At 37.4% G+C, this 69,904-nt stretch overlaps 8 protein-coding genes and 1 pseudogene across 11 annotated transcripts; 6 read left to right on the top strand and 3 right to left on the bottom strand.

The window, feature by feature from the left end:
• Positions 1–9,295: 9,295 nt before the first annotated feature.
• LOC137744083 (non-specific lipid-transfer protein 1-like) lies at positions 9,296–10,033 on the top strand. Its single transcript, XM_068483945.1, has 2 exons — positions 9,296–9,707; positions 9,833–10,033. Exons 1-2 carry the CDS (start codon positions 9,358–9,360, stop codon positions 9,840–9,842), a joined length of 360 nt encoding a protein of 119 aa, XP_068340046.1. The 5' UTR covers positions 9,296–9,357; the 3' UTR covers positions 9,843–10,033.
• A 3,962-nt stretch (positions 10,034–13,995) lies between these two features.
• Positions 13,996–14,934, top strand: LOC137745729 (non-specific lipid-transfer protein 3-like). The gene is made up of 2 exons (XM_068485731.1): positions 13,996–14,440; positions 14,669–14,934. Exons 1-2 carry the CDS (start codon positions 14,079–14,081, stop codon positions 14,676–14,678), a joined length of 372 nt encoding a protein of 123 aa, XP_068341832.1. The 5' UTR covers positions 13,996–14,078; the 3' UTR covers positions 14,679–14,934.
• Positions 14,935–27,511: 12,577 nt separating this feature from the next.
• On the bottom strand, positions 27,512–30,005 carry LOC137744031 (pumilio homolog 2-like). Of its 2 annotated transcripts, none has more exons than XR_011069575.1 (5): positions 29,592–30,005; positions 28,833–29,045; positions 28,241–28,730; positions 27,943–28,071; positions 27,512–27,751 (listed from the first exon to the last, which is right to left on the bottom strand). XR_011069575.1 is itself a non-coding variant. In XM_068483892.1 (5 exons), exons 2-5 carry the CDS (start codon positions 29,007–29,009, stop codon positions 27,662–27,664), a joined length of 507 nt encoding a protein of 168 aa, XP_068339993.1. In that variant the 5' UTR covers positions 29,010–29,045; positions 29,592–30,005; the 3' UTR covers positions 27,512–27,661. The 2 variants fall into 2 exon arrangements, 1 of the variants encoding a protein (XP_068339993.1); XM_068483892.1 differs by having other exon boundaries at positions 28,620–28,730.
• An 830-nt stretch (positions 30,006–30,835) lies between these two features.
• Positions 30,836–32,664, top strand: LOC137745092 (RING-H2 finger protein ATL74-like). Its single transcript, XM_068484966.1, has one exon. The coding sequence runs from the start codon at positions 31,680–31,682 to the stop codon at positions 32,292–32,294; it is 615 nt and encodes a 204-aa protein (XP_068341067.1). The 5' UTR covers positions 30,836–31,679; the 3' UTR covers positions 32,295–32,664.
• Positions 32,665–41,966: 9,302 nt separating this feature from the next.
• Positions 41,967–45,793, top strand: LOC137745115 (probable serine/threonine-protein kinase PBL1). Its single transcript, XM_068484997.1, has 5 exons — positions 41,967–42,159; positions 42,990–43,699; positions 44,182–44,439; positions 44,690–44,809; positions 44,965–45,793. The coding sequence occupies exons 2-5, from the start codon at positions 43,034–43,036 to the stop codon at positions 45,592–45,594; spliced, it is 1,674 nt and encodes a 557-aa protein (XP_068341098.1). The 5' UTR covers positions 41,967–42,159; positions 42,990–43,033; the 3' UTR covers positions 45,595–45,793.
• A 205-nt stretch (positions 45,794–45,998) lies between these two features.
• On the bottom strand, positions 45,999–51,482 carry LOC137745113 (B3 domain-containing transcription repressor VAL2). 3 transcript variants are annotated; one of them, XM_068484995.1, is made up of 14 exons: positions 51,151–51,482; positions 50,868–50,995; positions 50,221–50,302; positions 50,008–50,109; positions 49,044–49,696; positions 48,818–48,914; positions 48,514–48,688; positions 48,164–48,240; positions 47,665–48,087; positions 47,475–47,524; positions 47,267–47,380; positions 47,118–47,185; positions 46,399–46,934; positions 45,999–46,305 (listed from the first exon to the last, which is right to left on the bottom strand). In XM_068484995.1, the coding sequence occupies exons 2-14, from the start codon at positions 50,978–50,980 to the stop codon at positions 46,174–46,176; spliced, it is 2,622 nt and encodes an 873-aa protein (XP_068341096.1). In that variant the 5' UTR covers positions 50,981–50,995; positions 51,151–51,482; the 3' UTR covers positions 45,999–46,173. The 3 variants fall into 3 exon arrangements, with proteins under 3 accessions (XP_068341096.1, XP_068341095.1, XP_068341097.1); XM_068484994.1 differs by having other exon boundaries at positions 45,999–46,934; positions 51,151–51,477; XM_068484996.1 differs by having other exon boundaries at positions 45,999–46,934; positions 47,665–47,979; positions 51,151–51,477.
• Positions 51,483–53,987: 2,505 nt separating this feature from the next.
• On the top strand, positions 53,988–57,008 carry LOC137745859 (uncharacterized). The gene is made up of 7 exons (XM_068485890.1): positions 53,988–54,196; positions 54,306–54,383; positions 54,944–55,050; positions 55,420–55,497; positions 55,798–55,899; positions 56,193–56,274; positions 56,662–57,008. The coding sequence occupies exons 1-7, from the start codon at positions 54,046–54,048 to the stop codon at positions 56,790–56,792; spliced, it is 729 nt and encodes a 242-aa protein (XP_068341991.1). The 5' UTR covers positions 53,988–54,045; the 3' UTR covers positions 56,793–57,008.
• Positions 57,006–58,803, bottom strand: LOC137744234 (pentatricopeptide repeat-containing protein At1g09900-like; annotated as a pseudogene).
• Positions 58,804–64,372: 5,569 nt separating this feature from the next.
• On the top strand, positions 64,373–68,561 carry LOC137745669 (uncharacterized). The gene is made up of 4 exons (XM_068485665.1): positions 64,373–64,698; positions 64,783–65,806; positions 66,932–67,047; positions 67,917–68,561. The coding sequence occupies exons 1-4, from the start codon at positions 64,576–64,578 to the stop codon at positions 68,340–68,342; spliced, it is 1,689 nt and encodes a 562-aa protein (XP_068341766.1). The 5' UTR covers positions 64,373–64,575; the 3' UTR covers positions 68,343–68,561.
• The last annotated feature ends 1,343 nt before the right edge of the window (positions 68,562–69,904 follow it).

Genomic DNA, 69,904 nt, shown 5'->3' with positions numbered 1-69,904 from the left:
CAATCAATAAGATTTGTCCCTTCGTGACAAAGGTGCGCATGCTTTGTGGACATACAAATTATTCTTCTTTTTTCCTCAAAAGGAAGGATAGTTGGTGACTTCATCAAAGCAGTCCATTCCTTCAGGGCTTGTGAAAACTTACAGAGGGATTGCAACTTTTCCTAACCATCATCGTGCGATTCACCAAAGTAAGGAATCGAACCTAGGAAGATAAATTATTCTTATATATATATGCCAATTACTTGCTAGGTGATAAGTGAACTAAAAAGGCTCTCAGTAGTAAAATTTCTTAACCGTATAGTTAATTAATAGGAGACTAGAAGATTCACCAACTCAAATTCTCTATTAATAGTCACCTTGTAATACGGTCTAGTGGTATTATTCTTCACTTGTAAGTAAGAGGTTTTAGGTTCGATTCTCGTCAAAAGCGAATTGAACCACATTATCGCTAACCTATTGTGAGGCTAAGTCCACCTCCTCCCCCTAAGTATATATAATATGTTTGGTCAAAAAAAAAAAAAATCTCTACTAATATTCTAGTCAAAAGACTCAGAATATCTCAAAGATATCTCTTCACTTGAAAGTTTTGGACTAAAAGATGTCATGATAGAAAATGCAAGGCGCTAGTCGGGCGGCGGGTTAGCGCCTAGGCGGATTTAGGTAAATTTCTTATATATCTTGTAAATAAATGCAAATTGGCACTTAAAATAATTATACTTGTATGAAATCCATGGATAAGATAATAAAAGAATGATAAAATGCAAAAAGAGTACAAGTCCAAATTTTAAAAACACATTAAGTATATATGTCATATAACCATAGTGAGGAGTATTGTAGGATGACACATGTACAACAAATTCACAATTTAAAACAACATAAAATGGAAAATAGGAGGAAAATAAGGAAATTTGGTAATGTAAGATACTTATTTTTATTATCCTAGAATTTAAGTTGATACACAAAACACCTATTCTATAAAATTAACAAAATTTCAAGGTATAATTAGAACAAATTTCACAAAATATATATATATATATATAATTAAAAAAAATTAAAAAAAATTAAAAACCACCCAACCACCTAGCCCGCCAAGCCCGCCTAGAGCCACCCTGATTTTTCTAGCCGTTTTGCCCAAAATCACCTCGGTTCCAAGGCGCCTAACGCCTAGGCAGCCGCCTAGGGCGTTTTTTAGAACACTGATAGAAAATAGCTCGTCATAATTTTCTTGTATGATTGGTTCATATGGTCAATGGAAATGGTCCTCGTGAACAAGACTAACTAGTCCACATGGTAAATTTGTCAAAAATTAAGAAACACAAATGTGACAGAAGTTGCATACAATTTCTCAGAAAACTTCAGTAACTTGTAAGATGTATATACTCCAATGCAATAACTCAAATTTCAATATTTGGGTCTAAATAGGTGTGGGCTTATATATATATATATAATGGGGCGGAACTAACAACAGCAGGTGGCAAAGCCGTCCATAGAATTTAGAGTGCGGAAGTAAAGCATATAAAAACAGAGTAGCATATCAATATATTGAATTAAAAAGAACTCAGGTTGATTGAAAAGAAACATCCATGGATGACTGATAATAACATGGAAGGAAAGAATTAAATTAATTATAGAAGATAATTCCATGAAAATAATGAATTAAATGTAATGATGCAAATATATTTTGAAAATAAGTTTTATTGAAAACTTACTGCAATGCAGATTACAAACAGGTGTTGCCTAATGGCAGATGAAACAAGTAAACAAGGTGGAGCTCGCAAGCATCCTGAATAATATGTATTACAAGGGTTTGGAAAATAATCTTTGTCCTTTGTGGATAAGCATATAGATGTATTCTTGAAAAAAAAACTTGTTTTTCTTCTGAATATGAGTCCTTCTTATATAGAGCCAGAAGAATGATTGAGGCTTGCAAAATAGATCCGGGAATCCCGCTGTCCTCTGAAGAAAGCTGGTAAAGCTGGCTAAATGATGAAAGGTGACTGTGTAATCACGTTGTTTCTTTTTCAAAAGTTGAATGAATAGTGAAGATGCTTTGATTCTTTTACAAAAGTTAAATGAATAGTGAAGATGCTTTGCTTTTCACTGTTGCATAATAATTTTTCTTGAGGAAATGATGGTAGCTACTGCTGAAGATGCTATTGGCTGGTACAATCACATGGGCAAATAATGCAGTTCAATAATCAAACGGATCTTGAGCATCTTGAAGCTCCACTTGATCTGCCCAATTGGCTGGAAGCTGAGAAGAGGCATCAGAATTATCAGAGTCTGAGTCTGAACCCTTCCTCTTTTGTAGCATTGCTGCTTTAGCCATGAGCTGTTGAGCCAAGTCCAGAAGTTGGGTAGTCTTAGAAGATTTTTCTTTCTTTGAGCTGGAGGATTTAGCTGACTTGGTCTTTCCTTTGACGGAGGAAGATGGACTAATGTCAGAAAGGGATTGAACTGGTTCCTGAGCTTTTGGGAGTTCAGGAAATTGTTGCGTATTTGGCAAGGCCTGTGAAGAGGATGTAGGAATTGCTGGAGTAGAACTCTGAGGAAATTCTGCATGGGCTAGATCAATAATTTTTTGGTGGTTGAATTTGTCCCACCATTTTACCTATCGGGCCCTGTAAATTCCTCTATTGTCTAACTGGAAATTCCATTTTAAGATCCATGAAACTTTATACTTGGCCATGAATAAAGAGAATAGGGAAATCCTGTTGTCAAAACGGCTGCGGTCAAAACCAGTCTTGAAATTATTGTTTAATGCTTGACGAAGGTCATCCGGAACAAGAGAAATATTTGGGCCATGAGTAGCCCACCAATCTGGAAACCATGCTGGAAAACGAAGTCTGAAACTTTTATCAAAGGTCACGAACCAAGAATGACTAAAATCTTCCGTCTGATGAAGAAAAATATTAGTCCAAGCTTGAATGTAATCATAATAATTATAATTGTTGTTTGGTATGAGAACATGCTGGGTGTGAAGGGGTTAGGTATGATAAAGGGGAATGCCCCAATCTTGCTCAGCTAGGAATTTTCCAATATGAAGTGAATGGTATAGAATTTTGTTTTGATGAGTGGTGTTGTAGATTGGCTTAATAGCAATGCTTTCAGTCTCAGAAAGAATGGCCTGGTAATATTTGAGGCTTTTATATGGGGTTGCTGGGAGATAATGATGATTCGGGGGCAAAAGCAGTCTAGCAATGCGTTCTGGAGGTTGATTTTTATCAATGTCAAGAGGTATGCACAAAAGCTTTTCAGTAATGGAGTTCTAAGAATATGGTGATGTTTTAGCAAAGTTAGATGGTTTTGGATTGGACGGTGAAGGTGATCGGACTGAAGAGTAAGGATCATAAGGAGTAGCTAATGCTGTTTGGTAATTTGGTCGGATATTTCCTACCGTGGATCCTAATGGAGTGAATCTGTTTGTAATGGTGAGGGCCGATGAAGAGTCGGGAATAGACTCTTGTTTTACTGGTGCTGGGGTTTGGGAAAGGGTGGCTGGGAGCCTTCGTTGCTGAGTAGGATTAGTAGTCATTTTTCCCCTGCAAAAATTCTCTGGTCAGAAAATCTGGTATGCAATTCTAGCTGCCTTTAATATATTCAATTTCAAAATCAAAAATACTTAATATAGCTTGCCAGCATGCGAAAATTTGTTTTGATGCAATGTTTTGAACATCTTTTTGTAAAACATGTTTTGCAGATTTGCAATCAACACGAACTAAAAATTTTTGATTTAATAAATCATCTTGGAATTTGCTAATGCATAATACAATTGATAAAATCTTTTTTTTAATAGTACTATAGTTACGTTGAGCCGGATTCCAAATTCCTAAATGGAAACGAACAATTTGTTCAGGAGATTCGGAAGAAGTTTTCTGTTTGAGGATACCTCCATAACCGATATCGGATGCGTCAGTCTCGACTATTTTGAGAGAGTCGGGAGTTGGAATGTCAAGGCAAGGCAAAGTCTTGACATCATTTTTTATCTGTTTGACAATGGAAGTATGATTTTGAGACCATGATGGAAGATTCTCCTTGAGACGATCAAACAAAGGTTTACATTGTTGACGAAGATGAGGATAAAACTCTGAAACATAATTGAGAGATCCAAGGAATCTTTGAAGCTGGGTTTTATCAATAATTTGATCTGAAAATTTATCAGCAAATTGAGTGACTCAATCAATTGGTTAAATGGTAGACCTGTAAATATGGTAACCAAAAAATCTAACTTTGGTTTGAAATAACTTAATCTTAGATGCCGAGACGACTAACCCATTAGACCTAATGATCCTAACAAATGCATGCAAATGCTTCCAATGCTCTTCTATTGATTTTGAGAAAATTAATACATCATCAATATAAACAATCGAAAAATGGCTGTATTGATTAAAAATCTCATTCATGATATTTTGAAATTCACTTGGTGCGTTTTTCAAGCCGAAGGGCATTACATTCCACTCACAGTGTCCGAAAGGAGTTACAAAAACAGTTTTTTACTTATCAGATTCATGAATTTGGATTTTCCAAAAGCCTGATTTCATATTAAATTTGGAAAAAAACAGTTGCTTGAGAAAGTATTTTTATCAAATCTCTTTTGTTAGGAATTGGATATCGGATCCATTCTAAAACATCATTCCAGGGTTTGTAGTTAATAACTAATCGTGGAACACCGCGTTCTAATTCTGCATTTTTCTGGACGTAAAAAGCAGGGCAAGACCAAGGAGATTTGCTTTTACGGATAATTCCTTTTTCTAAAAGTTGATTAATTTCGGTTTTACAAAACTCTAAAACTTCTTGATTCATTTGAATCGGTCGTGCTTTTGTGGGGATTTTTGACTCAATAAAATATTTAATATATGGTAGTTTAACAATATGCTGTTTTCTGTGCCAAAAAGCATTTGGAAGATCGAAACAAATTTCTTTAGTAAGCTTATCAGAAAACTGGCGAATAGAATCTAATAAAGATTTGTTTGTTAACTGTTCTTCAATTCTTTTGTGAAGAATTTCTTCCTGTAAAAAAGCAATTTGTTGGGATTTTGCAGTAATCTGATTGAGAGTTTTTGAGACACTATCCTTTTGAAGTTGTTTTAACTTTTTAAGATCTGTTTCTATGCAAAATTCAAAAGTAATTTTTTGGCCAAAAACCTTAGTTGTAATACAGTTATGATGAACTTTGAAAGGATAAATTAATGCGATGAAAGGGAGTCCCAAAATGACTGGATCAGAAATATTTTTAATTAAAACGAATGGAGTTTTAAAACAAATATTTTGTTGACAAACATGGGCTTTGGGAATTTCATATTTTAACTTCATTGGAGACTGGTTTGCCGCGCTAAGTACTTCGGTAGACTTGTGATAATACTTAGTAGGTATTAACCCTTCTTCAATACAATTCAAATCTGCGCCGGAATCAATTAAAGCTATGGTTTCTAAAGAAAAATCTTCGATTATTATCTTGATTTTAGAATACCATTTTCTGATTCTGATTTTGTCTAAAAGACTTAAAACAAATTCTTTTAAAGAAGAAGTTTTGCTTGATTGGGCATCGGAATCGGAATGTGAAGAAGAATTGCCCTGTTCTTCTACAAGTGCTTGTGTGCGTACTCTACTGAGTTGTGAACGAATTTCGGTATTTTCGGATTTTAAAAACTTAATTTCTGATTTAATTTGATTAATTTCTTTTTGTAAATCCTTGATGGTTAAATCCTTTTTTGGTTTATTAAACCGTTCCAAAGTGGTGTTGAGAGAAATCTTTTGAGAAGAAGTTTGACTAGTGCCAGGTTCATGAGGAGAAATCAAATTTTTGAGTTTTTTCAAATAAAAAGATTTTAAATCAGGGTCATCGACTTTACTAATTAATTCCATTAAAAATTCTTCTTGTTCTTCTTGCTTATTAAGCACTGAAATTTTATTACAACAAGTGTCCGTGCACTCAAACTTAATGTTTGGCGAGGAGACGTCGCTAGAACTGCTAGAGTCGGAGACGGAAAAATCGGGATTTTTATCAAATTGACTAGAGTCGGTATTTCTAATTTCTAAAGTCTGAATAAGTTGAACCTTTTCTTCTTCAGAGATTTTTAGTTGGTTAATAACCTTTTTAACTCTACATTCATTTGCATAATGACCAAATTTGCTACATTTGTAACATTTTCCCTTTATATTTTGAAAATCCTTTTTAGGCTTTCGAAAAGGTTTTTTGTTTGGAGATGGTTTTTCATAAAATTTATTTGTTTGAAAAGGTTTGTTAGAAGATCTTTTGTTTTTATAAAATCTGGATTGATATTTAGAAAATTTGCTGGTTTATTGGGCTTTTTTCTTTTTACTCGAAGGAGCAATCGGAGGTAAACCATATTGTTCACAAAATATTCCAAATTCGTATTTAGCAATAGATTTATCTTTATTAATTTGTTTTGAAATCTTCATGTCAATACACATTTTCAATCCTTCATTTTGTATAACATTAACTATGTTACCATAAGTAAGGGTATCATAAGGTATGACACCTTCTTCATTTACTAAAACATTTCAGATTTTGTGAGCAAAAAGATTTGTTAAACCATTGATAAATTTTTCTTTCCAAAAGGGTTGATTACTATCTTCCCGAAGCATAACTCTGGATATGAAAATATCTTTATACCATCTGAAATCACTTAAGGTTGGACACCTTAAATTACTCAGTTGGTCGTGAATACTAGTAGTAACGTTGTTGGGTGTTCCTATAAAGTGTTCTATAATCGTATAAAGTAAAGTATTTACTCCGTCGGGTATTCCTTTTCCTATCGTTTCGTCAAAAATGGGAAGTCTTTCCTCATCTTTTTTGACCGCAAAGCGTATTTCATCTCTCGACTGAGAAGTTAAGTGCTTCTCCCACCAAGAAAGAAGCATTCCACTGAAACCAGTGACGAGAAGATCAACGATTTGTGTTTGTGTAAAATTGTGATTTGAAATGTAGCTATTAGCAACCATGGACATGTGTTGAAGTTTGTTCAAAAGTTCTTGTTCTGACAATCCATCTATATTCCATTCATAGAGTTTGTCAGCAGAGACTGAAAATTGATTTTGAATATTTCGTTCTTCAAATTGAAGGTCAGGAGGAGTTGGCCTGGGATACCAGCTTTTTGTAAGAGAAGTGGGGTTGACCGGATGAGTACGAATACGTTTTAAATCAAGAGTTGGTTAAAGATCAATGTTTTGAAAAGCATTTTCAATATTTTGAATAGCAGAACTAGTTTCCGTGTCCTGAGAAGAATCTGGATCAGAAGTGTTTCCTTCTTCGACAAAAACATCATTGTTTTGCAAAACACTAACAACTTTCTCTTTTTTGAGCTCAGTGAGTATATGATCAATTTTTTGTAAAGTAGTCATGGATTTCAATGCATTAGAGCTTGAAGAAACATCAGTAAAATTTACTAAAGGTTTTTCTTTTTGGGAAGATTTTGGTTGAGACAATTTGTCGATTTTGGTTTCAATTTTCTCTAACTGTTTTCCAATAGTATGAAGACTTTAGTTTGTAAAATTGTTTTGTTCAATGATAGGTTTAAAACCAGAATCCTTTTATGGAATTTTGAAAGGAGTTGCGGGAATGTTGGTATTAAACCTATCATTGAACAAAACAATTTTACAAACCAAAGTCTTCATACTATTGGAAAACAGTTAGACAAAATTGAAACCAAAATCGACAAATTGTCTCAACCAAAATCTTCCCAAAAAGAAAAACCTTTAGTAAATTTTACTGATGTTTCTTCAAGCTCTAATGCTTTGAAATCCATGACTACTTTACAAAAAATTGATCATATGCTCACTGAGCTCAAAAAAGAGAAAGTTGTTAGTGTTTTGCAAAACAATGATGTTTCTGTCGAAGAAGGAAACACTTCTGATCCAGATTCTTCTCAGGACACGGAAACTAGTTCTGCTATTCAAAATATTGAAAATGCTTTTCAAAACATTGATCTTTAACCAACTCTTGATTTAAAACGTATTCGTACTCATCCGGTCAACCCCACTTCTCTTACAAAAAACTGGTATCCTAGGCCAACTCCTCCTGACCTTCAATTTGAAGAACGAAATATTCAAAATCAATTTTCAGTCTCTGCTGACAAACTCTATGAATGGAATATAGATGGATTGTCAGAACAAGAACTTTTGAACAAACTTCAACACATGTCCATGGTTGCTAATAGCTACATTTCAAATCACAATTTTACACAAACACAAATCGTTGATCTTCTCGTCACTGGTTTCACTGGAATGCTTCATTCTTGGTGGGAGAAGCACTTAACTTCTCAGTCGAGAGATGAAATACGCTTTGCGGTAAAAAAAGATGAGGATAGAGAAACCCTGCTGTCAAAACGGCTGCGGTCAAAACCAGTCTTGAAATTATTGTTTAATGCTTGACGAAGGTCATCCGGAACAAGAGAAATATTTGGGCCATGAGTAGCCCACCAATCTGGAAACCATGCTGGAAAACGAAGTCTGAAACTTTTATCAAAGGTCACGAACCAAGAATGACTAAAATCTTCCGTCTGATGAAGAAAAATATTAGTCCAAGCTTGAATGTAATCATAATAATCATAATTGTTGTTTGGTATGAGAACATGCTGGGTGTGAAGGGGTTTGGTATGATAAAGGGGAATGCCCCAATCTTGCTCAGCTAGGAATTTTCCAATATGAAGTGAATGGTATAGAATTTTGTTTTGATGAGTGGTGCTGTAGATTGGCTTAATAGCAATGCTTTCGGTCTCAGAGAGAATGGCCTAGTAATATTTGAGGCTTTTATATGGGGCTGCTGGGAGATAATGATGATTCGGGGGCAAAAGCAGTCTATCAATGCGTTCTGGAGGTTGATTAAAAAGTTAGAGCAGTAATGTCGCTTATAATAATTAAAAATAAATAAATTTTCGTTGTTGGTGCATTGGAGAAACCATAAACTGTAAATTTAGATCCAAATCTCCTATAAATGGAGATGGCCTAATGAAACTACCGATTCCGAAGCAGTCTCTGTGCCATCCTCCTTGGAAGATTACCGTACTATTAGACACCTGCAACACTAGCCTCAGCTCAAGGCAGATTACAAGTTCAAATTTTCATGGCTTTCTACATGAAGCTTCAAGAGCATTCAAATTAATGACGTCGCATAAAAACAAGTACAAATAAAAAGCTTTGAATACAGAGCTGCCAACTAATACCATGCATCCATATTCGTAGCACAGTACGTACGTGTCTTTGTTCCGCACTCCCACATTTTCTTATATAAACCCACCGAAAGCCTACTTCCCATACCACACAATCAATCAAACTATCACAAATCAACGCAGAAGCATTCATCAAGCTCTTTAGTTTCCTTGAATTCCATTATCAATGGCGAACTCTGTGGCATTCAAGCTTGCCTTCGTTGCCCTCGTGTGCATGGTGGTGGGTGCACCACTCGCCCAAGCTACCATATCATCATGCGGCCAGGTGTCAAACTACGCGGCACCCTGCATTCCTTACCTGAAGACTGGTGGGAAAGTTCCACCAGCATGTTGCCAAGGGATCAGGAAACTGAACGGCGCCGCTCAGACCGCACCTGATCGCCGAACCGCTTGCACCTGCTTGGTCAACACTGCTACAAAAGTCCAAGGAATAAAACCTAACCTCATCTCTGGACTCCCTGGGGCCTGTGGCATCCGCCTTCCTTACCCAATTGGACCGAACACTAAATGCAACAGGTAAGTTTTTTCGCTATAGAAATTTTTTTAGTTTTATTATGCATCAATATAAGTTTGTATTATGTGACGGAGATTTTATGCCTCTAACCTTAATTACTCGTTCGTTGCAATTTATTGTGATGCAGTATTCAGTGAAGCTGATGGAGTAGGAGCCCGTATTAAGTTGAATATTAAAATAAAGTGGGTGCTGAAGAATTATCTATCAGCTCTCTTGTAGTACATGGTCGTTGTTTGTGAAATTCTCTTAACAAGATCTGTATTACCTTTATCTTCATGAATAAAAATGCAATGAGAAGTAATATATGTTCTAGTTTTTTATCCGCAAACTTTTTTCTTTCTTTTACAGTCCTTTGCTTCTATTTGTTATTTGATTGTTTTTAAAGTTCTGTTATTTGATTCTCTTTTAATTTGAAACTGCACCATTTGTGTTTGTTTTTGTCATTTGATTTGATTTTAATTATTTGATTAAAATACTAAATAAATCAAAAGATAAATAGAATAAAATTTCAAGGGAAAAAAATGGGTTGAATTCACTTCCCTAAAAATATCAAAATTTTTAGGTATTTTTCTGTGAAAGAATGAGAATAAAAATATTATTACCAGCATGTACAATGAATTTACATAATGATGTAAGGAAAACAAGTTGGTATCAAACTCGTCACTCATAAGATTCAAACCTAAAATATTTCAATTAAGAATTTAAACCTAAAACATCTCATTTAGAAATGAAGACGAATATTAGTAATCGTAATACCAAAGTGGGATCATCATGATTCCTTTAAGAATACATAATTTATAAAAGAAAAAAAATGAAACTCGTTTCAACTCAAATAATTAATGTACTATATATCCCATCAGTTCTTCAATCATCATGATTCCTTTAAGACTCAAATTCACAACCAAACTTGAGGCAATAGTGCAACAGTACTATAATAACATCATTACGCGAAGGTCTCATTTATGCATGCATGGATGGATGTACATCTATGTAGCCATTACTTGGACGAAATTCGATTCCTTTTTTTTTTTTTTTTTTATTTGTCTTGACTACAAAAGAAAAGCTTTTGACAAAGAATTCTGACAAAAATAGATAAAGTTGAGCGTTTCTGGAAAATCTTTCCTCTCTATAAATAGTGTCCAGTTTAACAAATACTAGAAACATGTTCCAGTCCAAGTTCTAGATCTGACATGGTTTTTACGGTGTGTATAATTTGCTTTGTTTTGTTTCTTTTAGGTTTGCTGGCCCTTTCTGCCGCTTGGTTTTTATGAAGTCATATATATATTAAGAACCAACCGGAAAATATCTTTCAAAACCGAAGAATAATTCTTGGATAAGTAACTCATTCTTGGTCAGTCCTTAATTAACATCAAAAACGAAATAAGATCAGATGAAAGTATTCGAATTATACAATATATAGTAAATAATATAGCATGCACCAACAACAACAGCCACCTGTCCAGGTCTGTTTTAGAAAACATGAGTTTTCCCCAGTAACTAAGCGACCACCTAGCTAGGTGTCCATAAGGTCTCATTGACTTGCAGCGTTGGATTTCAGCTACCTTGTACAAAAGAAAGCAAACAAAAGACTAGATATTTTTTATTATGCGAGATATTCTACACTAAGCTACATGAAAAAAATAATAATTAAATTGAATTTAGAACACGGTGTATTTGAAATGAATATCTTAAACACTAAGACTATCCACCACTTACAAACAACTATAAATAGACTGTAAGACAAAGACCACTCAAGACCTGTACTCCCAAATTTTCTTGCACTCCTTTTGAATTTGCCACTTGAGATCATGAGTAGTCTTGACCTTAATTTGTAGAGGATGAAAATTTCTTAGACAATTGACGGACTAATTACTCCCAGCAAAGTCCTGTAGAAGTAGGCCCGATAAATCCATAGGCAAACAATCGTGAAAATGCACTGATGATATATGGTCCGGCATTGATGAGACGGTTTGAACATATACATGAGGGCTTTTGTATTTGGTCTTTGTAATAAAAAAAATCTCTCTCACTCGATTATTACGGTTGATTTCTTGTTTGTTCAAAACTAGGTCTTTACAAATACTAGTGACTCAACAAAAGAAAATCAAGTCCGGCAAAATACTATAGTGGCGCAACGGTAACATTTTCAAATTTTTTTACCGTCGGATTTCCAATTGTCCTGATTATTTGGCCGTTAGAAATCCAACGTTAAAAGCACCATGTGTCCTTGCCATTGCAAAAGCACTGAGTGTTCTGCTGCAGCAGACCCACCGCTGTAGTTCTGTTGGCCAATTGCCTTTTGCCGCACGTGTGTTACACGTGCTTGACAGAAAAAATAATAAATAGTGGCTGATGTCAGCCTTTTGCTGGTTACATGCATGAGCTTGAGAAGCATGGGCTTTTGGCGGGGCAAGTGTTGGCCCATCACTTGCCCTGGTTTAATGGATTGCTTGAGGTGTTTTTTGGGCTATAGGGCAACATTGTTGCCTTCAGCTGTACTTTCTACCAACTGGTGCAACTGCTCTTATAGATTGTGTAATTAAGGATAGCGTTTAATTTGGACTAGCTGCTTATCAGTTTATGGTTTTGTTTTTGAGAAATGCTAAGGAGACTCTCTCAAAAGTAGGACTCTTTATGGATTCTTTGTCACCTCATTTTTGTTTACAATATTTTATAATGTTGTTCCAGGAATTGATATTAAACTGTGAGGTATCAAAAAGTCCATCAAAAGTCACTTTAAGAAAGTACCATTAACATTTCTCTTTGTTTTTTGGTATTAGCATTGAAAGATGGCTTTGGCATTGATATAGGAATTTTGTAATGGCAGGCTGTTCGGACTAGCATTGGCATTGGAATATATACTAACGTGCATTAACATTAGCATTGGGACTGGAATCATTATTGGTATTCGCATTGAATTTTGCATCAACAATTAGCATTAATTTTGCTCTTAGCAAACTCTTATAAGTTACTGTTATAAGTTTGACGGGAGGGGTTGATGAGAAATTTAGCGAGTTAGAAATTTAGTTTTTTAATTATTTTATGTTAGGGTATATTTTGGTATTTTGGGTATTAAGGTTTTCCAATAAGTATGATTTCTTTCCAATTTTCTACTAGGGTTCAAGATTGCTTTTATGTTTGTTTATGATTTCATATTTGTTTTAAATTAGTTTTTATAAATACTTTGTAATTCAGTAGAAAAACTAGCTCTTGACAAAGTGTAGTATTTTCGCTTTGTAGCCATCTAATTTGTAGTGTATTTTACAATTGGTTATTCTTTTATTATCATCCCAATATGGTACTTAATATCAAGACGAAATAAAATCACAGTGTACATAAATCTCTTCAGAAAATTAAAGATTGAATTATACAATATATATGCTTAGCAAATAGTATGGCATAAACCAACAGATCCTGTTCTAGAAAAGATAATGAGCTTTTCTCCTATACTAGCTAGCTAGGTGACCATAAGGTTTCTTTACTTGCAGCTTTGGATTTCAGCTACCACGTACAAAAGAAGAAGACAAAGACCAAAGATTAAGATATTTCTGTGAAATTACGAAGACTGTAAGATAGATCAGACCATTCCTCCTGCATCCTAAGTTTAAGAACGTAAAACTTCCCTGTTGGCTCACATGTCTTTTTCATTAGAATATGACGGTGAAGTTACACTCGTTAACACATTTTACAATGTGGATATGTTGTCAATATTTTCAATATGCATTGGAACATGAATGTTTAAACAAACATATGATAAATTGTTGGACTAATTCCTCTATGCTAATGGGAGTAGAACCCTAATCTCTTCCTCCGGAAAGCCACTTGAGAATTGTGAACAGTCTTGACCTAGATTGTAGAGGGATGAAACAAACTGTTGGACATTTTTCCCTGCAAAACGTTTTGGAAGTAGGGTAACTCCACGGATCATGTAGTTTGTTTGGTCGGTTGAGCGATTGAAGTGAGTTATGGTTCGTCACTTCATACGTACGTACGTGCTCACAGAGAGCAATTTAATTTATAGACGCATGACGTCTATAATCTTCTTCTGGATATCCAAGTTCTAGCATTTAACCTACTCAACTAAACTCCACTGAAGTTTTCAATACTTCCAACTACCAATTTTATACTATATTAACAACACACCTTCAGCAATTTAATTTATAGACGCATGACGTCTATAATCTTCTTCTGGATATCCAAGTTCTAGCATTTAACCTACTCAACTAAACTCCACCGAAGTTTTCAATACTTCCAACTACCAATTTTATACTATATTAACAACACACCCTCAGCCCTTCTAGCACTCACCAGTGTATCCAAACACTTCCTCAACAGTTTCAAGAGATTAGTGTACTTTTATTTACGAAGTTGTTATGGCTAGCTCCGGACAGCTCCTTAAGCTTGCATGTTTGGTGGTGGTGATGTTCTGCATGGTGGCTTGTGTCCCCAAGGCCGATGCAGCTATGACATGCGGTCAGGTAGTGAGTGACCTGACTCCATGCATTTCCTACGTGAGGGCCGGCGGGGCATTGGCCCCCGCTTGTTGCAACGGGGTCAGGACCCTCTTCACCCTGGCTCAAACCACCCCTGACCGCCAAAGTGTCTGCAACTGCTTGAAGCAAGCAATCAATGGCATCCCTTACACCAATACCAACGCTGGCCTTGCTGCTGGCCTTCCTGCCAAGTGTGGTGTCAACATTCCGTACAAGATCAGCCCCTCTACTGACTGCAAAAGGTCTTATAAATTAATTATACTCATTTTAACAAAAATTTTAGTTTTCAGTGTTTAGCAAATCAAACGAAATTTAAAATTTTCACAAAAGCACTTAGCTTTCCTTGGTTTTTAGTTTTCACCTTTCTGAAAAATATTGCCAAAAAAACCGTTATAATTATCAAACAGTTCTTAAATTAACTTTTCTTTTCTTAAATCGTAATTAACTGAACTTCTGTTTTCTTGTTGCAGTGTGAAGTGATCAGAGCTTTGTGAAGAATATGTAGTGACGTAAGAATAAAGTAACCTGGTGCTTTAAGGATTTTCTGTGCTCTGTTGGTTTCAGTAGCCTTTACTTCTAGTTGTTAAGTCATCTGCTTGGTCTTAATAACTTTCTAGGTTGTTATTTATTTTAATATGTGTTCTAAATGGTGGTTGATTGGGCCTGTGTTTAGTCAGCTTCCCAGTTGGGTTATGTAATGTTAATGTTTAATTTTGAGAAATTTTTTATTGTGACAGGAACATGGGTGTGGTACATCACGTGTTTTTATATAAGTGGTGGAAAACTGTGTTTTTTAATTTATTAACTTTTTAGCACATATATTTCACCATTGATATAATGACACGTGGTATATCAATCTGTATCCCAATCACATTGAAAAATTTATCTTTAATTATTATTTTTTATCAAATCTCTTTAATTATTAATTATATATCTTACTTCTAGGCATCTATGCCAGTTCAGTATTCTTCTTTTAACTTAAATTATATATTTTTATTTTTTCTGTTACAACTTAAGTTAAATTTCAACGCAAAATCCTAAGACCATTTCCAACCCTTTGAGAATAAAGCTATAAAATTTAAGCCAGAAAATTTTAAGCCATAACTCAGAAATTGCTTTTCTCCTCCAACCCTTATGACTTAAAATTTTAGCCTGAAATTATTGAATAATGATTTTAACCTTTTTTTTTCGGTAACTTTTTTGAAAATAAAATTTATGTAGATTATCTTAATTTATTTTTATGAACATTTTAATCTAAAAATATTTAAATTGCGATAGGTAATTAAAAATCATACAAATACATAGGTATTTATAAAGTTTTAAGTTAAATTTGATTTAAATAATTTTCTTAAATTATTTTAGACGTTAGATTTAATTTTTGACCGTCAAATCTTTTTTTTACCATTAGACTTGATCTCATTTGATCACAGCCGTTAGACTATAAGTAATAAACAAAAAAAGTTTCAAATTTAGCAGTTTGGTGGATCCAAAATAATTTAAGTCAAACTTAAATCATGACGGAAATCTAGCACAGAAATATATTTTCTTCCTAGGGCTTATTTTAGCTCAATGATTGGAGATAGTTTGGGAGAGGTTTAAAGCTTATATTTTAAGTTGGAGATTGTCTAAATATAACAATTAAAATGGCTACGTTCCTAGTCCGTAAGGAAAATATGCCACTTCAGTTATATGACACTAACTAACAAACTTTTTTTCTTCTTCTTCTAAGTTCTTTATGTAACAATTAATAATGTGGAAGTAGCTTATAGTATTAGTTCATAACTATAAGTACGTAATTCGCTACTCATTTATTTTGTAGACAAAGTTTTGAAAACTAAATTTAGTCTCTCTAGCATTATTCTTTGTTAGAAGCATTTGTTGTATTTGAATTCTGACATTAATGTTGGATTTCAGTTCAAACATATATTAATCTTAAAATGATCCTACAAATTTACAAAACAATAGGAATGTCATTAGGGTCTAATACCATGATCGCATGAAATCACATATAATTAGCTTGGTAACAGTTGTGCCTTAAAGGGCAAGTAAATGCATTAACGTCTTGATATTATTCACCAAAACTGATAACATATCGTATGGCTATGATTGAGGGATTTGATTCTCTTTAATGGACAGAAGTCAAAACCCTAACAGATATATAATCCTAGTAGTCCCCGCAAACCCCAGATTAATAACATGTAGACTTCCCATTGAGTGAGTTGATAAGGGTGGGTGCTTTGTAGAATACTACAGTAATAACTGAAATGTAACATAATCCAAGTGGCATTTATGGAGTGGTTATCTTAGAGATGAGGTGGTTAGGTTGGAATCCGGATCCTTGCCGGATTCTCTTTGTAAAGGTCCCAAGGATCCGTGAATTATATATATTCATTGTACATCGTACGGTCAGAAATTATTTTAAATATTTTTATTTAAAATTAAATACAAACAGTACCTAATAAAAACTGATCATATGATATAAGATGAATATATACAATTTACGGATCCTCAAAATCTTCACCAAAATGATCCGGAGATGATCATGTTGGGTTAGGTTGTAATAAGGAGAGCCGTAGAAGATTGATATATACTGTAGTAATTGTCCAAAACTTATTCATTCAATACTATCAGACTTTTCTTCTTCCGCTGCCAAGTTCAACATTTTCTGAGTGTTCTTGATTCTTCGATCTTCATTTTCTGAGATTTCAATCTTTCATTCCAATTTAGTTAACATATAGGTGTTCTAAGTTGCTTCTCGCAGACTTTGAATTCTTCACATCGACTTCAATGGCTACTGGAAGGTCAGGTCAGTGAATATTCACCAGGTTTTGTGTTTTGGTCAATCAACCATCTGAGGCCATCAACATTCACACCTAGACTCGAGGTTTCCAGTTCGATTTCTCTACTTCCACCATCGCTTGTATCATAAAGTGATCCTAGTAATTCAGATTGCAAAAATTTTACAATTCTAACACTATTCGACTAGTAAATATAGAGAAACTGACAGCTCCTTTATGTTATGTATATATCTAGCTGTGTGTCTGGTCCACCGTTACCATAATGGCTATATAAAGGAGAAAGACAAGAAGTTCAATGCTATATGGAATCTTAAAGTAAAGAGTACTAAATGAACCTGCCAGATAAAGAAGAGACTTACCTTATTACCTACATTCAAAATGTCATTGTGTCAGTATTTTAAAGTATTAACACACTGCCATGTGTTATGTGTTTTAACGTTGCATTATTAGTTTGGAACAGAAATACCGTAACAATAGCACCCAATGTAACCGTGTAAGTCATTTCCCAGATTAGACACTTTCCCAATCAATTTACTTGTATACTATGCATAAATAGAATCTTGATCGACCAAAGTCAAGAGAAAGTTCATGTAAACCCCATCCTCACCCAGATGCATTGATTAAATTGAATACATCTTTCTTAGTTTATCTGTGCAAAATCTACATCTCAAAACACCAAAACAGAAATGCAGCACAAGATAGCAGTAATTAGTTCAATCTCTAAATTATGTACCCCAACTTAGGATTAATCTTGTCTGATAGAAAGACTAATCCATGCCATTCATGTGAATGTAAATTTTCGTCTTCTTCTCCTTTGACGAAAATGCACATGCAAAATAATAACACCTAAGATTAAAACCAAAAGCCTCACGCGTTCACGATGATTTGGGGGGGGGGGGGCTTTGGCTGAAGAATCTCTGATGCCAAAGTTAGAATTTGAGAGAGAAAGTATTTAAGAATTTTTGGGGAGAGAATGGCCTAGCAATTTAGTGGGAAAACACTCTATAGGGGAGTGACCTGCCCTATTTGGAGAATAGGGGCTAGCAACATATGGTCAAATTGTGAGTGTAATTGCAAGATATTATGTGAAATAATATTTTGCAGTTAACTTAGCAATTAATCCCAAATTGAATAGGAAAATTGGAAGTTACCTTTTGAGTGAAGATTTGATGAGGAGTGATGAGAGGGTTTTAAATAAATACCATTTTGATCACCTTTGACTCTTCCTTGATTGAGCCGTTATTGTTCGTTGCATGCACGTGGGAATCCTGGTGTGCTTCAAGGGTAATTTTGTCCTTTTTACCCAAAAGTACACAGGTCGCCTCCATAATTTTCTTGATTATTTTTTGCTCCATAAATGCCCACACACCTGTTGGGATGCTTGTAGGAAAGGGCAGCAGGTGCAGAGATCTCAAACAGGGCAGCACCTGTTGGGATGCTTATGTGGTCTTCTCGCACTTAAAAGCAATTAGTTTATCCTCTTGCACTGGAGAGCAGATCCAGATGGGTGTCGAGGAATTAGTTTACCCTCTCGCACTCTAGAGCAATTAGTTTATCATCTCGTACTAGAGAGCAGACTTAGATGGGTGTCAGGGAATTAGTTTACCCTCTCGCACTAGAGAGCAATTAGTTTATCTTCTCACACTGGAAAGCAGATTTAGATGGGTGTCAAGGAATTAGTTTACCCTCTCGCACTAGAGAGCAATTAGTTTATCTTCTCGCACTGAAAATCAAACCCATATGGGTGTCCGGAAATTGGTTTACCCTCTCACACTAGAGAGCAATTAGTTTACCCTCTCGCACTAGAGAGTTTACCCAGATGGGTGTTAGGGAATTAATTTACCCTCTCGCATTGAAGAGCATGGAAATTGTTGTTGTGAGCGCAACTGAAGAAAACTAGACTACTAGAAAACTGAAATAATCCTCAGCCTGTGACGTCTTGTTCGGCGATCTGCTTTAGACTTCGAACTGCTTGTGGAGCTCGCATAAAAGTGTACGTGGGAAGCGCAGTGAGCTGGTCCTAGACTTTCTTCAAGTATTGTGTCATCGTTAGATGTTTCGTCATGTGCCCTTTTGAGGCTTGGTTGGTGATCAACTGAGAATCTGAATGGATTGTAAGGTTCTTCATTGCTAAGTCTTTCGCTAGCAGGGGTGCTAATAAAGGCTTGTCTTCTGCTCCGTCATTTGATGCTTTGAAGTTTAGAGTGTCATAGGTTTGGTTGGCACAATTTGGAGCCGTGGTGCAAGATCGGCACAGTTAGGAGACATGGTGACAGATCAAAAGCTGCCGAGAGCCATGGAGCAAGTAGTCACTGTTGTGAGTGTAGAGATATGGCTGGGTTCCCCAGTTTTTGGTAGTTGGGTTGGTGTGTCTTTCTGGTACTCGTTTTCCCCCGACGTGCCATTAGGCTGAGTTACTGCGTTTGTCAAAACATAAGTAATTTTTTTATTTGACAATCTATATAGAATAGTCCCGTCTGCTCGATCCTATCAATGAAAATTCACCCGCTTATGTTGGTCATGTCTCGTTAGAGTGCCTCGTCAGTAGCTTCATTGCGCTAGAAATAACGCAATTGTTCGATCAGAAGCCTCTTAATTTTTTCTTGAATTTTCCTCTAGTAAGGCAGCAAAGCTTCCGACTACCCTCGGTCGTGACCTGTTGGTCTAGGCTTCTCTTTCATATGTTTGGCTCGTCTATGTCGCGGCTGCAGTGCATGTGGTACGTTTCTAGCAGATGAGTGAATTACTCACAGGCTGCCAGTTGAACTTAAGCCGGATTAAGTGATTGATTCTCTTCATCCATCGTGTTGCCTACTCTCATGTGAGGTGAATGATGCTCTTTGTGGGCCTAGCCACGAATGAACACTTCGCCTGGAAGGTTATTCATGTTGATTATCGGAGTGTGGCCCCAACCGTGAATGTATGCTCTTCTGTGGGCCTAACAGAGAGTGTACACTCTTCTGCGCACTAAGATGAGAGTATACTTATCTCAAGGGCCCAATCGGAGGTGTACACTGCCAGAACGCTCGGTTAGTGACTGGTCTAGTGACTGCTTGCTGGGACGCTGCTAGAGAGGTTTGTAGTCTGCCCTTGTCCTACTTCAGGACACCTCGTCTAGGGCACGCTACATCTCAGTATGCTACAAGAGCTGATTCACCAAGGTAATCTACTGCGTGATGACACTTGTCAACTCTATGACTTGTCGAGACAAGTGTTGTTCGACATTTGGGGTGTAAGAGCTTGGACGATATACATCTTCTTGAGTAGTGGAAGTGTAATAGACTCCAGTCGCAACATTTGAGTTGGGATATAATCTACAGAGAAATGGGGTGAAAATACCCTCGGTTCAATAGTCGATCCAGAATCTGAAGACGAGACGGTTGAACCAGTTTTGGACCGATTGGGATTGCTTGGTAGGCCACAAGAGTGGGTTCGCGAAAACTGGTCGGGTCGCAGGAGCGGGTCGACCGTTATCGTAGGTTGGGCCACGGAAGCTCGCATGCGCTGGGTTCATCTCTCCTCAATGCAGCTGAGGCCGGCTGCTGTACGGCGCGTGCTTGAGCTTGGCACTGCTCTATAACGTGGGCCTGGGCTTGCTCCTAGGCCTGGGTTGCCGAAGTGGCAGCAAATTGGGCTGCCTCCAGGGCTTGGCCCTCTTGGGCCGTGGCCTGATGGTTCCATTGCCATGGAGCTGGCCTATTCCCCACTACCACGGTGGTCCCCATGGCAACCATGGTGGTGGTGTTCCGTGGTGGCAAAGTTGTTCCTCTTGCCATCGTGTTGAGCCTTGTGGATCATCGTGGTAGGGCTATGTCTCATCCTTCATCATTTGATCCGGATCTTTGAGCGTAGAAAGTTCCGTTGGTCGTGGTTTTCAAATTTTTCGTCATTGTATTTTTCCCTTACCTCTATTCAAAGAATTTAAAAAGAAAAATTTCTAGGAGTAAGAAAGTATGAAAAATTACGAAATAAGAAACTTTGAATGCGAAAGTCTTCTTCAAGCGTGTGAATCAAACTCTTAATGAAAGCACCAATTTGTGGATCTAAATTTTCATCATCTTCTCCTTTGAAGAAAATGCACCTGCAAAATAATAACACCTAAGATTAAAGCCAAAAGCCTCACGCGCCCACGATGAACCGGGGGGGGGGGGGGGGGGGGGGCTGAAGAATCTCTGATGCCAAAGTTAGAATTTGAGAGAGAAAGTGTTTATGAATTTTTTGGGAGAGAATGGCCTAGCATTTTAGTGGGAAAACATGACTATTTATAGGGGAGTGATTGGCCCTATTTGGAGAGTAAGGGCTGGCCACATATGGTCAAATTGTGAGTGTAATTGCAAGATATTATGTGAAATAATATCTTGCAATTAACTTGACAATTAATCCCAATTTGAATAGAAAAATTGGGAGTTACCTTTTGAGTGAGGATTTGATGAGGAGTGATGAGAAGGTTTTGAATAAATACCATTTTGATCACCTTTGAGTCTTCCTTGATTGAGTCGTAATTGTCTATTGCATGCATGTGGGAATCCCGATGTTCCTCGAGGGTAATTTTGTCCTTTTTACCCAAAAGTACACATGTCGCCTCCATAATTTTCATGATTATTTTTTGTTCCACAATCCAAACATAATATACAAACAGATACTGAAATTTTGACAAGTAGTATACAGTTAATATATTCAACTGTGACCAATATTTGGCATATGATACACATCAATCACAAATGATTATGAATTCTCTCTCATTTTATATAGCTCTTGAAAGAACATGAGAATTTGATTCCTAAAATGCTCATTTTGCGACCAAACAAAATCATAATTGCGTTTTTTCTTTTACATGACAAAAAAGAAATTTAAACTTGAATGGAAGGAAGTGTATATAGTGAAGAAGTCAGGATTCTACTATAAAACCAATTGGCAATATAGAAACTAGTCCGACTTACTTATAAATCCATGCAAGTTTCTTACTCTCATCAATGTCTGATTCATTCTTAATGCGCCCCCATACTTGTGCCGAATTCTCAAGTCTAACGTGTTGACAACACAACGGTGACGTGGAGCACGTGTGGCCGTTTGGCTTCACACATAGGACAACCTGCTTTGATACCATCAAGAAAGTTGGGGTTCCACTTTAAAATCAATTGGCAATAAAGGGAGTAACCCAACTTAATTATAAGCTCATACAAGGTTCCTTCTCCTATCAATATGGAATTCATTTTCAACATACAATGGTCTAACTAACTGACCTAACATATGTTTGTGGAACATGAGATTAGGGCCCAACTATCATTACCTAAGCCCAAGACCTACAGTGGTAGGCCCAAATCAGTTACAATGTTAGTTAGGCTAAAGTGGAGATGAGTAGGGTTTTTGTCAAATTTGGTTCCTAGTTTGCTGAGTGGTGAGGTTCCCATAACTTGAGCTTTACTGCTTTTCTACTTTAGTTGTTTCAACTGCCAACTACTTCTCATTCCCTTCCCCACCTAACCCTAACAAACAAGATTAAATGATGGATGGTAATGAAGTGGTTCAAATCTTCATTTTACATCAACCCATCAAATGCACTTTCAAATCTCACCACTCATTAACCTAATGAAAGAGAGAGAGAGAGACGCGCACAAATTTCCCATAGGGCCCACCATGAGAGACAGAAGCTACACCTGACATAACAAGGCCCATCAAATGTGTCCCTGTTCATCACGGGCTAGGCCCCACCCCCACTCTGCCCCTGCATCCATATTTGTTAGGTGTTAGTCGAGCGAGCGATTAGGCCAAGCCCCACCCCCACTCTGCCCCTTCTTCACTAACCTACAATACATCGTATGACACAAGGACCTCACAAAATACAACGATAAATAATTTTTTTTTTTTTACATGACGTTATATTAATGATCAAGGTTCTAAAAGATGTTAGGTGTTAGTCGGGTGAGCGATTGGAGTTTAACACCTAGGCGAATAGGTAGGGGACTAGGCCGACTAGACGGATTTAAATAAATTTGTTATATATCATATAAATAAGTGTCTATTTATATTTAAAAATACATAATTTCATTGCAATACATAAATTGCAAATAGAATAATATATAGATTAGAACAGATTAGAACATAATAAAAACATGAGAACAATCATATAATATGTGTTCATCTAAGTATTTCATAAGTCTCTTTCAATTTATTAAAAAATAAAATGTAAAATAAAAATTATCTATTTTATGTATAAGTGAGAGTAGCAACATCGGCGGGTCTAGGTGATCTAGGCGGGCGCCAAGCAGGTCTAGGAGCCCTGTCTTAATTGTTAAACACCTAAAGATTAACTGGGGCGGTAACCAACCACCAAATGCCTAGACAGAACCTAAACGGCACTAGGCATAAATTTTTAAAACTATGTTAATGATACATAATGCCTCAATAGTGGTCTACTCATTTTGTATAAATTTTTATCTTTATAATACGTACTCGTAGTCATATAATATAACAATGCGGTCTGTCACATCTGTGAATTATTTACATGCAGAAAACAAAAAAAGAAAAACTAGTTATATATACAAGGGAGCATGTTACCGACAAACGATTCAAATACAGCACGCAATGGTTGAGTGTAATCTTGTAGTTAAGGTTTGAATATAGAGGTTATGAATTCTTGTGGTTAAGAGACCCTTTTGTTATGTACAATTAACAATTCTAAACTTTTACCATTGTGGACGAAACTTGTTTTAAGTCTTATAAATTGTTGCAGACATGTTGGTGAAGTGTAGGGTATAGAGAAAATGTAGCCAAATCACATGGAGGTGTTGAGTGTTGATTGGGTATCGAACAGTGTTACAATACCAACTTTACGTCTTCGCAATTGCACAGTAAGTAACTTGTTTTTACTAAAGGAATATTACATCAACAACCTCACCAATATTACAGCTGCTACTATATATAGTAACTATCTAGCTTACTCTTTAAGCTTCCCTGTAACAATCTTCTAACCACCTTAACAACTCAATCTGATCTAGTGATTTCATCATCACAACCCTACATCTGTCACACTAAGATGCTGCATTTGGCATTCTAATAGTACTCTAACAATACTCCTCCCTTGAAAACCTATTAATACAAAAGACAAGAACAAGTACAATTGTGGTAATAGCCATCAGAAATTGACAACTTCTGGGAATTTGGTCTTCAAGTCTGCATAAGACTCCCAAGTAGCATCCTTTGGTGAATGGTTTTGCCAATGCACCAGCACTTTAGTGACAGCCCCTTGACCCTTTTTAACCATTCTCATCTCCAAAATTGCAACCGGAACATCCTGCAGAATTCCAGCTTCAGTGATGACAGGTAAGGGCATCGTGGGAAGGACTTGGTTACCCAAACGCTTTTTCAAGCAAGATACATGAAAAACTGGATGCAATTTAGAACTGTCAGGTAACTTCAATTTGTATGTTATTGTCCCAATTTTTGCCAAATTCTCAAAGGGTCCATAGAAGCGAGGCTACAACTTATGGAATGAATGAGAAGCTACAGAGTTGTGCAAATAAGGCACTAGTCGCAAATAAACCCAATCACCTACCTCAAAACTCCTTTCTTTTCTCTTTTTATTATATTGGACCTTCATTCGACACTGAGCTGCTTCCAAATTAGATTTGAGTAGGGACAACATCTTGTTTCTCTCCACCAAACATTGCTTTACAGATTCCACCTTTGTAGTACCAGGTTCATAAGAGGGAATAATTGGAGGGGGTTGACCATACACAATCTCATAAGGTGTCAGCTTAGTAGTAGTATGATAACTAGTATTAAAACTCCATTCAACCCAAGATAGCCACATAACCCATTTCTTTGGTTGCAAACTGCAAAAGTACCTGAGATATGTTTCTAGACATCGATTCATCACTTTGGTTTGGCCATCTGTTTCAGGGTGATACCCTGAACTGTAACATAATGCAGATCTTTGTAATGTGAAGAACTCTTTCCAGAACTTACTCAAGATAATAGGATCTCGATCACTAATTATAGAAGTAGGCATGCCATGTAGCTTGAAAATGTTGTCAACAAAGAGTTAAGCAATCATTGAAGCTAAGAAGGGATAAGCTAAAGCCAACAAATGTGCATATTTCGACAATTGATCCACTACTACCCAAATCACTGTTTTGCCTCTACAAGGAGGGAGACCGACTATGAAATCCATAGAAATATTTGTCCATACTTTCGATGGAATTGGTAATGGTTGTAAAAACCCAGAAGGAGAGAGTGTCTCATATTTGTGTTGTTGACAGATCGTACAAGTAGCAACCATATCTTTCACATCCTTTTTTCATGCCTTCCCGAAAAATGTTCTTGAAATCCTTTTGTAAGTTTTGAGAAAACCTTCATGGGCTACAGTAGGGGTGGCGTAAAAGGTGTTGCCGTTAAGAGTGAAAGTTACCAGAGTAAAGGTCGTCGTGGGCGTCAGCTTCCGAAGGGTGGTGTAATGTTATGATTCCACATCGGCTACACAAGAAATTGTGTAGTGGTACTTAAGTACAAGGGGTCCTCCCACTTATTAAGCTAATCTTTTGGGTTGGGTTCTTCTCTTGGGCTTAAGTCCTAACATTGGTATCAAAGCTTAGGTTCCCGATGCTGCGGAATGGGTGACCTGGAAAGGGCTACCTTAACAAGGTAGCGCAGAAGGTGTCATCGTTAAGAGTGAAAGCCACTAGAGTAAAGGACGCCATGGGCACCGGCTTCCAAAGGGTGGTGTAATGTTATGATCCCACATCGGCTACACAAGAAATTGTGTAGTGGTACTTTAAGTACAAGGGGTCATCCCACCTATCAGGCTAGTCTTTTGGGTTGGGCTCTTCCTTTGGGCTTGAGTCTTAACAAACATGATTCTCTTCTCTCTTAATTTCTCTCCAGTTCTATACCCTCCTATTTAAACGGTAATGATTAAGTCACATCAACATTTTGTTTTGAATTTTTCTTATAAAGAGAAGAACAAAAAGAAAAGTGTGAGGAAAGAGAAGGAAAGAGGATGGTAATAAAACAGGAGAAAATTCTACTCCGTTGAACTCAAATGCGTATTTGACACAACCATAACAATTCTGAAGTGATATATAGAACAAGAGGAATCGAACTAAGAACTTCAGGTGCATGAAATAAATTCTCTTAACTAATTAGTTACAAAATCTTGCAAAAGAGACATTTTATCAATAATGCGAAAATTGGCTCACTATGATGTCTTTAAAAAAAATTAAAAAAAAAGATCCAAGAGAATCGAAGATAAGGTGAAACAACGTGAAACGTAATTGCTCAAGTGGATAGATTTTTCATGATTTTCTTAGTATTTTGGTATGCATACTTAAACGTAACCCTATCTACTATAAGTAGGATTTTAGAGGGTTGTGGGAGAAGAGCTAATTAAGTTGAGAGATATTAAGGCATCAAAGGGTTCGATTTAGAGTTATAGGGTGTGAAGGAGATTAATTACCAAGGTTTTTATGGTAGTTTTGTTGTAAACTCAGGTTATTCCTATTTTGCCATTTTCGGGTATGGCAAAATTTTAATGTTATAATTTCTTTTATTGGCTTCGGGTATATCTTTAAAGGACTGCATAATAATTTAATTATTTCGAAGGGTCTTGTCCTTGATCAATATGAATGGCTTCTTGTGTCTCGTGTCACCTGCTGGTTCATTTAGCATTGGCGTAGCAAAAACAATTTTTAGCGTGATTTTGTCTTCCCAAGCGATCCTAAAGTTATTATTCTTTCTTATTGTTGTGAATGGTTGCAAGCTAATATTATTACCTCTTATAGCTACTTAGACGGCTTAATGATATTTTTTTTATTTATAAATGAGAGGTCTTAGATTCGATTATTGCCAAAGGCGAATTTAAACCACATGATTGTTAACACATTGTGAGGCTAAGTCCATTTCCCTCCCCTTACTATAGATAATATCGTTTGTTAAAAAAAGATATTATTACCTCTCATAAGACATCCATAGCCCTTGCTTTTATTCATAAAGAACTATCTCCAAAAGGGTGGTTTAAACTCTTTGTGGATGGTAGAAGAAAACGCCCTCTTAAATTCATTAGAGCATGTGGTGTTATTAAGAACTTATTTTGAGCTTGGCATGTTGGGTTTTGTATTAATATTGGCGTGGAGATTCTCAACGCTGAAATTTGGGGCTAAGCGTCTTTGTTGGAGTCTAATTTCATAATTGATGTCCAACAGATATCACATAGTGCCACTTATAATAATCCTCTTAGTGATTCAAGCTTGTCGTGAGATGTTACATTGTGACTAGGAATTCGACATATTTATTGTAAGACAAATTTTGTACTGATGAGTTGGCCAACCTGAGCCTCTCTCGTATTTTGAGCAAATTTCGTCTTCTTATAAGTTGTTATGATTATTTGATATTTTTTAAATCTCTTGTGCAACGTTATTGGTAGCTTTTTTGTTGTCGAGCTTAGGGCTGGGCACGGGCCGGGCCGGGCCCAATTTTGAAGGGACCGGACCGGACCTAAGTTCAAAGGGAACGGGACGGGCCGGGCCGGGGATTACATTTTTTAATATAAGAACCGAACATTACCCGGCCCGGTTGAAACGGGCCGGTTCGGGCCGGGTCCACGGGTCCCTTTTTTTTTTTTTTTTTTTTTTGTTTGAAAGAAAAAAAAAATTGTACAGAACTACAGATTCACCAACACCAGGTGGTAAAGTCAGGTGGTAAAGTCAGATCACGATCACGATCAGTAAGATATCCAACTTTAAGATATGGTAAAGGAAGCTGTGAAGATTAGAAATTATCATGTCAGCAAACCAAAAATATAATCTCTCAACCAACGAGATTAAGCAGACATCAAGTTATGACCACTGAAAGAATTAGGAAAATTAAGTCTCTCTCACTGAAGGGATATCCTTTTCTCCATATAAATATCAAATCAAATTGGTTGAGAAAGAAAACTATGGGAACCTTACATTGTAATTTGGTTTCAAAGCATGAGCAGCTGCAATGTAGATAGCCGATTGACTATACAACTCATTAGGTGAAACTTCTTTGGGGTGTCCAGATCCCCCAGTTCTTAGTGTGTCCTCAGCCAATCCGTACTGCAAGTAAGAAAAAGACCAAGGTTTGGTAATTCAAGTTACGGGGGATTATTAGATAAGAGAACCAGTGGTTTCTTGTTATCCACTATAGAGGAAACTGAGAGTCCATTTAAATTATGAATGGAGTATCACATTATCCTAAAATTATTAAGATAAGTAACAAACTAACCAATACGGTTCCAAGATTGTAAATTGCTCGATGGAAATCAAACTGCAACTGAATAGCTGCGTAAAAAGCAATAAAAGGAAAGGGTGATGGCAGAGGTGTGCCAGAAGAACAGAAATCTTGTTAAGAAGTTCACAATGACATGGTAATAGAATAAAAGGCTGAGAGGGAGTAGAGATAGATACGTCAGGATTTAACCGCATGTGTAGCACAGAAATGTTTAGACCAATATTTAAAAATTAAACTGAAAGCAATAATTGAAGAACATCAGTATCCCACAAAACAAGTAGCACAAAAGCTCATATTCAAAGGGAAAAAGAAGACAAACATTACCAATATGAAGTTCACAAATAACAGTACATCAATATGAAAGAGTATGAACCTGAATGACATAATTGCCATACTGATCTTGTGCCAACATGCTAACAGCTCCTAGAATCTCATCCATAACTTTACTCTCTGTATTCTCATCTTTGCAGTGCTCAAGAACTCTCTGCCAAATGAAAATATTATTGAATATTACACATTAGTTCTTTGTTGAAAAGAATTACCAGATCAAAGAACAAAAAGAAAAGAAAGTATGAAGTATCTCTACCTGTATCACACGACACCCATATGGATGGGTTGAAAGGGTCACGACTTGATCAAAAAATGTTAACACAATAAAACGAATGGCCTCTTCAGGGACACATTCAATACACTTCTGGATGACATGGTTCCCATTCTGATCACGTACGCAGCGCATGACATGACCGTCAAGTTCTTCAACCATTTTGATCTTTTGGTCCAGATCAACAACTTCTATTGCCTGAACATGATAACAGTACATTACTGCTAGAACGTACCATAGCAAGCCTTGGATAAACACATGAATCTTAGTTACTAGCATTAACATCAATCAGATCATGTGCGTTGGTATGTAGTTATTATCAAGCCTCCCTTGCTGAACAAAAGCATAATAATGGAAACAAAAAATAATATTCTGGTTTCCCATCCACATTTACTTGAAAGGTAACCCTCTACTTGAAACAAAAAATTACAAATACGAGGAGAAATACTATAGCTGCTGATGCAGATCCATGAATCACATCCTCCTGCCTAGACCGACAACTTACCAGAGACCAAAAATTATGTTACAGATTGACCAGTTTGCACAACATAATCAATAAGCAAAAACTAATCCCATATTCAAAATCAACAACGTGGTTCAAAATCCACGATTTCCTAAATCACGCTTCACCAAAATCAATCATCAAAAGTGATTAACTCGTAACTATACATCAAGAGAACATATATACATATGTCTGTGTGTGTGTGTGTATATAATGTATGTATATATAACTTTTGTTTTTACCTGTACATGACAATGTCCAGTCCATGAAGCTGCTTCTTGCAAAGATAACAACAACTGAGAAAATCGGAAGCCCAAAACTCTCTTCCCACTTCACCAATACTCCATGGAGAAGTAGAGAACACCCCAGGGGCCACCACCATACCAGCATTAGGATCATCCACAACCCAACTCAGCTTATCATCGAAATAAACCCGCTTCGATGTCAAATTGTTTCCGAAATGCGAAATCACACACGTATAGCTCTCAGACAATTCATCCACCACAGCCCCAGCCCTCTCCTCGCAAAACCCACCTCTGAAATTAGCTGCAGAGACTATGGGGATTGGGCTCGACCTTGGTGACTCTCACATCAGAGACGGACTTCAGAGTTCAGAGTTCAGAGACGGAGAGGTCGAGATCAGAGACGGAGAGGCCGTCGAGGTCGATCGAGAGACTGCAAAGACTCTCACATCTCACGGAATCAATTAGGGTAAAACCAACGGTCATGATTGGAAGGTATGTTTATTTTCAATCTGGGCCGTCCATTTCAATTACAAACGGGCCGGTTCGGGGCCCCGTTTTTCTATAAATCTGGAACCGGCCCGACCCTAAAATGCCATTACCTAGGCCCGCCCCGCCCCGTTTCCCCTATTTAAAAACAGGACCCGCCCCGACCCGCCTATACCCGCCCCTACCCGCGGGCCCAGGACCCGTTTGCCCAACCCTAGTCGAGCTATTAGCCCCCTTGTTTAGCCAAACAAAAAAATTGTTCCTATTTTACTAATTAATGAAATTCTTGTGTATTGGTTACTTTTGGCTGTGGTTATTTTTTTCTTTAAAAAGAAAAACAAGTTAAAAAAAGAGAAGCGGAGAATCTAATACCATGGACCTAAGAGGATATGTTTGTGTCCAAAAGAATTATATATGATAACATTTCAAGCATACATATCTAGGTGATGGTGGAAATTCCACATTAGATATTTGCAGAAACTAGGTGATGCAAGTAATCACCATCTTTTAGGTTAAAGTAACCTTTGAAAAATAGGCTGAAACGAATAGTGGTTCATATACCCATCCAAAACGATAACAACATCAGTTCAAATGCGTGACCAGAAGTATCCTTTGCAGGCAGAAAAGGAGGGAAAAGGCAGACAGATTTTATTTTTTTATGATTTTCTTTTCTTTTTTCTGCCCTTTTTTTCTATAAATATATATCAGTACTTATCCATCTGTACCCTATGATGTCAAAAGTAACGTAAAACCGAATGGGATTTTAGCAACAAAATTTTCCACCATGCCTGAATCTGCATCTAAGAACAAGATCATGCATCCAACAGTTCGTCATTGGCTGAAGCCACATAGGAATTACTTGGCTCTATTTACAGCTGCACAACATGTGACTAAGATCAGATTAGGTAAAGTAATCCAGGGTTTATTAAATCCTTAATCATGATTACGTAGCCAAAGATGTGATAAAGTTCCTCACTTTTCGCCCAACTTTATACCCTTCCATTAGTATTGAACGCGCATCTCCATACACCACTTGACTTGACCCCCTTGAAACCCTACAAACTGCTGGATAGGCATTTTGCACATCCCCATACCCATACCCTTTATTTTCCATACAAAAAGAAGGGAATGCAAACCCAACAGCTTCCCAACAGGTCTTCATACTATTCTCGCTCAAAATCACTTAACTGCATAGTTCTGATGGGATCCGGTGAGTTGGTGTGATTGCTTCCGTTCCTGTACTCTGAGCTGGGTGTGTCACCTTTCTTATGTGCATAATTGAGAGAAGAATTCTGGTCCTTTTTTACTCTTCTCTGGGCTCTTGACAAGTATGAGTTTTAGTGACGAATCCGTAAGTCCGTCAAGCTGTTCTTCGATCCACTCAGCCAGGAGGCCCAGGACCAGCTAAAAAAGGGTTCTCTGATTCGGATAACATCCACTCACATAAACAAAAGAAAAATATGCTCTTTCCATGTCCTTTTCTAGCTGGAATCTTCACAACAGTTCTGTGACTTAAACAACAACAAAAACCCTTTCCTGTTCTTCCCAAAAATCCCTCCACTTCCTCTGGTCTTTTTACTTTCTTCCATTTCTTCAACCATGCATCGACATCTCCTCGGAACAGCGCTGAACACGGCGGTGCGGTCGTCCAATGGGAACAGAACGGCCGATTCTTACATTAACGAGGCCAACTTCGACACCAACATGGTGATCATATTGGCGGCCTTGCTGTGTGCTCTGATATGCGCACTTGGTCTCAACTCGATCGTCCGCTGCGCCCTCCGCTGCAGCCATAGGTTCGCTCTTGAGACGCCGGAGCAGGCGGCAGCGCGGTTGGCCGCCACCGGCTTGAAGAAGAGCCATTTGAGGCAAATCCCAATTGCGGTGTACGGTTCCGGCGTGAATATTCCGGCCACGGAATGCCCAATCTGTCTTACGGAGTTCGAAGACGGAGAAAAAGTTCGAGTCTTGCCGAAATGCAATCACGGATTCCATGTGAGGTGCATAGACACGTGGTTTCTGTCGCACTCCTCGTGTCCGAATTGTCGGCACTCCCTGCTGAGTACGAGTTCCACTGCCGCCACCGCTGCAGCAGCTGCCGTTGCTGCAGATTCAAGTGGAGAAGCTACGGCGGCGGAGGAGTCACCGGCAGCGGCCAATGAGTCCAGCCAGCAAGGTCGCAGAGTAGTGGTAGTGGTCGAGCAGGGTAGTTAATTTTGCCAATTGGCCGAAAGTCACAAAATTTTATTGTTTTATGAAATTCTTGATCTAATTTTGTGGAGGCCAATTAGCAATTAGGGAATGATGGGAGTTTTTACTTTTATTTATTTTGTAGATTATATATTATATGGAGCAGTATGAGATCAGATCACTACGATGAACAATGTCTTCTGGTGTACTTCGCTGGTCAGATGTATATTTCAGTAGATAATTAATCAAAAATCAAATGAAAACCAATGTCTACTAAGATTTGCAAATTCACAGCCATCTAAAACTTTGAAAAATATGTATTGGCACTGAATTTTTAATCAAAGTTTGTGAAGAGAAACTTCGATAGTTAGGGCAGCTTTCATACACGGATCACCAGCTCAAGGTCTGGTGAGACCAAATTACAAGGGCATGTGAACCATTAATTATGAAGACTATGAGATTAAAATATAGGAGGTTCACATTCCTTTGTGATTGATTTACAGATGACGTGATAGGAGCGTCTTTATGCCAACTTTTTTTTGAATTGGAGGAACATTAAACAAATAACGAAATGACATTATATTATATGATTATTATTTAGTGTCATGCAATTCTCTCTTGATGAAAAATTTGTACCACATACTTTATACGAAGGAAATGATTTTAGTGCGCCATTTTTTTTTTTTGGCATACTCTGGTTTATTTATGTTCTTTAATTTTTATTTATTTTGTCCGATCCAAATGCTAAAAAGTACTACTCTGCACTAAAAAAAATATGTAAACATTATTTTCCTTTTTCGAAATTATTTTGAACTAATTAGGTTTAGTTCAAATATTTTTTAATCTTTGTGGACAAATGAAGTTTAAGTTTTAGTTAAATGGTCCAATTTTTTTTTTTTTCTTAGAGTAAAATGAATTTCATTCAATACAACGATTACATCAACGACATGTAGATGGGAAGGTCTCTAAAAAAATCTTAACCGAGTAAAATCCAATGGGAAAACCCCAATTAAGGAAAAAGGGACTATACATGCACATTACAATTAAAAGAAAACTAATAAAAAGAGTGAAAATTTTAAGTTTTAACGACAAGAACAAAACAAAGCGTCAAGTGAATAGTACAATTATTGACTTTTTGGTGTAAAAATATAATTTTTCGTTAAAGTGAACAGTACTAGAAGATTTTCGTTAAAATTCTCTACAATTAAACCTCATCTGCGGACTCAGTCAGAATACACCGCATAAGCCGAGGTGGTCCTGACTCAACCCAAAACGATAAATTCCGACATTGTAAACTATACCCGGCTAATCGGTGAGTCACATTATTTGCATCCCGCGGTGCGTAGGACACCGTTACCTGGTTCTCTTGTATTAGAGACCGTATCCCATCAACGTAAATGGTCCAACTATACAGCTATGGGATGGTGAGTTGGAACGGACTTTATTCCCATCACTGCCTATCTCAAAGCCAATCGATCCTCCATCTTTGTACTTAAACCAAAACTTCTATCCGTACGAACTGGTCCTATATGGACAAGAGGTTCTCCCCCTTTCTTTAGGTCCCTTCTCTCTAATGAAAAATATCAAGACAAGTAGAGAATTCATTCCCTAAAAATTTCTTTCTTTCGATCTAATCTTTTACACCTTGGCAATAATAAGTGATGGATTAAGCATATAAGATTCGCTACCGCTACGTTTCTTCTCGATGTTGGAAGAGATTTCAATTATGAATTAAATTTCTTATTTATCATTGATAAAGAGAGAAGATTTAAGACCTATGAAGAACTTACATGCTGGAATTATGAATTAAATTTTTTGGCTAATTAGGATATTTATATTATTCTAAGAAGAACTTACATGCTGGAACGCAGGGTGATAATATTTCAAACTAATCGTGTGTTGTCATATGAATATGTTAAAACACATGACGAAGTATTATGAGCATAGAATATCATTCCAATTTGGCATCACTCCCCAAATTAGGGTTTTATGAGCTTTTGTCCTCTACTCTGGATCTTCATCTTCTGTTTGAGAATAACTTACATGCAACTAAATCGCTAAAGTGAAATATCCATGAAATTATCGATATTTATGAAATATCCAAAAAATCAAAGATCGATACGGAAAGGGGAGGTGAAATGCAAACTTAACCCTATATTGACGATAAATAGGAAAATCAATGAATATCGCCGATATTTACCGATTAACTACAAAAATTATGCCAGAATCCATTGTAGATTTTGAACTTTTACATTTTTTTGAAAAAAATTTCTCTAATTTCGACTAAATCTAAATGAGTTGATATTTCCACCCCATTGCAAATTTCCGTTGAAGATATTTCTCTAAATTTACATATCGATATCTCCACCATATATCGATATTTTAAACACGAGCTATAACATGTGAGTAAAACCAACACAAATAGGAGTGTTATAGACTTCGAATATCTTCTCAACTAGAATGCCAAGGTCACAGTATCACAAATCAATTATCACCCTCATAGAACCTAGGGTTTATTGTGATCTTAATCCTCTAATCGCGGATTTATTTGAGCCGTGAATCAATGGTCCATGCACTTAAGAAAGTTGCATGCATGACTCAGTTACTGCTGTAAAACAGTGGAGCCTAGTCCTCTATGATTGCAAGTTATGCCAAAGACCAAGTGAGAGAAATATCGACATTTTCCAAGGTGTCGTTGTATCAACAATAAGTGAACCCTGGACCACCCACTATTTGTGCCTCTTGGTCGAGTACCACTTCTTAGCAGTTGGCAGGTACTTGCATTGAATTGAAGGGAAACCTTTCATCAATTGGACAGGTGCATGGCTATGGATCTGATGTGAAAAGTCGGGGCTAAGGGGGAAGAAATGGACGATTTATTCGTTTCTTCTTGTTTTGGGGTGGATGTAACGTAAAATCATGCGACATATACGGATCATATAATAGAGTGTACTGTGTGAGCAAAAAAAAAAGTTGGTAGATTCATACCGATCACAATAAATATGAGTAAAATATGATCCGCAATAATATAGTTCTTTTATGTTGCGACTCACCGTATTTGCTTAAAAGTGCAGTAAATTTTTTGACCGCATATCTTTAATTGTAAGGTTGAAGTATCACCAATAATAATATCAAATACATATCCACACATTAAAAATAGTGAAATTAATCACATCATAGAAAAATTCATTATATATGTATGACTGAGAATAAAACCACATATTGTAATTTTACGACAAAAAATTCGTCAAATACTGTGACACACCCCGACCTAAATCGAGGCATGCTGGCCGTCACGTGATGGCGACGTAGCTATGTGTGCAGTGCGGAACTGACAGTGATATGAAGATGTGAGAAATCGAAAACCAATTAACCAATGCACACAAGACAAGTAAAGAAGTGTGGGAAGAAGTATTAGAGTGTAGATACACATAATTAGAGCGTAGGTACCAAGGTGCAGTCCAACAGGCTAAATACTAATTATACATGGTATAGAAGAAAACCCTACTTTGATGGATGTCTGTCAGAACCGTCGTAGAGTCCTCGTGAGCCACCAACACACACTTCTATCTAGAACCTGGAGGGGCGCAAACAGAAAATGTGAGTGGGCAGAAACAAAGCTTTTCAAAACCATTTCTCTTTCCAAAAGTAATAACCCCTCACCGTAAAACACGTATAGTTTGCCAAAAAATAAAAATACATACGTGTATAAAAATCACGATCGAGAGTAGTGAAAATCAAATATATGCCATGTCAAGTGTCCCAATATGGAAATAAGTAAGTCAGGTGATATAAATCAATGTAAAATGATATGCCAACCAGAGTCACCTAACGTGACCTGTACGGCTGAACCTATATCTCATCAGATATGCCTGCACACGAGTCAGAACCACCTATTATGGTCTGTACGACAGGGCTGGGTACAAATAAGTACGCTCAAGTGCTACGATCACGTGAAGGCTGTGCGAATAATCGCAAGTCACCTACGAGTCGGAACCACCTAATGTGGTCTGGATGTGGCATAGATTAAAGGGATCTTAAGCCCTAATTGGGCTGCATGTTTAGGGCTAACAATTGACCCCAAAACAAACCTAAAATTCCAAGAAAGTACGAGGTGTGGTCATTGGTCCATTTCCTTAGCCCAATTACACAATCATTTATTCGTAACATTTTCGTTACGAGCCCAACTCGGCCCTAAATCGCGTCAACACTCTCGTGGCATCAAGTATGATTTAATTACGTCAACGGAAAAATAATTGAAAACCATATACGTACATCCACGTCACTACGACTCGAGGGTATAATCATCATTTCTACACATTCGAGGATAAAATATATATTAATTCGGGACGGATTGTCACATAGTGTCACTCTGATACAATTTGTTTGTTGTTAAACGAGTTTTAGGAGAAACAATGAATTCTTAGGGTTTCCTTAGTGATTTCGGATAAGTAAAAATAGCCTTTTGGAGTTGTGATCGTCATTTCATCATTATCACGAAAATTTTCTCGTCCCAAGTGAATTTCAAATTGTGTTCCAAAACGTAACACTTGTTAACCAATAAAAGAAGTGGACAAGACAAACCCTAGCGCGTTCTCAAGGCCCAGGTTTATGAAACCCACAACACTTGGCCCAAACCAAAATAACTTCTTCCTCTAAAATAGTGGCTTTTTGAAGAATTCAAATGAAGGGACAACGGCTAGTAAAATCCACAAGATGTCGCCGAGCAGATCCACCTCTTCAGCGCCGCTCGTATTTCATCATCATGCAAGCGGAGGAGCAGCAAGAATTCAAAATCAACGTTCAAGCCAAAGCCAAGAACTTCGATTTCAAATTCAAATCGACACAAATCGTGCCCGCTTGGAAGCTCCAACGTCTCTCGATTTCCCTCAAGCTTCGCAATTTTTTCCTGAGAGTGAATTCAGAATCCACACTTCATCAAAGAACAAAACAGAATTCAGAATCAACAGCGTTAGTATCTAGACGGCATCCGCAGCTGCGGAAACAACCCCTGAAATCCAGGACCAGATTCCTTAAAATCATCAACAAACTACGCATTTGGCACGCTAGGAAACCTCGGTACCCAGAAGCTGAATCCTCTCTAAATCGACTGAAACAGTTTGCTTATGAGGTATATGTGAATCACAGTTTGACACGTACATATTATTTTTTATTTATTATTTTGCATGTTTATGAGTTACTTTTGAACGTATGTCAAATCTCAAACTATTATTGCAGGAAACAGTAAAAACAGTGTTGCTGTGGTATATAAAGATCCAATATTTTTGTCAAGTTTTAAATTAAAATTTTTTTTTTCTGCGCAGGAAATAATTTCTGCGGGTACTTTATTGACTAGAGCTGTCGCATTTCTACTTGAATCAATTACCAGCAGACCTAGAAAAGGAGTAACTGTGTGTAGTTTGGTCATCGTCTTTCTGCTTCTAGTGGCTTGGAACTATGCCACTTATGGATGGTCGAAGTTCTTAATTTGATTCACTTGTTGTATAACAAGATGTTATGAGGATTTTGGGGTTTAATTTGAATTAGTTTTGAGTGCTTAGATCTTGGTGTTTATTGGTGAGATGTGATTTGGTATCTTGTATCTCAAGAGCATAATTAACTGACTTAACACACTCTTCTAATACGAAGAGTGTAAGGAGACAAACACTCTGTTCTTATCAACTGACTTAACACATTGTCTTAAAACAAAAGGTAGTCTTGAAACAAAAGTGGGAGCATAATGGCTAAATATCACTCTGCTAACTCTCGACATCTCCCATGATTAAAATACCTCTCGTCTCTAAAAATTAGTCCAATTTCTCTAAAATGAGAAGTTGGGTTTTTAAATTTGTTTGGGCTCCATCTTCTTTCTTATTCTAAATATTTGGTAAACACATAAATACTCTATAATTGAAATCTAAAATTTTATTTCAATTTGAATTACGGATTAATAAACAGGTGACGTTGTTGGAAGCATGCGTACTTTCGGTCAATAAGACTGAACCTTAAGTAAATGAGTTATCTTAATAGGCCCATGTGAGTAATCGTTGGACTCACTTAAATCAGCCCACATTGGATCTTTCTTTTAGTCCAAGCCCACATTGGATTTTGAGTTAAGCTTGTGCCATTCGAAAACAAACCTAGATTCAGCTTCCCAGTCGCAAAAGAACTTTTCAAAAGCTCTCATGAATTTCATCACTACACGTGCAAGAGAAAGTTTTTGGGTTTACTTTTCGCTTTGGTCAATAAAATTCTACTAATCCTCCATTTTAGAGATCAAATTTTCCTTACTCAAAATGGATGTGATCTTTCTATGACCTTAATCTTTGACGTGTGTTTATAAATTTAACTTTTTTTAACTTTGTTGTCAGAAAGTTAACATGTGTCAGATATTAATTAGGGCCACAGAAAGGAGATTGTATCGTTCTGGATGCAGAAGATTTAATCTCTCCATATTGTACCTATGTATCTTGTTGCAATGTGTTAAATTCTTTTCGCATATGTATTAATTAGAGAATGAAGCAAATTTAGAAAGAAAGAAAAAACAGCAACTAGTAGGGGTGGGCCCTTAGAACCGAAAATTGAAATCGAAACACGAACCAAATCGAATCGCACCGAACGGTTTGGTTTTGCGATTTTGAAACGGTTTCGGCTTTGAAACCGAACCGCAACATAGAAAACAGTTTGGTTTCAGTTTTGGCTTTTGAAAACCGCACCAAAACCGAACCGCACCGCAAATATTAATAAATATTTAATTAAATGTCCATATTAGATTTCATGTTTTAAATGGTTGTTTGTTAGAATCCATACACTTAGTATGGACTTAACCACACTAGAATACCATCATTCATCACTTTCTTTCATTGGTTAACTTGAAGGACCTTTGTTATTTTATACCATCACACACATATATGTACAAGGGTAGACTAATCTTGTTATCAAGAGTTGAACAATGATCTAATGAAGTCCATTCATTTGAAGCATGATATCACATATTCTAGTATGAAAGTGTCACATCTCGCCCTGGGACGGATCACTTCCCCACCCCGCTCCACCACGCCACCACGCCACCACGGTAGCACCATATTGTCCCATTTTGGGCTTACCATTCCCTCATAGTTTTATTTTTGGGAACTCACGAGGAACTTCCCAGTGGGTCACCCATCATGGGATTGCTCTAGCCCCCTTCTCGCTTAACTTCGGAGTTCCTACGAAACCCGAAGTTAGTGAGCTCTCAAAAGGCCTCGTGCTAGGTAGGGATGAGAATATACATATAAGGATCACTCCCTTGGGCGATGTGGGATCTTATAGAAAGTTTCACTCACGTTTAATGAATTCAAATTTATTCAATTTGTTTTATGATAAACATTGTAAGGTACACCCTTTTGTTGCACTAACATGTTTTAACATCACAATTGCATGTAACATGCTAATTGTTTACATAACAAATGTTTTTTTCCTATCGTTATTGGGAAATGCTTATTAATATGTTAAATTGCAAATTGTACATTTTTTCTTAAAAACCAAACTAAAACCGTTTGAAACCGCACCAAACCGAACCAAACGGTTTGATTTCATTTCGGTTTTGACTTCAAAACCGCACCGAATCAAACCGCAAAAAATTACAATTTCGATTTCACTCAAAACCACACCAAACCAAACCGTGCCCACCCCTAGCAACTAGCGCTCTTCTTTGATTTCTGCCCCCTTTAATAAAGATTCAAATATCAGGAGCTGATCTGTTACAACTAATCATAAACCGTCCATTCAAAGATTCATTGTATTCAAGTCAATTTAGATACTTTACATTACATTTTATCTAATCATTTCAATTTCAGTTATTGTAACAGAAATCACCAAGACAAGTGTAAAGTGGGAAACGGCCGAACGGGGGTGCACACGGACCACGAATGGGGTTGATGATAGGGAATTAGTCCTCCATGCGTAACACAAAATACTCCCCTTTGCTTATTAAAACGACAAACTACAAGAAAGTGAGTTGATGTCAGTGGGACCCAGGTGCTCTTTTTTGTAGGCCACATGTCGGCCGTCGATCTGCCGGCACGCGCACATCGAACGGGGGAGGTCGGGAGTCAAAGACCTATCCCGATAGGTTTCTTTGACCACACTGGACACATGCCCTTTTAAATACAAATTAAAATTTCAAAAACTTTGACTGGGATGTCACTTCAATCGAGGCGTTCTTCGTTGAAAATCGTGCTCAATATTCGAATTTACCATTTTGGTCCTCTATCTCTCTCTCATATTTTGTGGCTGCAAGACACTTTTTAATTGCTACTTATGTAACTTTTTGGTAATGTGAGATGTTTTAAATTTGATTTTCGTTAAAAACGAATTTGAATTAAATTATTATAGTTAATTCATTTTAAAATTATTCTCTCAAATTTTAACAGCTGAATGGAATGAAATGACGAAATTAATCGACAAAAACTAATTAGAATGTGTGAGAGACAACAACCAACATGTAATATCACTACCCCTATACAATTCAAGCATTTCTAAGCGATGCTTTGAAAATCACGGTCGGTCACTTTCATTGCCATTGGACCAACTAAGGCTTGAAAAACAATAATTTAAGAGATTTTACCATTCATAGAAGAAAGCTCGTTTCAAACTGTTTTTGTTTAAAAACACTTATGGTCGTAAGCGTTTAAATTGAACTAATTTGATTAGACTTATTTTGCAATTTTAATTAAAGTACAAATGCTTTTTAGTATCAGGTGATTTTCTGAAACTACTTCTATGACCTAAAAACATTTCTAAGTTTCGATGTCAGGATATTATCAGAAGTGATTTTTATTAGCAAAAAGCAACTTCAACCCCTGTATTAATATTCCTACGTAAACATTAAAAATCAGTCAAGAATTTGTAGTAAGTCTTCATTGATATGAGCATGAGTTGAATCTAAAGACAAACTGAGCTTTAATTGTACCACAAATCATTAATTTCTTTGGTGTGATAATTGAAGAGTTCAAAAACCAAGAATAATTTGTTCAAAACCTATAACAATAAGAGAGATGATAAGGGGGATGTTTATAAACTATCTGCTGCCTCATGCTTTTAACACTATATTTTATAATATCTACACATAAATTAACGTTAAATAGTGAGATGATAGAAAATTCGTGAAGAATCCCTCTTTGATGATGATGATTCGTTATTGTTGGCATTTCTTACACCTCCAATACACAACCATGCAATAGAAAACGAGTTTATTGATACAAATAAAACTCATTTTTCCTCAAGGCTTGTATTTACTCAAATATGAGCACAAAAGTTTATGGTTATTTTCCCAACTTCAAAGCACAAGGGCAGCCTAAATGATCCTCTAGGTCCAATCTCTGTATAAAGAAAAACTATACAATGTAAAAGAAATACATCTGATATATCAAGTATCGTGATACAATTTATTGAAATTTTTCTTTGAAAGTTTCAACTTATTATATTATTATACTTGCTGTATCGAGCATGTTTCCGGCACACTGAAAAATCTCGTCTACATAAGATCATTGCTTCAAGGGTAAAATCGTGAAAATGGAGAAAGCAAATTCTGCTGTTTTAGGATAATAATAATAATGATACTTTTTAATGTTAATTAAATAATGGTTTTTGGTAGGTTTGACCATTGCTCATTGGGCTCCCTTCCTCTTTCAGGCTCCTCTCTCTCTCCTCTCTCTCTCTCCCAATTCCAATATTCCCAAATCATCTTTTGTCTACTTTTCTCTCCCTCTCTAAAATCTTTCTCAGTTCCCTCGCCTTTCCCAATCTGCTTTCTTTGACTTGTTTCAGGCTCTTTCTCCTCCAAAATATAACCCATATATTCTAATTTTTCATTTCTCTCAATCCATTTGAAGCTGCATGAAAGCTGGTAATTTTTTCTTCTTTTTGTCTGTTGAATTGTATTATTTAATTGCTTTATGTATTTTCATTTCACTGTTCTGTTTTGCTCTTTGAAAGCTTGTAAAGGTGAATTTTTGTCGGTTTTTTTTCTTCCTGGCTGAGATTTTCTCGAGAAAATTATGGGCACGCGTGTTGTGGGATTCATTTGTCTGTCACTTTTTTTTGGGTATGCTGCCGATTCGATTATATTGTACAAATGGGTAATTTTGTTTCAGCTCCTTGGTGATTATCCAATTGCGATTTATTGGTTTTTGTCTAATTTTTGGGTTAGAATTTTGGGGTTTTATGGATCTGGGCTGGGAATGTTTATGAAGTTGAATGGATGCTGATTGATGGGTAATTTTTTAATTTTTGAAAGGAGCAAGAATCGATTAATGGGTTCATAGTTTGATTCCTTGAAATTTAGTAGAAAAATTGTTCACTGGAGGAGAATATTATGTAATTTGCAAGTTGGCATTTGGGAGATTTAGGTATTTAAGTGATGTGATTTGGATTTCCACTCATGATCTTCGTTTTCCAGATTTCTGCAGTAGAATGCATCCGTTTCAGAACCTCACTGTTTAATTGGATGCCCTCAATTACTGTTGTTTTTATCATTTTTTGGAGAAGATGCATATTCCATCTATCAGTCAATTAAATCGGGTTCTTTTGTTTCGAATTCGTTATCTGATTATCCAGTTTAACATTATTCCTGGACATAACTTTTTGATGTTCTTTTCGTAGAGTTTCGATTGGTTTGTTGGTTTAGTTTTCGCGCACATAAGCTAACATCATGTCCACTTTGTTTCTCTGTCGCAGAAAGTTAAGGCGGTCTACACGCAGGAAAAAGTTTTGAACATAATATGGGGTGCTTCACAGGTTTGAAGTGCAAAAAGAAGAAGTCTGAGCAGACTATTTATAATAAGCGTGTCCCAAAGGAGCAAAAACCAGCTGCATTGCCTGAACCCCAAATCCAGACCCGATCGCTACAGTCTGCACCCCCGAGTTTTAGGAACAGAGTGAAACCTATTCAACCAGTTAATAGAGTCATCAGCAATAGAGCACGAGCATTATCAGCTCCATCGACCCTTGATGCAGCAGACCAAGACGATCTCTCTGAATACGAAGAACCAGAAGACTCAAAGTACCGGCCTGGAATAGTGAAAGAACAATTGTCACCGGTTCCCCAACCTCTTCCTCTCCCATCGCCCCAGGTTGCCGCTGCACTGAGAACTACGGGAAGTTTTAAGTCAGTGACTAATAGTGGCCCTCTCTATGCTTCTGGACCATTGCCACTCCCTCCTACGGCAGCACTACCTACTGGAACAATACCTACTGGAACAATACCTACTGGAACACTACGGAACTTTTTATATGAAGAAATAGCATCAGCTTGCCACAACTTTTCTTCAGACCGATGCATGTCAGAAGGCCTTTCTTCTATTATATATAAGGCTTCCTTTGGAGATGATTCATTGAGTTCAAAAAAGTTTGAAGCTACTGTTACTCGCCTTCACCCATCCACTCAGGTAGCTTATAAAATATTCAGTTGATTAGGATGAAGATTGCAGATTTCTCATGTTTTTTGGCCCCTGGTTGAATTTTAGACTAACTTTGAAGGTTGATAATTGAATCTTATAGAATTACTTCTACTTGTGGGTGAATTTTTAGAGTTTTATCTATTTAGGGATTTACAAATAGACCCATTAGTATGTAAGTGTTCCAAGAAATAAATTATGTTTGCCATAATATAGGAGGTAATTGAGAATATAAGTAGCATCTCATGTTTTTTACAGTTTACACGATGCGGTGGACTCACCTGTTTTGGGCCCAAGTTCTGCATTCCTCATCTTAAAACATGTTTTCACATTTATCTTCTTTGATATCCAAGCGCATATTAAATGCCTTGTGCTATGGAACAATGTTCCAAACATGTGTTTAGGAATTGTTTCTGCTTGTATACTTCAGATTGTTCGCGAAATAATCCCACTTTCTTTTTTCTTCTTTTTAGGGTTTAAGGGAGTTCATAAATGAGATAAACACCCTTGCAACTTTGCAACATCCAAACCTCTGTAAATTGCTTGGCTTCCATGCACGTGAGGGTTCGGAACAGAAAATGCTGGTGTATGAGAGGCTCTATCATGGAAGTTTAGACCGGCTTTTGTATGGAAGATCAGAGAAGCCTCCGATAGACTGGAATACAAGAATGAAAATTGCTTTATGCGCTGCACAAGGTCTTACTTTCTTGCATGAAGAAGGGCCTTTCCAGGTAATTAGAACATTTGCTTGAATCTGTTTTTCAAAGACAGTTGAAATAAACGAAGCATGTATAATGCATTATGTAGCTGATATTGCTAGTTGCTCGTTAATTTAGTAAATGCAACTCTTTTTACACTTTCACCTTAGTGTCAAAATGTTCGTAGTGTTTAGATGTTTTAAGTAACTGTCTTGTAAAAGATAATGTCATCGCATGTATCCCTACATCTCTGTGATGACTGAATTACCTCACATATCTGCAGGCGATGTACAATGAATTTTCAACCGCCAACATACAGATTGATAAAGATTTTAGTGCAAAGCTTTCGGGATATGGTTGTGTCGGCCAAATTCCCGAGGCAGAGATCTCCAATAGTTCTGTTGTAAGTTTGTTGATTCTGTTTACACTTCAGAGTAGTTATTACCTATTAGTCTTCAAACCTTGTCTGTAGGCACTAATTTCCCACACAAACTTACAATTTCAACATGATCTGATACATCTCTAAAATGAGTAACCTTTCTTCTTATCATTATCCAGGCAGTGGCAAATCTATCAGTGGAGACACTCGAGAGAGGAATGCTTACTCCAAAAAGCAATGTCTGGAGTTTCGGAATTGTTCTTCTGGAACTACTCACTGGCCGGAGGAATCTAGACAGCCGTCACCCCAAGGAAGAGAGGAATTTAGTTAAGTGGAGCCGGCCTTTCTTAGCCGATGACTGCCGACTTTCACTAATCATGGATCCTCAGCTGAAAGGTCGCTTCCCATCCCAAGCAGCCAGAAGGGTGTCAGACATTGCACAGAAATGCCTTCAGAAGGACCCATCAGAAAGGCCTACCATGAGAACCGTAGTTCAGCATCTCAAGATCATACAAGACATGAAGCACTCGTGCAGGTTTCCATTGCAAGAGCCAGCATTTGCCGGAAAACACATGTCAAGATCACCCAGCCTTAATGGAATTCTTACCCCTGCGCCTCGGTTAAGTTTCTCTCCTTCACCACCATCAGCCGCCCGTCCATCCATTTCACCTACAAGACGACCTGCCCTACTTACGGCTCTACCTCCACGTGCTTGCTCCTCCACTCTCACCTTTGAGGGGCTAGACCGGCAGGAAAGCCAAAAATCATCATCATCGACTGTTCCTAGGGCTAGTGTTGAGGGATTTTGATTGTTTATAATGTGCCTTTTTTTCATTTTATTTTTTCATTTGTTGTTCGTCGTGATTCGACACAATATATAGAAGATAAAAGATGTGATTCCACCTTACTGTTGCCTCGTCTTGCAGACGACGAAACAGTGAGGATGTCCTCTTGTAGATATAATGCATCACTGGTTGGTACTGGTAAACATCTAGTTTCCCTCTCGTCTACTCGAAATCCAATCAATTCAGTTTCTGTTTTTCAAGCCGTCTCATCGATTTATGTTTAAGTACGCGTTTTTTGTTTAATACAAGCGATATTGTTACTTTAATTTAAACTAGGTGAAAGATTGAAAGGGAAGGATTTGAATTCAGGATGCATTTATGTACGTTGAATATGTATAGATATAAAATATGAAATATAGAGACGAGAATTTGAATTTGAGACTTATTTTTGGCACATTAATTTACAAGTTAATTTTAATGTAACGTACATTCACACTCAGCTAAAAACATTTAGCAAACAAAAGAAAACAAGCACAAAATGTCTGTAATTATACAAGAAACAAGTCGACAAAAATTTCGAAAAGAAAAACACCTGGAACTTCATCATAGAGGGTCATCTTGGCTTTTATCCGGCCTTTCTTCACCCCCGCTTTCCTGCTCTGGACAGCGATTCTCATCGAGTTGTTCCTCAGTCTCATTAGCGGCTTGTGGGGGAACATGTGATGTCGAACTTTCCTGTTGCTCAGATATCAAGCTGGTAATACCATTGTGTTTCATATACGTCTCAAGAGGAAGAGTTGCTACTTGTACAAGAGATATCATACTCACATGGTCTGGCCCTGCTTGTAAGTCTCCTTCTCGGCCTGGATGGGAATTCAGGTCTAGTATTCCCTTCCCAGTTTCAGCCAGTTTGCTTTGGCTCTTGGTTTCTGATTCATTTGCAGACTTGGCCTTGTTGTCTGAAGGATCAACGTGTGATGATACAAGCCTAGAAGTGCTGTCTACTTCTGCTTCATCCCTAGGGTTCCATGTGTGCTGGCTTCTGTACGCAATCTCTGCTTCCCGCTCTGATTGGCGTTTCTTCTTGTTGATCATCATGGTTTTAAAACGGCGTTTGACGGTCATGCACACGTTGCATGTGCATGTAGGCTTATGTTTGCCCTTTCCACTTGGGGGCTGGATGCACACAATGCATGAGCAGCCAGGACGATGCCTGGGATGTTTTGTTGTCGTAGCAACTGATGCAGCTTCTGGATTGGCCACACTGTCTCCGAGTATTGCAGCATTGGCCAAAGCATCAAGGCCAGAAGCTTCGTGCTCCGGGGTTAGCCTAGGGTCTGCCACTATTCTCCTTTTCTTGGATTCTGTAAAACAATACATTAATTCAAACATTTTCTAGATATATTTTGATGAGAAATTTGAACTTTTAATTTTCGCATGAAGAGTGTAATTCTACAAGAGTTGGGAGACTCGGGACCATAAATGTAGAAGTAAACGGATGATATCTGATCCTTAAAAATTAAGAGAGAATTAAGATGGCATCATACCCTTACACATTCTGAGAAAATTTTCCAGTTCCCTTGGGCTCAATTCATCTGGTATAGAGCACAAAGACCTGACGAGACAAAGTTAGAGACATGTTAAGCACTTCTGTTACTGCAAGAAATCTTGTAGAATAAAAGAAAAAATTGCTAACCTGCTTCGATCCCAAGCATTGTCTGCGCATATCCACTTAGATGAAAGTAATGCATCAGCTGGCAATCTTCGCCATTTAGAGCAACTATCACACTGCACCCATTGCTCTTGTTCCCTAAAGAATCAGAAATTTTCAATTGAATTGGTACAGGACAAATTGTGTAACGAGTCTAATGACAGAGGAGAATTTTCTCTTTGTACGTTCTTACCCAGTTGACCGGACTGTGAAAATACTCCTCTTTCCAAACACCGGAGGTTCCTAAATAACACAAATTTATAGTTATTAATAGCCATGCGATCTATGACCATCAAAGTAGCATCTATCATTAGAAATAACTGCGTACATATATCAACAGTATGTTCTCTAGTGACCTGGAAAATCTCAATGACAGCACTTACTTCATATTCTTCGAACTCCAGATCCTCAATCACAACAGTGCTTGGCTTGGAAGCTGGAGGTGGACGAAGCAAATCCTGAGCCTCTTCCCAAGTAAGCTTCAGCTCTAGAGCATCTTGGCTATCAATGAGCAACCTCTTACTCTTGGACCCTATATTTCTAGTTCTTTTCCTCTCAGGAACTAATGATGGCATCAGCAATCCTTCCCTTGTCCTCCCTTCCTGCTTCTCGGTTTTATTCCAGCTAATATCACCACTAGCTGTAGTCAAGTGTTTCGACAGTGCATTTAGATGGGGATCCATGCTTCCCTTAAGTGACTGAAGAAGGCCAGGGTAACCACTTATTACAGGAAGGTTCTCAAAAACACCCGAAAACAAGGTTTCACTTGAGTGAGGGCCATTCTGAATGGCAGTAAGATGGGTATCCTGTTTATTTTAATAACTTGCATATCAATAATATATTATCCATTTTGTTAATGTGACAATTGAAAGAGGCTTTTACCTGCATTGAAACAGTATTTGATGCTTTTCGAAACCCCATAATTAGTTTTCCTTCAGGATCCATACGACTGAAAGTCACTGTACAAAAATTAATAAAAAAAATATCGTATAAGTAGTGTAAAACATTTCTCCACCGCAAGTGGTTTTCGCTAATTACCCTGGAAAATCATTTAGAAAGACAATAGGGCCCAACAAACGAACTTTTTTTTCTTTTTTCAGAATGCACCATAATCAAAGGTCCAAGGTCCCAAAAGGCCTTCCAGTGGAGTAAAAGAAAATCCCAAATCTACAAACACACACACGCACTTGCAAAAACATATAAACTAAACAAATGCAGTCACAGAGAATTACCAGTATCTCCAGCCTGCAACTGCATGGACTGTATGCAGGGCGTCACACCCTCCAAAACATACATCCTACTGTTGTTATTCGGCCAGAATCTGAACTGAAACACCCATTCTTTTCCCTTCACATCTTGAATCCTTAAAGGAAGGCCCTCCGGTTGAGAGATGGGAGGAAAATATGCCTGCACAGTGGTTTATACTTGACTGTAACAAGAGCTTGTAGAGAAAAATATGGTAATGAAACAATAAAGATGACGGGTATGACCACAAATATCAGAGAAATGTTGGGGATTATAAACTAGAAAACTTACTTCAGCACAAGCTTTAGGGAGCACCAAACGACCAATTCGACCAGCATCACTGGCACTTAGCATTTTTTCAAACAAAGGAACAATTGTGGAATTTGAACTTGATCAAAGTTAAGGAAGTCACAGGCTGAGTTAGAGGGATAATCATGAAAAATTTCCTTATTTTATTTATAGTTTTGATGAGGTAGTAATTAACTTATGAATAAAGCAAGAAATGAAATATGGATACTCTCCAGATATTTGCTGTAATTCCTGGTCTGTAATCCTGGGCCAATAGCGGGGAAGTAGCTGATTCCGTCCCCGTCCTTCGGCAGGTGGCCTTGCCACACGTGCATGTGAAACCATTGTAGAATTTTCCTCCAAACCTGTGGAAAGGGCCAATTTGGGAGGCTTTGGAAAAAGATGTCGAGACCTAGCTCCTGGTGGGAGTGGAGAGGATGTCATGCTGTGTTCCCTTTCATCAACAATGGCACTAGGAAAAGGATTTTCTTTTCCCAAAGGTGAACCGAGGGTCATACTCAAATTTGTACGTGGAAGTGATTCATATAAATTATTTATCCCCAAGTTTGCCTTGAAAGCTTCTACTGTGGAAGCTTCAGCTGATCCATTGGATGCCTGATTGAAATTTGAAAAACATGTGCCTCCAATTTCACCCCCAGGAGGTGGAACCTCATCATGTTTCCATTTGAGCATTAACCCTTTTGTGTCGTTGTTCCGAAGTTGAAGCAAGTTCATAAGTCCATTACAATCTTTATTATTTCCCAACTGCACAAGCTTCAACTTTTCAACACTATGTCCATCCAATTGATTGTTTGTAATATTTGACTGCAGCTCACTCATTTTGGGCGTGCCAAGACCATCAGGCTTTTCATCACTTGAAATCTGTGTGAATGCATTTCAAAAATCATCACAGAGTACTAAGCTATATGAGTACACTTAAGCATGCAGCATGATACCGCTATAGTCCTAAATGCAGGAAATAACTGAAGTTTTGTGACGGTGGAGAACATCACAAGACTTTGGTGTTGTTCACCAAAATCAGACCATGGACACTTTGTCTTCCATACCAAGAAAGACATATGAATCCTTTTTGAGGCTAGGACTGTCACACCCCAAGGATCACTATAAATATCACAAAATTTACCACCATAACTGTATGTTAAGGTTGACATGGTTATAGAAATTGATCTTACAGGGTGAGGTCCCGAATCTTTTGCACATTTTATGCACTTCACACCACCACCGTCAAGAAGATCAAGAAGTAACGTGGAAGCAATGCATCCGCAATGTAGACGCTGCAGTAAACAAATTTATTGAGTGCAAATGGTTGAATGGAAGAGCCAAAGTAAGGGGAAGAAGTCAAGAAACCAAACACAAAGTTATTTCTTTGTTGGGTATACGCTCACCATGCCACATACTCCGCACTCCCTCCAACCGGATTCATTTGAGTGGAAAACATCACAATAAATTGATTGCTCATATGCAGACCTAGTGTCGACGCCAATTTCATATCACAATACCAGTCATAAATCTCTCATGTCATATTGCTATTTCAAATTTATATATAGAATGATAGCAGCAAGTAAGTTAGAAACAAACAACCATAAATGATCCACGCGAAAGCATTTAGAATACATGTTATCATAGCTTCTAAAATGCAATAGTATTCTACATTCTCTCCGTCGGAATAGGTGTTACCATAGCTTTACATAATTCAGTGGTACTGAAGAACTAAATGTATCTTAGATTTTAATTATCAACGTTTATTATTACATCAAATCGAATATTACGGGTTAAATTGTATTATTCATGTACTTTGAATAAATACGGATGTAAGAGGTACAACAAATAACAAATAAAATGCCAAAATAAACCAGCAAAATCGTGGAAAAATAAAAATAAAAATCCAAACAACAGCTACAATTTATCATGTAGCCGTAAAAAATAAAAATCCAATAAGTACATGAATTAAAAAATAAATAAATAATCCAAATCCAGAGGTGTAAAATTCATAAAGTTGAATAATTTAAGCAAAATCTAATGAACTAATTACCAGCACTTGAGACAGAGATTGGCGAATCCGCCAGATCGCAAAGCCCAACCTCTCTTCCACTCGATCGACGTCGAGGTCCCGCAGGCAGCGTTCATGCAAGTCCGCCGCTCCATTTCCGCACTTAAATTCTGTAAATTTTCAACAAATTTCAATCCACTCAGAAATTAATCCAAAAAAATCCCCAAATCTAATCCTCACGATTTCGGAGAAAGCAAAAAACCGAAAATTGACCAATCAAACAGCAAAGCTACGAACAGAGAAGCACAACGGAGAAGAAATCAACCTCAAGCTTGCAGCTTTCAGCTGAACAGAATCAGAACTGCTTCATTTGAGCAGATAGGAGTGGAAGGCGGCGGGGGCGAGTCTGCTACCACTCTGGTTTTTCGGCGGCGGGGGGATTGGTGTTGGATCGGCGATTTTGCCGTGAAGCAAGCGGCGGAATGGTCGAAGACTTGGAGTTGAAATTGGATTCCGGCGAGTTGAGAGATGGATAGGCGGTTGTTGGGTAAGGAGAAGGGGAGCGTGTGCATGCAGAGTTGAAAATTGAAATGAAAAATGTACAAAATGCATGCACGATGATGATTATGCTTCAAGACTCGGCCAACTCGCCCACCTTCTCTCCTTTTTCACTTTCACTGTGTTTGGACGTGGAAAATAAGTTTAGAATTTCAACAAAAGTTGAAATTCATAAATCTACATGCATCAATCTTTTTATTTAGATTTGTAAATATGGAAATTTATTCATCCAAACCACCCATCACCGTCACCACTGCAACCATAATCACCGCCACCACATAATTATCATGTTGGAATTTCTTAATAATCTTAAATTATTTATCTAAATGCAGTGTTACTTATCATTTTTGCTTGAAATTTAAACCAAAAAGAAAGGAGAAAATATTGACTTAAATAGAAAATAGAAAATAGACTTACATGCAGTTGATATGACACCGTACTTTGACAAAACCATGAATTAAATAAATTTGTTTTGTGAGATAAATTCGCTGAAGAATCGAGAGAAACTTACCTTTAACTAGTAGATCTATTTTGTGAGACTGGAAAAACAAGAAAAATTTACCTATCGAGCTTCCACCTTGATTTGCAACATTTTGAATTAAATACATTAGCCTTGTGAGATATAGCTGAAGAATCAAGAGAAATTTAGGTAGATCTGCTCTATGAAACTTAGTTCACGATGTGAGAAAACCTTACCTATCACATGAATTCCCTCATGAGCTGAAGAAAGTCTTCAAAATTTGAACTATACAGATTCACTTTGTGAGAGTTAGTCGATGAAGCGAAAAAAATTTATTTACACTTGACATATCCACTTTTTGAGAAATTGAGTTCTCAAAGCTCTAAGTGACAAAATATTACGTGCCACATGACTGACAATGTGATTCGAAGAGAACATTAAATTTGATTTATTTTACAAAAGTGAGTTGATGAAGCGAGAGAAACGTGTTGCAGCAGTAACGTAAATTCTAACTAATTAAAATATTGTCAAAATAGATGAAGATGTAGCCAAAGTTAGTTAAAGTAATATTTCCCTCTCCGCATGTAAGTTCAAATCATCTTCCGAATAGTCTAGGTTAGCTTCAAATGAAGATGTATAAATAAAGCACGATTATATGTTTTCATTTTCAAATTTGACATTATGTGATGTACGAAGAATATCACGTTGGTGATATAAGTAAAAAAAGTTAGCATGAAACGTTGGTGATATAAGTAAATTATCAATTGAGAAATGCTAATGAGGCTTTCTCAAAGTGGTACTTTCTATGAACTCTCTGTCATTTCATAGTTTAACATTAATTCCGTACCAATATTATAAAACATCATGTCAAAAGCATGAGATGACAAAAATCCATAAAAAGTATTATTTTTAAAAGAATCTCCTTAACATTTATCTTATCCATTATACAAACGACAGCAGGAGTAATACCAGAAAATGCGCGTCGAGGAGCTTTCCTATCCAATTGTGCATGCAAAAAAAAAAACCAACTACGATCACTTTTACTACAATTTAGCGGTATTTCTGTTAATTTGTCAGAAGACCAGATTATGTGTTGCCTCAAGTTTGCGTCCTTTAGCATTTAGAGAGTCTCCGCACTGTCAAACTCTGTGGAGTTTCGCGATGGAATGATTAAGCAAATCGCAGCCGTTGACTTGATTTTATATTTATGACGCCATAATAGTAGGTGGTGACGGTATGTGAACCGGATATGTGGGCACCTACCAAAGTGCTGATGGGGAAAGGGCAACGCACGCGCTCTGTGGACCGAGGAGTCACGCCGCAACCGAACATGCAGCACGTGTTAGGGATGTCGTTTTTAGACTAAGAAAAACGAGTGGGATGACGTTGACTAATTGTATTGGCTAATGATTGAAACCATGAATGATTAACATGTTAATCAGGAGACTAATCAAAAACAAAAACGACAATTAATATGAATTAGTTGAGGACCTTGAGGTTATCATTGAATATTTTACAGATGGAGGTGTAACAACTCAAATAAGATATGGTTTTCTCCATCTCAAACGCTGTTTATGGGTTGTAATAGGATTGTGGTACATGCAAATTACAATTAGTTGAGGAAATGTTCATAACCAACTAAGCTAATAAAATAGACTAACTTGAATTGAGCTGAGCTAGAAAATTCAGTTTAGTCGGGCTAGCCCTGTACGTATTTCTTATGTTGAATGCCAAGAAGGAATGCGTATTGAGAGTTAGGGATGGGTTGGAGAGAAACTTTGGGATGTTATATGTTCGATTACAACTGCAAACAAGGTTATAGTCTCGTGAGATTTTTCTTCTTCAATTCTTTTTATAAAAGCGGTAACGGAGAGGGAAGAACAAACTTATGACCTCGAGTGTAAAGGTATGTGCTGTAAAATATCTGAGCTACAAGTCTTTTGCCTCTTCCTCACAGTATAAAACTATCTAAATTCGAATCTGTCTCTTAATAATTTGAAATCACTCATACCAAAATCCAAAAATATTTGAGGCCCAATGGGCCTTATATGGACCACCGAAAGTGAGAGAAGGGAGGAATCCAGGCCCAAGCCCAACCCAAGGCGCGAAGCAAATGACTCCGATACCGTAGGCCTTATCTAAATTTCCGGCGCAATTTACAGAGAGAATCACACACCTTTGCTTCTCAAACAATCCACAGCCATGGCGGGAATGGCTACCTCCTTCAACGTCTCCTCCGCCTCCTCCATCCTCAGCCGTCCGTCGCAGCTTTCGTCGCTTTCGTTCTCGTCCAAGCCGTTCTTTCTTGCCATGCGGAGTTCTTCCCGAACCCCCCTGCGTCTCGGATTTCCCAGTAAACTCCTTTTACTCTCTTACTCTTCGATTTTACTTGTTGCTGAGTTAAATTCATGTAATATTGGTTCTGGGTCAGTGAAATGATGCTTGAATTGTGAAAATTTCAGGGATAATGGCGTTTTCCAGCAACGATATAAAAGTGGGTTCCAACATTGAAGTTGATGGAGCTCCGTGGCGAGTTATAGGTAATTATATTATCTTCCTCTTCTAATACTCTTTTTTTTTTTTTTTGATTTTTTTTGAATTCTTTTTTTTAGTTTAAAGACTTAAAGTCGAAAATTTTGGACTTTGTTCTTATTGGGTATGTGAACATATTGAGTTTTAAGGCTGTAATTCAATTTTATTATGTTTCTTTTTGTTTGATACTTACCAATTTTAGTACTAATCTCATGGCATTTGTGTTTGTTTTCGGGTAAATTTTACGGTAGACATACTTTAGGGAGCTTGCCTTTTGAATACCATGATGGTAAGCTGATATGAAAACCTTTTTCTTTCTCTGCGTCATGCTTTCGAATCATGTCTTTTGCTTCGGGTAGGGGGATATTGGTACGTCGAGAGTTGCTTGTGAAGTTCGGGTTGAATATAGGTGTACTCAATTGCCATTTGCCTCTATAACTGCGGTGTCTGTTTTTGTCTGACTAATATTCCCAATGAGGAGGTTTTTCTTTTCTTCAGGGAAATGACTATTTCCATGATTCATTACGCAGTTGAAGCTTACTGGTTTGCTGTCTGTTGCCTTATGTAGAGTTTCTTCACGTGAAACCTGGGAAAGGGGCGGCATTTGTAAGGACCAAAATGCGCAATTATGTATCGGGAAACACTGTTGAGAAAACATTTCGAGCTGGAAGCACGGTAATGTTTATTGATCAATCATTATTTCTGTGTTCAAATGTATTTGAAGTTTAATATAGTATTTTTTTGCTAACACGTATAACAAAGTCAGCTAAATATGTAGCGTATGACATGGTCTATTTTTGTATTTTTTGCAAGCAGTTTAATCTCAGAACCAAGTTTATATATTCATCTTAACTGATTGTGTGGCATACTTAAGTTTAGTTGTCTTCAAACATACGACATTGTTTAACTTTCAGGTTATATTTGATATCACTTTGTTGTTAAGGAAAGAAAGTTTTCATTTCAAGCATGGAGCGCGTAAAAGTGAATATGGTAGATGTCTATACAATGACATATATACCTTCCCATGTTTGATTGTTTTTGCAGATTAATGAGGCAAATATATACAAGGAAACAAAGCAATTCGTATACAAAGATGGTCCCCAGTTTGTCTTCATGGACCTGGTATTCTTCGTCAGAGTTTCTAATTTACAAAATTAAAGAGCTGTTATTGGCACTCCAAAACAGTCGCCATGCACTCTAACCAAATGATAGAAAAAGGGAAGGAAGAGTGCATGATGACTATTGTGGAGTACTTAAAATTGAGTATTCGGGACAAAACAATGCTCCTCACTTCAGTGTTTAAGACGCATAGCATCTATTCCTGTTATCAAGGAAGCTAGCTGATTCTATTATCTTTACAAGATATTCATAAATATCTTTATTTTTCTATCTTAAACATTTTTTTTCGTTCACTTGTCTCAGACTACCTATGAAGAAACTCGTGTAAATGAATCAAGTATTGGGGACAAAACAAAGTGGCTGAAAGAGGGCATGGACTGCAATTTGCTTCTTTGGAATGATAAAGTACTTTCCTTATTCTCTTTTAGCTATCCATTGCCTTTCAAGCTATTAAATTTCCAGTTTTTTCTGCGAAGTTCATTATGCACTAGATAGATTGTGCCAAGACGGTTATTTTTTTCCGAGATGCAGCTCTTGGGCACTACCTAATGAACTTAGAGCAGTCTCAAGCAGTGTATTTAAAGTTATTGACGTATTGTGATTATACAACTTAGATTCATGCTGAGACGAATCGTGATTGTTTGTATCATAATTGTGGTCTTTGAAAAGCAATCTGCACTTTTTTTGTGTGCTTGTAGCTTATCGATGTTGACCTCCCCATCACAGTGCAGCTGAAGGTGGTTGATGTTGATCCCGGACTGAAAGGTGACACAGCTCAAGGTAATGCAATTTATGTCCTCTTGCAAATTCCAAAGGACCAGATTTAGTATGCGACTGGTATAAATATCCATCAGTCCATGTCTTGTTTAGGGACATGAAGGCTGGTAAAATGCCACCAGACAAAAATGCCATTACAGGGTTAGGCCGAGTAGATTATTTGCCTAATTGATTTCTCGGGTTTTAGAAATACTTAGAACCCGCTATTGCACCTTCTCTCAGACGAAAAGTTTGGAGAGAGGAATATCTCCTCTTTGTGGAATATCCATGTTGTGTTTGCGCTTTTCATTACCAGCAATCAAAGAAGGGGCCACTCATATACGTTTTTGAAGGTCCATTTCCGTTTTCTGCTTCATAAATTCACATATCTTCTACCTTAACTTTGCGCAGGAGGTGGAACAAAGCCTGCAACTCTTGAGACCGGTGCTGTTGTCTTTGTCCCGCTGTTCGTAAATGTAGGTGATGAAATACTGGTGGATACCAGAACTGGGCAATACATGACCCGAGCTGAGAAAAATTAGTAAATTTATGCCTCAGAGATTTCATAGCGTTGGCCGGAAATTTTTTGTATTGTATTTTTGTTTACCATGCGGAGACTTCACTGCATTTGATGATAGAGCCTAGAAATGTTATATCTGTACATCAAGTTAGTGGCATGTTTTGTTAACCCTTCAAACTCCTGCTGGCATTGATTGGCTTATTTGAAGAAAGAAATGAGCATGAGCAAAGTTTTCTCATTGTTGAGGTATTTTATTAGGAATTACATATCTCTTCAATGCGGAGCCATAAACGCTACAAGCGCCGAGGAAAGTCCCTGGTCGATTCAACTCATGAATTACAGGGTTGTGCGATACTCTACTGGTTGCTCTACCACCTTCATCCATGATGCTCAAAACTAACAATGCGTCGAATACCTTTCCCTCAACACACAGGCCTTGAATCACATTGTTAAAGGTGACGATCCACGGCGAAAACCCTGTTCGAACCATCCCCTGCAAGCTGACCAGAGCTTCATCCATCTTCTTTCCCATACAAGCACTCTGGATCATGAAGCCATAGGTGCTAGCATCGATACCCGAACCCGAATGCCTGCTCCGCATTCTCTCAAACACTTGGTGTGCATCTTCCAAGAGGTCTTTTTCCTCCCATGATCTCCTACACAACCCTCTAACGAGATTGTTCATCAATCTCTCCTCCACTTCAAAACCATTTTCCACCATCTCCTCATAACCCTAATCGCATTCCGAATTTTCCGCCATTTCAACAATCTATGCAGCAAACTGCCGTAAGTGATACAATCTGGAATGCAGTTCATCTCCTTCATCTTCTTCAACACATTGAGCCCCTCCATTGGCCTCCCTTCCTTGCAGTACCCATGAAACAGAGCATTGAAGCTCACCACATCCAGAATCAATCCGATCTCCATTGCCTCATCCGATCGACCCACTTAGCAAAATCCATCGACAACAGCACTGAGTGTAAATATTAGGTTTTACTTCATCTTTTTTATTCTCGTCAGCATATCATATGCATCCTCAACTCTCCCCACATAGCATAACCCCTTCAGCAAGCAATTGTAAATCTGAACTGTTGGCTTCAATCAACCCTACCCATCACCTCCAAAACCTCCATAGCCCTCGCAATTTACCCCTCTTGCACAACGAATTCACCAGGACAGTGAAAGTGGGTTCAAACAGTATAGTTGTGTGAGTGGACGTACGAATGACGTGATTCTTTAGGCGGACACAAGAATTTTATCGTTTATTAATGCGAAGCATGGTACGAAAAAAACTTACTTATATCGAGAAAGTTACCATCTTACATTAGTATTCAAATTACTTATGAATTGTCATGTGTTTTGGTTTTTTTCTAGTTCGTGAATAACTTGAGAATCGAGATACTGCAATAGTCACATTCCGTTGTGATTAGCGGTTGAATCCCCACCAATCACTAGAAGTTTGCAACATTTCATGTATGAGTAGCATGTAAAAATGTGCATAGAACAGGCACTTACAAGAGGAATTAAAAACATGGAATGAAACCCCAAAAGTTATACAGATGTTGGAAGTTCAGACAATACATAGAGTTACTAATTCTCAAATGTTGCAACTTTCAAAGGCGTACAGATCTACTAAATGTCTTCCAAAGCCTGGGGTCTTTGGCCTCTGGGATTGGGAAGTCCTTCTTTTTGCCACTCATTCTTCTCAGAATGGGTTTGATCATCTTCTTCAGAACCTTGTTAAACCCCGAGCCACGTCTCTTCTTCGTAACCAAATGTGGCGGTGATGGTGGTGGTGGTGGTGGTGGTCGTGACGGTTCTGGTGGACCCTGAGTGAGTAAAAGAGGAAACTCAGACCGAATATACATCGGCTCGGAGAGACTCCGACGCAGCATTGCCTGGTTGAGTTGCAAGTCTACGGAGAGCCTCTCGAATTGGTCGAGCAGAGAGCTCTTGTCGTCCCCAAACTTCCACATTTGCACTTGATTTTTTGCTTCAACTACTTCTTTTATTGCCTTCTTTGCCTCCACCATTTCTGCACATTGATAGGGGCAATGGCAGTGAGAGAGTACTAAATAATATGGTTTACTTTCTTTTTGATGTGTAAAAAATTAAAGTTTTTTAACTAAAATGGTCTCTAAGATTGTCATAATTCATCATTTTGATATTTGAGATTTAAAATCAATATAAGTTGTCCCTGTTATTGTCCACCGTCAATCATTCTGGTCACTATATGAAAAATCTCCGTTAAATTAAGAGTATTTTTGTCAAATCAACCCCTCCACTTAAACTAGTGGTTTATTCAGTTTAACAGAAATTTTCCACATAATGATCAAAATTATTGACTGTGGACAATCTCATGGACCACTTCTATCAAATTTAAAGCTCAAAGACGAAAGTTAGAAATTGTAATACTATCATTGATCATTTTAAATAAAAAGCCAAAAAATAAGGACTCGGATTCATTTGAAGTCTGCAAGGAAGCAAGGAATATCACCAACATGGAATCTGAAAAGGCTCAGATTTTATGCAGTTGGTTGCAGTTGTCCAAATATAATTGCTCCAAACAAAAGAGAGGTAAATGTAGAGAACATTAATATGGGAAAAGGATCCTCTCTGGATCCCTTTCCATCAAATTCAGCTAGTTTGAGATTTGAATTGTTGAAATTTGATCTAACGGTTACAAACAGAGAACATTTTTAAAAGTTATAATAACCGTAACCGTTAGATCAAAATCCAATGTCTCAGATCCCGAATTAGGTGGATTTGGTGGAAAGAGATCCGGAAATGATCCCCTTTCATTAATATGTACCACATTAATCTAGGGAACTTGTACGGTAAGTATTGCACTAGACAAAAGTTCTAAAGTGCACCAGTGCATTAAACTGCTGAATTTTTTTATAAAAAGAGGAAAACAAAATAAAGAGTGTGGGATGAGGGAATGAAAAGATATAAAAAGAGGAAGAAAGAAAATCCTAACCCTGATAGTCATAATCTAGCCGTTCAAACACTAATTTGTCCTATACACTTGTCTATTGCAGAAAAATCATGTACCATGAACAATTACAATTTAAGATGTTGTGTTTTTATTCCATACATATCAAAGCAAAACTCTTTTCACTGTCGAAGGCTTATGCAGCACAAAAGTAATCAAGATTCATTTGCAATTGCTTTTTCTGGTTTATGGTTTTTTTCTTTGTGTCTTTTCTGTTTTTTTATTGGTCTTTCTAGTCAATATAGATACTTATAGACACTTCTTTTCTTCTTTGAACACTCGTACTTATTTATGTCTTTTAATATTTTATTTATTTATTTAGCTCGACGGGTAAAATAAACAAGAATGCATAGAAAATTTGTGTGCAACATTCACTTCTTATTTCAATATGGTCCGACGATGAAGCAGATGTTCGTACTTTAATAAAGAGCAAATGTCGATTTATTTATTTAGTTCGAAGGGTAAAATAAACAAGGATGCATAGAAAAGTATTGTGCAACAATCACTTCTTATTTCAATATGGTCCAACGATGAAGCAAATGTTCGTACTTTAATAAAGAGCAAATGTCGATAGTTTTCGGTAATGTGCTTATGATCACCAACAAAATGTACAAACATACTATTCTTGCATTTCAAAAATATTGTTGTGCGTTCTTTCTTTGTTAAAAAAACAAACATCCTACACAAAAAAATTATGTATTTCAATAATTCAATTATGGAGCAGACATCCCTTAGTTATAACCAACGATGTATTATATGTATTTATAACAGGTAAGTTATAATTTAATATCAAGCTCACTATTTATATCTGTTAAATCCAAAACCTATGCCCAAGTTTTTCAAACAATTTTGCAAATTTAGCATGGACCTCCTTTGGGATGCCAAGTTTTTCCACAGTCCAACCAATGCCCTAAGCCCTAGGCCCGTACGATTCCATACAAAAAGCCCCATAATCATTCATATCATAGTTTTCGTTTTTTTTTTTATTTTTATTATTACAACATCTCTTTTCTTTTCAAAACGATAGATTTTATTAATCAATTCGAATAACAATGTTTACATTCTCGGTAAGAATATTGAATAAAAGTTTAAAAAACAATAATCTTCATCTATGACATCACACACGCGGTTAATAGAAGCCGCCGAGCGAGCTGCCCTATTAGAGCAAGCCCAGCGTTGGGTTTGGCTCGGGGGACAGGCTCGAAAACAAGGGCCCGAGGGCCGGTGGGAGGGCTCCAGCGTGGGCTAGCTCGATGGAAGGTGGAGGCCCGAGCTCTAGGCCCGTGGGGGATTGCCAGCCCGAGAGCCCGAGGTGGGCGTGACGTCAGGCTGACGCCAGGGTGGCGTCAGCGCAATATTTAATTTTTTTTGTGTCAGGCGCGTGCACCCCACCCGCGCGTGGGGGCGCATCGCTGACACTAAAATCAGAAGAAAAAAAAAGCTGTCAGTTACCGTTGGGAAGCCACGTGGCTTCCCACGGTGCGTTAGATCTCAACGGTCACTTAATTTGGACCGTTCGATCTCAACGGTAAAAAAAAAAAAATTAAGTCAGATTTAATATCAACTGTTCGATCTGAGATCAACGGTGGATATTAAAATGCTTTATAAATAAAAAAATAAATGAAAAAATAGTTTTAAAAAACTGAAAAGTTAGCGTTGTGACACGTGGCACAATCTGGAGTGTTGGAATTCAAATTTTTTTATATCCAACGGCAGAGATTAATTAATTGAATAAAAATTTAAAAAAAATTGTAAAAAATTCAAAAAAATTCAAAAAAATATCTGAAAAATCTGAAAAAAAATTGTAAAAAAAATTGTTTTTACTTTTCTATAAATTCTTTCTCATTATCATCTACATTACACAACAATTTCATATTTTCTCAACTACTTTCAATCACATTCCTTTCTTTGTCTCAAAGTTTGAATCCATTTTTTTTCAACAAAATGACCACTGGTGCAAGTACGAATTGGTCGCTTATTGAAGATGTTGCGTTGTGTACTAGCTGGGTTGAAGTTACTCATAGTTCACTTACGGGTAATGAGATGCAGTTGCGAGAAATGTGGAGTCTTATTCATACCAATTTTCTTGAGAAAATTGGTGGGAAAAGAACCAAAGAATCGATGTCCAGTCGTTGGAAATTACTTAGCCAATCGTTTAGTACGTGGAGAGACGCCTTGGCACAAGCTAGTAGTAATATTCGAAGTGGGGAAAATTACTCGGATCAGGTAACAATATATTATTTATTTGATACCCAAATTTACATTATAATTATTTGTTTGTATTATTTATTTGTTACCTACATAATTTATTATTTATTGTTTGTATTATTTATTTGTTACGTACAAAATTTATTATTTATTGTTTGTATTATTTATTTGTTACCTTCATAATTTATTATTTATTGTTTGTATTATTTATTTGTTATTTATTATTTATTATTTGTATTATTTATTTGTTACCTACATAATTTATTATTTATGGTTTGTATTATTTATTTGTTACCGACTTACATTATAATTATGTTGTTTGTATTATTTATTTTTTACTTATTTTCATTATAATTATTTATTTGTATTATTTATTTGTTACTTATTTTTATTGTGTAGGAACTTCAAGCACAAGCTTGGTACGCTGCCAAAACCAAAAGCAAAAATAAATCATTCAACCGGTGGGAATGTTGGAATATTTTACGACACGTGGCATGCCGTCATTCGTTAAAAATCTGATGGAAATCTATCCTCAAAGATTGTGAACAGATTATGACACGTGGCGCGACGTGATTGGTTAATAATCTTATCAGAAATCCATCACCAATAATTGTATTATTTTGTATTATTTAATAATACTTCGGATAATGACACGTGGCGCAACGAGAACGATTAAAAATCTTATCCGATATTACAATTAAAATTATTTTGTATTATTTTATAAATAAAAAAAATACTAATATTTTATTGCCTATTGACAGGGCTATTGAAGTGTAACGGTGGAGATGCAAATTCTATTGCCAGGGCTATTTACTGTTCATTAAGGGCAGTTACTGTTCATTAGGTGGATTGAATAGTGTATTGCCAGGGAAAGAGCTCCAACGCTGGAGTTGCTCTTACAAGCTCGGGGCGCAAAGGCAAACTCAATGGAAACCAGTCGGAGTAAGCTAACTCTCAAATATAAAGGTTTATTTAAACTTTGAGCATGGATATTAGAGCACATAAAGCATCTCGGACAGCGTCAACTTCCATGCCGAGGCTCGGCTTCCATCAATCCGCACGTCCTCCAGCCATTTGAAACCATCCAGCACTGTTCCTCGTTGCCCACCACGTACCTCGTATCATCGTCACCCCACTTCCGCTAGCAAGATTAAAGCACTTTAATCCCTGGACCCCCCACTCCTCTTCGTTTTCTTCTTTTTTTTTTTCATTTTTTCCACGAGACCCAACACAAACTGCCACCTCCCTCCCTTCATTTCCCACCAAAATTTAGCCATTAAGCTCTCCAACTCATTGCATGTATTGATGGGAGTTCTAACAAAAAACCCGCAGTAATGTTCATTTTAACGAAAGATTATATTTTTACACTAAAAATTCAATCTTGGTACTATTCACCTATCCTTTATTTTGTTCTTATAGTTAAAACTAAAAAATTTCAAGTTTTTTTTCATTAGTTTTCCTTATATTGATAGGTAATTTAAAACAAGACATGACATAGTTCGGAAGAGCCATTGCCATGACTTTTAGTAATACTTCTTTGCCCCCATCCAATAAAAATTGTTCTTCCCATCCATGAATTCGGTGAAGAAGATTGTGATGTACATTCTCGCCGAAATATTTTATGAAGCCCACAACACCACTATTTGGCCAAAAGGACATCACGCTGGCTAGATATGGTACCCCTTTTGGCCCTTTTTTTGAGACCTTGCTCCTCAGTTGCAATAATTGATTTAAATTCAACTGCTAGATTTGAAAATATCCAACATTAATATAACTAAATTAATCAATAAATTTAAAGTATAAACTTAAAATTAATAAATTATTGAGATAACTATATTTAGCCTCTTCGATTGGAGATAGTATTTGAGTATACATGACACTTGAGACTATAATTCTGAACATAATTACATTTAGGTCTTGGCCTAAGACAAACAAAAAGGGCAAAAGTGGATCTCCCTGGCTCATCCCTCTCTGGAGCTTTTGATGCAACCGCAGTGTATGCTCACCATCCTATTTATCACTGTTAAATGAGTTTGACTTTTAAGATTTGTGTTTATCCACTACAGGAATCTAGAAATTCAAACTTATATAACGATGATAAATAAGATGGTGAACAATAAACATACATCACACTAAATAATGATGAACACAAAACTCCCTACACCGTTTATTACAACGTTGTATGTTAGTAAAGCATTCCTGTCACGTGTCAGAAAGTGTCCAATTTGCAGGAATCCCAAAGCTCTCATGACTGTCTGCAAAGAATTATATGTTACCACATCCGCATCGTATCACAGGTGGCACACTTGGCAGTTTGCCACGTGTCAGAAAGTGTCCAATTGGAGCTCTCTCTACGTCTTCGAAGAAGCTGACTTCGACGCCAACCCTAGCGTTAAGTCTCTGCAAATCACAGTTTCCCCAATAACCCTAAATTTCAATCCAAATCTCTAAACCCCAAATTGAAATCCTAACACAAATTCATAAATCCTGCAACTTTATCCCCAAAATGCGATTGTCCGGATCGGGGTTCGGATTAATTTCTACGGTTTTGGCGCGGAGGACGTGAATCCGATCAGAAAACGAGCTCCAAATTCCGAATTCAATGTATAGAATCGGTTTTCTGGCGGTGTTATTCATCGTCTTTGTCGTCGCCGATGCTTCTTCTTCGCTCTCCAAGCACAGAATTTTGATTGGTGAGCCTCAAAACGACAATACGACAGTACCAGTAACTCTCTTTCCCTCTCCAGATTCTGAAATTCTTGTTTTTTAGTTCAAACTTCGAAAATTTACTTGTTTTCGAAAACTTTAGGGCAAGGGCAAGGAGGGTTCTCCGGTGCCTAGTCCGCTGCTGCCTCCTACGGTGTCAAGTTCTGGTGAAAATGGGTCGGATACTAAGCCGGTTGATGACCCGAGTAAGGAGAAAGTGGAGTCTTCGCAACCCGCGAAGATTCCGAAACCGAAAGTGGATGAGGGCCCCAAGGTGGGTTTGAATAATGATACTAAAAGGGGTGAAGGGAAGGATGTGGAAACAGAAATGAAGGATCCAGAGCCTGCCAAGACATCGAATGATGATCCGAAGCCGGATACCGACAAGGTGAAAGATAATCCAAAGGAGGACACTGACAAGGTGTTGAAAGATAATCCTAAGGAGAAGGGGAATGAGAAGGATAATCCAAAGGAGAAGGAGAAGGATAATCCGAAGGAGAAGGAGAAGGATAATCCGAAGGAGAAGGAGAAGGATAATCCAAAGGAGAAGGAGAAGGATAATCCGAAGGAGAAGGAGAAGGATAATCCGAAGGAGAAGGAGAAGGATAATCCAAAGGAGAAGGAGCAGGATAATCCGAAGGAGAAGGAGAAGGATAATCCGAAGGAGAAGGAGAAGGATAATCCGAAGGAGAAGGAGAAGGATAATCCGAAGGAGAAGGAGAAGGATAATCCGAAGGAGAAGGAGAAGGATAATCCAAAGGAGAAGGAGAAGGAGAAGGATAATCCGAAGGAGAAGGAGAAGGAGAAGGATAATCCGAAGGAGAAGGAGAAGGATAATCCGAAGGAGAAGGAGAAGGAGAAGGATAATCCGAAGGAGAAGGAGAAGGAGAAGGATAATCCGAAGGAGAAGGAGAAGGATAATCCAAAGGAGAAGGAGAAGGATAATCCAAAGGAGAAGGAGAAGGAGAAGGATAATCTGAAGGAGAAGGATAATCCGAAGGAGAAGGAGAAGGATAATCCAAAGGAGAAGGAGAAGGAGAAGCAGGAGAGCTGCGCTGGGTTAACCAAAATCAAAACATGTGCGGTCAAGGATGTGGTGGTTGCTTGCATTAAGAGCTTCAGTAGTGGTAATGCACATAACTGTTGATACTATTTCACTGACATTCTACACTATTTGATTTACAAGAAAATGTGCAATATAGTTTAAGGGATATCTATAATGGTTTTACAATTTAGGATGTTGAGATGGAATTCAAAGATGAAAACATTTTGGTGACATTGTTTTGCTTGCTTGAGTATACTACATTGGAATACTTCTCGAGTACATTTGTGCTGTTGTTAGAACTTAGAACTAGTTATTGGTTGGTTTGTAGTGTCTACTGAGTCAAAATCAATACTTCTTATTTATGCAGCTGCAAATGGTCGAAAGTCATTTCTCGTGAGCACTATATGTAACACATTTTTTTGTGTGGAAAGGCATTGCCATTCAGTACATGTTCTATATCACAATTATATAGAAACTTGGCTTGCTCTATGACAATAGGCTTGGTAGTAAGGCTCTTCTTAATTAAGAAGTTTATAAACATGATATCTGAACCATCAATCTGTAAATTGTTAACACATTTCAGTTTTGATTTATCGATCAATGCCGCTGGGCTCTAGGTCACTATGTCTGCAAGATTAGTTTGAAATTATCTGGGGATTCTGTTGGATATTAAAAAGCTTAAAGGCGCCCCCCTGTGTCAGTTGCATATCAGACTTGGTTTGATGTAGTAGTCACATCTACCACAATCTTGCAGACTGTTTCTGTGACATTTCTAAATATTTAATGCTTTTTCCAAAATTCTGGCTTACATTGTTGCTTTTCTTTGGTTTTTGCTTGGTCGGCCATGATTTGGGCAGTTTATTGAAATCTTTTGGACTTTAAAGGAAAAAATTATGGCTAACAGAGTTTGATGAATATAAAGAGCAGAATTAGACCCGATTTCAGTGTCTAAGATGTATCATAAGCTATGTACATCTTACAAAGCTATTCTCTGATGGAGAGGTATTCTTTGAAGTCTTCATGATAAAGTGAGATGTTAAATTTCATTTATGCCATGTGAAATTGCATCTACTCTTCATCACTCCATTTTGTATGTTATTTATTAAAGCTGTGGATCAGAGTGGTGGAGATCAATCAATACCATCTGAACTCATAATTATTAGTGAGATGAAAAACAATAAATTTATTTTATCTTCCCATGTTGCAGGGTCCAAAGAAGTGGTCATTCTGGTTCAAAACGTAGGAAACAGCACTTTGAAGGCAACCCTTTCTGCCAATGGTATCAGCAAGCACCTAGAGATTCACAAACACCAAAACGGAAAGGTAAAGATCGTTGGATTCTGCCACAGTGTTCTTAGGATAATCATCAAAGCTTCAATATTGGATGACAAATGCTGTTGTATCCAACAGTGAAAGGTCAATGCACATAAGAGAATTCCTCGTCTTAATTCTGCTACTTTGTTATTGGTTTTGCCTGGTTGAGTGTTTTCTGTGGTGATTATATAGCTTTTCTTTCTCTTTTCTTAAAAAAAAAGTAAAAATCTGAAATTACCAGTCTTGCACCTTTTCTTCTTTGCGTGGGGTCTCCGAACACAAGAATGGCAATCTTTTTGTAATTCTGTGGGATCAGCATATATTTTTGGATTGGCCTGAATGTGTAAAAAGGGGAAAGAAATATGATCAATGAGAGCCCATTTGGTAATGTGTTTTTCTTATCGACAAAAGAAATTTAAAGAGGAAAGGAGCGTGGACCGGAGAGACGAAAACAAAAGCATAGGCTGATAATTGAAAAATAAAAACATTAAAACATAAAAAGTTAAATTTGTTTTAGATGGAAAGTTGGGAATACAGTATAAATTATGGCTGTATGTCGAAGGGAGGTGGAAAAGTTTGTGAGATGGACATACAGTCTGCACTATCAGTGTTCTCCTTAGAACCTTAATGTTGAAGGAACCCTGTTTGTGTTTAGATGACCAGCTGAATTGATAATACCATGCAAAAGACTTTCCTGGATGCATGACCTTACTACAATGTCTTACCTGCTTTTGACGGGTTCATGATCTGGTGTCATGCATGAACCATGGAAATTATACTTGTGTTTTTCTGTCACTGTTACGTTGGGAGCTTACATTCGCTTTTTTTTTTGTTTTTCTGAAAACAAAGTTGTGCCGTTTGTTAATTTGTTTTTGCAGGTCAATATATCAATTGATCCGGGTAAAAGCACCAATATAACATTAAATGCTGGAACCGGAGAATGTAAGCTTCACATAGATCCTCCCCCTCGGGCGTTTCCTTCTCTCAAGACCATAGCGACCCCAATAAATGGTGCCTACTTCTTGATTGTTGCAGTGCTAACTTTTGGAGGAATGTGGGCTTGCTGCTTGATCAGGAAGAGGAAAGAGCGTACTGGAGGTGGAGTTCCATATCAGGAACTTGAAATGGGATTGCCAGAATCTGTTCCAGCAACTGCCATGGAAACGGCTGAAGGTTGGGATGAAGGTTGGGATGATGATTGGGATGGAGAAAATGCGGTGAAAACACCTGGGGCGCATCTGGGAAGCATCTCTGTGAATGGCCTCACATCGAGGGCTGCAAACAAAGATGGGTGGAATGATTAGTTAGTTTAGAACAGCCAAAAGGGTGTCCTGAGTAGAGTTTGCCCAAAAGAAGGTAAGACCGATGAGCACAGAACAAAATAGGATCGAGATACAGAATGTAAAACCTTTATTGATAAACTGCGTCGTTGAAACAAGCGGTTTCGTGTAATAGTGAGTTCCCAGAAATTAGGTCTGTATAAATGATTCATTTTCACTGTAACTGCAACCTTGAAATGTTTACGTGACCCGTTCTATAAGCAAATACAACTATACCAGTTCAAGAAATAAGTTTGGGTAGAAAAACATGCAGAGGTTGATTGTTTGGATAATTTCTTTCGCGTCAACATAATCTAGTAGTTGGATTTCTTCGTACTTTTAATATAGCGAGTTATCTAATTTAGACACTAAACGTGGCCGTTATTCTTCCCGGGCTTCCCCAACTACAGCTCGGGCAATTTCTTGCAAGCTAAGCCACTAAACCTACAAAGCTCCAGGAACCTATTGCTAGAAGCAAAAATATAAACAGTAACAGAGAAGCAAAAGCAAGTTGTATGGAAAGCGCTTTGTGGTCGAACTCCACGCTCTCCAGAGCTACGCGAAGTAGCAAATTCAGATCATCCGCTGAAATAAACAAAAGAGGCCGAAAAAATAGTTTTCAATCGAGAAGTCACCGTTTCTCAAGTGGATATGGAGAATTATAGCCGCATAAACGACTAAAAAGTGAAACCTTTGTCTTTGCATTTGGTTTCCATGTCCAAGTAGATAGCTGGGACCCAACTGGAGAAACAAAAGGCATATTGGTTTTGCGGCGGTCACTCAATCGCAATAATTGAAAATATACCAAAGAAGAGAATACAGATTTTAGATATGGTACCATGTACTTTCCTTTTATAGTTAGCAGGTCCCCATGAAGTTGATATCACTTCACTCACGTCCCTATCTGATCTCTAAACTTACCAGTACCCGGAGTATCCGATACTCCGGAACGGACAAGAATTGTCTGCCCTCTCACTTCCAGTGCCTTCATGTGCCCTCTTATTTTGTATGATCACGGTTAAGTCACGTCAAAATTTTATATTGTTTTTTTATAGAGATAATAAGACAAAAATGAATAGTAATATAAAATGTTGACGTGGCTTAACCGTGACCACACAAACAGGAGGGCACATGAACATACCGGAAGTGGGAGGGCAGACAATCCTTGTCCCTCCGGAACACCTAAGATTTTTTTATTTTTCTACTTGTAGGTTACATACTTTCCTTTCACTGTAGCTTGTCATCCATGCACAGGTGCACTGCCACAATGCGTTTTCGAATGTAGTTAAGTTTCTCTCATAAATGAAAGTGATTTTTACACATTATTTTTAACCTCATACATATAAAAGAAGGTGTGCATAAAGTGAAAAGTGATATCTAGAAAACACTCGCTATTTGAACGGGAAAGTTTGAAAGTAGAACAATTATACTTAAGTCACTCAATCTCTCGATACTTGAGGGGGATTTGAGATTGAGTAGTGCTCAAGGGGTCTCAAGATGGCTCGAGAAATGCTGGTGATGTCATCGAGTGCCTATATTTCTATATC

The sequence above is a fragment of the Pyrus communis genome, chromosome 9 (genome assembly GCF_963583255.1).
Source record: "Pyrus communis chromosome 9, drPyrComm1.1, whole genome shotgun sequence".
In the NCBI taxonomy this organism is placed as follows: Eukaryota; Viridiplantae; Streptophyta; class Magnoliopsida; order Rosales; family Rosaceae; genus Pyrus; species Pyrus communis.
Note: the sequence above shows the minus strand (reverse complement) of the source record. Positions and strands in the feature narration are given on the sequence as shown.

Excerpts from the sequence above, each read along its gene's own strand:
- LOC137744083 (XM_068483945.1), top strand. The coding sequence starts at position 9,358 with ATGGCGAACTCTGTGGCATTCAAGCTTGCCTTCGTTGCCCTCGTGTGC.
- LOC137745729 (XM_068485731.1), top strand. The coding sequence starts at position 14,079 with ATGGCTAGCTCCGGACAGCTCCTTAAGCTTGCATGTTTGGTGGTGGTG.
- LOC137744031 (XM_068483892.1), bottom strand. The coding sequence starts at position 29,009 with ATGGTTGAAGAACTTGACGGTCATGTCATGCGCTGCGTACGTGATCAG. Across the intron at positions 28,731-28,832 it reads ATGGGTGTCGTGTGATACAG|AGAGTTCTTGAGCACTGCAA; the intron begins GTAGAGATACTT and ends TTCATTTGGCAG. Across the intron at positions 28,072-28,619 it reads ATGGCAATTATGTCATTCAG|TACGGATTGGCTGAGGACAC; the intron begins GTTCATACTCTT and ends TCTTACTTGCAG.
- LOC137745092 (XM_068484966.1), top strand. The coding sequence starts at position 31,680 with ATGCATCGACATCTCCTCGGAACAGCGCTGAACACGGCGGTGCGGTCG.
- LOC137745115 (XM_068484997.1), top strand. The coding sequence starts at position 43,034 with ATGGGGTGCTTCACAGGTTTGAAGTGCAAAAAGAAGAAGTCTGAGCAG. Across the intron at positions 43,700-44,181 it reads GCCTTCACCCATCCACTCAG|GGTTTAAGGGAGTTCATAAA; the intron begins GTAGCTTATAAA and ends TCTTCTTTTTAG. Across the intron at positions 44,810-44,964 it reads AGATCTCCAATAGTTCTGTT|GCAGTGGCAAATCTATCAGT; the intron begins GTAAGTTTGTTG and ends ATCATTATCCAG.
- LOC137745113 (XM_068484994.1), bottom strand. The coding sequence starts at position 50,980 with ATGGAGCGGCGGACTTGCATGAACGCTGCCTGCGGGACCTCGACGTCG. Across the intron at positions 50,303-50,867 it reads AATCTCTGTCTCAAGTGCTG|GTCTGCATATGAGCAATCAA; the intron begins GTAATTAGTTCA and ends CGTCGACACTAG. Across the intron at positions 50,110-50,220 it reads AGTGCGGAGTATGTGGCATG|CGTCTACATTGCGGATGCAT; the intron begins GTGAGCGTATAC and ends TGTTTACTGCAG.
- LOC137745859 (XM_068485890.1), top strand. The coding sequence starts at position 54,046 with ATGGCGGGAATGGCTACCTCCTTCAACGTCTCCTCCGCCTCCTCCATC. Across the intron at positions 54,197-54,305 it reads CCTGCGTCTCGGATTTCCCA|GGATAATGGCGTTTTCCAGC; the intron begins GTAAACTCCTTT and ends TGAAAATTTCAG. Across the intron at positions 56,275-56,661 it reads GAAAGGTGACACAGCTCAAG|GAGGTGGAACAAAGCCTGCA; the intron begins GTAATGCAATTT and ends AACTTTGCGCAG.
- LOC137745669 (XM_068485665.1), top strand. The coding sequence starts at position 64,576 with ATGTATAGAATCGGTTTTCTGGCGGTGTTATTCATCGTCTTTGTCGTC. Across the intron at positions 64,699-64,782 it reads ACGACAATACGACAGTACCA|GGCAAGGGCAAGGAGGGTTC; the intron begins GTAACTCTCTTT and ends CGAAAACTTTAG. Across the intron at positions 65,807-66,931 it reads CATTAAGAGCTTCAGTAGTG|GGTCCAAAGAAGTGGTCATT; the intron begins GTAATGCACATA and ends CCCATGTTGCAG.